At 22.9% G+C, this 72,089-nt stretch overlaps 1 protein-coding gene across 1 annotated transcript; it reads right to left on the bottom strand.

Moving 5' to 3' along the window:
• Positions 1 to 17,618: 17,618 nt before the first annotated feature.
• Positions 17,619 to 55,212, bottom strand: LOC145829040 (uncharacterized). Its single transcript, XM_082936777.1, has 2 exons — positions 54,242 to 55,212; positions 17,619 to 17,673 (listed from the first exon to the last, which is right to left on the bottom strand). The coding sequence occupies exons 1-2, from the start codon at positions 55,210 to 55,212 to the stop codon at positions 17,619 to 17,621; spliced, it is 1,026 nt and encodes a 341-aa protein (XP_082792903.1).
• Positions 55,213 to 72,089: the final 16,877 nt, after the last annotated feature.

Here is a 72,089-nt window from a genome sequence, read left to right as displayed (position 1 = left end):
ATGAAGTGGTATTTACTAAATCTTTAGTTTTATACAAGCTTAAATTTAATTTTATTTTGACATAAAAGTATTACTTTTGTATAACAATTAATTGCGTTTTTATTAAAATTCTTCTTAGTAGTAATTAATCAAATGTTTGTCATTTAGTAAGCTAAAAAATGGAAACAAAATATAAAAGTACGTGTCTAAAAATCCTAAGTATTTTATGTTATTTTTAGCAACATATAGCTCACAAAATCATAAAGTATTGATTTTCAAAAGAATAAAACCTCATTAAAGATGACAATTTTTCTTTTCACACCACAATGACTATTTTTTGAGTTTTAGCTAGATAGAGTTATTTACAAAAAAAATACTTCGGTAGTTGTAAAATTTATAAAATATATTTTTACATCGCTTAAATACTTCGAAGCGTTTATTTCTGAAAAACTAAAAGCCTAAATTATTTAAGGAACATAAAATTCTATTTCTAATCTGTAAAAATTTTTACAAAAGTGATTTTTAATAAAATGAAAATATTTGTGGTTTATGCTTAATTATAGTTGTTAATTACTATTAAAAATTCTTAAACTAGATCTTGCTTGTTAACTTTGATCAGTATTTTATGACGTTGTTATGCATTAGTACTAATCATCCTTTCTTTTTAAGTTTTTAGCAACTTTATTTGACATGGGTCAACAAAAAAAAGTTTGTGTCGGAAATACTTTCCTACAAAACTTTAATTTTTTTAACGATTTTTTTTACTTACAGTAGATTCTTTTTCAGTTTATTAAAGAAAAGTATTATCTACTCTAAATAATTAAAATTTAATTTATACTTTAGCAAACGTAAATCGGGAATACACTGTTAATTAAACTATCTTTTTTTAAGTTTTTACGTATTACTAGAAAAACGAAAAAAAATATATAAACTATTCAAGTTCAAAAAAAAAATCGATAAATCAGCAACAATGCAGCTAGTATTTATCAAGCAAATAATTAAATCTATACAAATATTGAATAGAGCACTTAAAATTATTTTAAGATTAATTACAAGAACAGCTTAATTTACGCTTATATAGTTTATAAATAAAATATAAAACCAATGATATTAGAGATAAAGAGATTTTGTTAAACAAATACTTAGTTTTTCTAACAACTGTATACTGAAGTCAAATTTAGATGTTTCAAGTTCTATTCTACAAACCACTAAAAATCTACATGTTTTTTGTACGTAATTTAACATTTAATTGTATCAAATAAAGACTTTAGAAGCCAATTACAAAAATTTTAGACTTAAAAATTTTACTATATTAATAACTGCCATTTTCATACTGAATTCAGCATTTAGATCAACTTTTTTGTTAAACTTGAGCTTTTCTCACGGCACACGGAATTCAAGGCTTCTACTCTGCAGATTTTCGCCGAGGAATTTGTCGATTATGAAACAAATATAAATCTCTTTTTAAAAGTAAAAAAGAGCAAATTTCATTTTTTATTAGAAGCTCAGTTTTATTAGTCTTGGAGAAATATTTTATAAAACTTAAAACACGCCAAAAAATATGTTAACGGACTGTACGTTGGCAATCCAGTTAGTATACTAATAAACGTTTCCTTTAAGAATTTCGTTGAATTAAAAACATTTGGTAAATTTTTTTTTTTCGTTTATAAAATTAAAATAATTTTTAATTATTGGTTTTAAAACAATAAAAAGCACACTTATTATTTAGAAAATTTTGTTTTGTCAAAATTACATTGAACATCAATTGGTAAAAGAACATCCTCTTGCTTACGATCTAAGAACCAAACAACCTTAAGTCACATACAGTAAATCATACAGTAAAACATAAGTTTTGAATCTGACAAACGTTAGTTTTGATTTTATTTATATTAACCTACACTGCATCATGCAACCCTAAAAGTTTAAATTACTAGTATTTGCATCGGAATCAAAATGAGGACAACAAAAAAATTATATAAATTAATTTGTTACTTAAAGTAATATAGCTAAAAAATACGAACTTTAACACAAATGATATAAAATGTACAAACAATATTATAAGTGTACCTAACCTAAGTTATTTCTGTATTTTACAATTATATATCTAAAGAAAATTGCTTTATAAGGTCAGATTTTGAATTGAATATGATAAACTAAATCATAAGTTTTATTTAGAAATAACAAGCTTAAAACAACTGAGTAGATAAGTATAAGTAAATATTGCTTTGATACAACAATTTTTATAAATTAAGTTAAAATGTTTAAAACCTAAAAAGATTTTCAAATATTTTTATTTAAAGAATCGCTAAAACATCAAAATATTATTTTATTTTGAAATTTTTTTATATACAAGTTTCACAAGTAATGCGTTTATTATTTACCTAAGGTATTTTTAATAAATTTAAACTTTTAAACTTTTATTATATTAGTTCTAACTAAAGAAGACATGAGTTAGTAGTCAACACGTTGTATAAATTCTATTCCTCGTAATGGCACAACTAATATCTTATAAAAAAGTTACACTGTTAAATATAAATAATTAAATTATTAGTTTTAATAATAATAAAAGACGTGATATTTCAAAAAATTTATACATTTGAATTTACTACATTAAAACATACTACTACATTTTATTACTACATTAAAAAAACAACTACCACTAAACTTACGTCTTGATAGAATTTGTAAAAAATATTTTATTATTATTTTATATTTAAACTCTTTTGATTCTTAACTCAAATTTAATTGCTTTATTTGAACTTGTAGTATAATATTTATGTTACATGCAAAACAATTAAAAAACAAAATTTCTATAAACTTAATTTTCTACAATATCTTTATGTTATTTATACTTACTAAAAAAGTTACAACTTCTTAGTTTAAATTATGACGATTTAGAATAATGTTTTAGATCTTTATTTTATTTTGTTTTATTTTAGCAAAACCATTATATATTTATAATTAAGATGTATTTATTTTAATTTGAGTTATATAAATTACTTAATTTTTATATAGCATCTTTCTAACAACGATATTTTTTTTGTTATAACTTGTTGTCAGTTTTTTTTTTGAGTACAACTATTTGTACATTTAAATAATTGTTTTCTATGACTTTTACATGTTCTTATCTATAATAAACTATTTAATAAACCAATTTATGACCTCTTTAAGCAAAACATAGTATGTTAAACAAATTTTAAATGTTTAAAATACATAACTTTTAAAATGTTTTAAAACAATGTAACAATTTATCTAAGTTCTTTTATACAAATTTGAGTTTTTCATCAGATTTATATTTATTATATAAAAATATATCTGATATTAAGTAATATTATAGTATTTTTATATAAAAAATATTATTGCAGGATTATAATTTTATATAAAGAATTTTGTATTAAGAATATTAAACACAAAATATTTAAATTTTTTGAAACAATTAAACAATTTAAATTAGTTCTTTTAGACAAGTTTTAATTTTTTCAGTAAAGAATATTTATATATATAATTGTAAGAGGCTTAAACAATAGACTATAAAAAGGCCAAGTACGGATATGAAGCTATATGACTAAAATTTTAGTATGATATAAAGTAAATAATTATGTGGTTTAATTTATTTTTAGTCTTCCTACAGCTTGTAACAATCAGAAAAAGTCTGTTATTTTCAATTAAGAAAACTTTTTTTATTTTTGCATGGCCGATTATTACCGGTTCAAAATAATTTATACGAAATTGGTCATCATTTTATTATACTAGTTTGAAATATACTTTTTATAGTAAGTAAGAGCTTGTTTGGAATATTTACATTACGTCAACTATAGAAATAAAAACTTATAGAAAAGTAATACAGTTCATAGATGACTTTTCATATCAAATGATTTTAATAACTGACTAGGACTGAAATTTTTTATTTAAATAAAAAAATTGAAGTTTTTGTTTAAAAACTGTACAAACTTGCTTACATATTGCCTACTTTTATAATTTTTTTAAAATATACTGTAGAACTTAACATTGTTTTCATTATTTTCGTTTGCAAATTGCATTATAATGTTTAAAGAAATTCTGGAATTTAGTGATTTTAAACTTGATTTTTTTTTATCTATAACTAATTGTTTTAAAAAGTTACTGCTTTAATAAGTTTAACCTGGATAGGTATAAATAGATATATTAAAGAAAATAAAAACAAGCATTTATACAAGGATATATAAGTGTTACCTAACTAGTATACTAGAAAATAGAATTACACACCTTTTTAATTAAAAAAGTTGTAATTATATACTGTTGCGTCTACTCAAGTACTATCATAAAACTTTTTAATTTTATTCGATTAATTTTTTTTTTATTTATAAAATTTTTAATTTAAAAAGTGTTTTTTAATAAATTTAGACATTTGCAAAGTTTGGTCGCCGAATTATCAAACTGAAATTTCTAGTAAATAACCCAACCTGTCAAAAGCTTTTTTTATTTTATTTTATGATTATAAATTGTTAAAATAAGCATTTATCAACATTAATATTAACGTAACTAGCTTAACTATTAATTAATATAAGTAATACAGTTTATTAAGTATTAATTGATCTAAGAAAAAAAAAAACTAAATAAATTTCCTGTACAATTTTTTAAAATTAATTTGCATCAATATTAAAATATGTACATAAATATATTTTCTTGTTTAGTTTTCATCACATACTCGATTGTAATGATTTGCTTTTTAAATAAATAATTTTAATATCAATATTTTGGTCTATAACATAAACAATTTTTATTATTTATAAAAATAAGTAACAAATACGCCAACATTTATATTTTAGATTTTTAAAATGTTTAGAAATCGTATGTATTTTTTTTAGTTTAATTTATGGTGTTCTTATGAAAATCTTTTATTAGTACTATGTAGTTTTACTTAGAATTTTAATAATTTTTTTGACGGTCTTTTACTGACAGTTACCTTACTTTTAATGTTTTTTTCCAAAAAGTTTTAATTTTGTAGGTAAAACCTGTAATCTGTAGAAATACTTAAACTTTAAAATTAAACAAAATTAACTTTCGGTTTTTCTGTTTTTCAAATAATGACCATAATAAACCTTAAACAAAAAAAGTGTACTTTTCAAAAAGAGTTAATGCTGTATTATAGTCTACTGAAAAAATAAATGTAGAAATACTTATTTTACCTCAGAAGCAGATTGTTGGTGCAGTTTGTCAATTTTTGGTTTATCCGGAATTTTAAACACAAATTTAGTAATTCTAACATTTACTTAAATTAGGACTCTAGTTCTGTAGCACAGTGATTGTTCTATGAAGCTTTCTGTTTAATAATTAAAATTATAAGTCTGCAAATTTATTTAAGAATAATTGATTCATTGACTAAAGTGACATGAAACTATATTTTAACGTCACAAATAAAGCTAAATGCAATTTTCTGATCGAGTTTATTTTATTATCTGGATTGGAATGCTCAAAGTTAGGCAGCTGAAAATAAGACATAGACTTTAATAAAAACTTGATTGTATGTTTTAACAAAAAATTTATTCAAGGTTCGGTAGATTTTTATTTTAAACAGACTATTTTTCTTATAAAATATTGTTTAAGGTCGCATTTATTTAAAAAAGTTGTATGATTTAATAATAAAAATTTTTTATACAAAATAACATAAATTAAATTAAATAAAGAGCTATTAATATTATTTTTTTAACCAATAAAAATTGCTGAAAACTTAAAACGCAAGTCGAAGTTTTACGAACTCTTATGAACTTTACAAGAGTAGTTTAAATATTTACTCGATTATATTTAGTTTTTCTTAGTTGTAAGACATAAAATATCTTTACTGTCGTGTTGATCTTACAATAAATTGCAAAATATACTACACGCAGTTTTTATCAACAATTAGCTAATTAATTTTATGTTAATTCCAATAAAATATGCACATATAGATCATGACTATAAGACTAAATATAATGAGAATGAAACCTGTTCATAAACTTTAACATCGATTTTTGTTTATGGTCGTGTGGTTCAGTATAATATCAATGATGATAGTGAACAATGTAACTACTAATTAAACAGTTTGATCATAAAATAATAATATAATATTTTTTTACTTAGTTTTACTTAAAAAATTGAGTTAAAAATATAAAGTTTTTTAACATAATTCGTTTTTTAAGCAGTAGATATTAACATTATCTACTTAGACAATTAGTTTGTTTTCTTGATTTTTTAAAATACATGTACAGATCAAATTAATGTTCACTTAACGTTCAAGTTAAACTTAGTAGTTTATTTTAAACTCAATATTCATTATTTTCTCATATATTTTTAGTTTTAATTCTTATAAACTTGTAGTGTACAACTTTAACGTGTTAAACAAAACAATTCATTTTTTCTTAAGATACATTAATATTTCCACAAAAGATAAAACTTAAAAAAATCTACCTCTCTTCATATTTATTTAAGTTCAAAATTTTAATTTATATATTTATATTTATATGTCAAAAAAATTAATTGATGAATTTACTACGATAATTTCCAATATAACTAATTGTTTTTGCAGTGTTGATAAAACAAATTGAACATTTTGTTATTGTAGTTATTTTATACGTAACGTATTTCAATACTCCAGTAAAGTAAATTGTTTTGTTCTAAATTATCAAAAACAAAAAAATATCTTGCCAAATATTCAATATAAGGACGCAAAAATGGTAAATGACACGAAAATTTTTAGTTTTATTTTTGAACTTTTGGTTTTAATATTTTGTAATAGCAAGTATTTTGAAAGCTTGATAGTTAAATAGACTGTAAATATAAACTATATAAACATGTTGGTTCTTATGATTATGTAGTATTAGTTGAAGTTACTTTTTTCAACTTATACAAACAAAAATTCTTAGTCTAAATATACACGCATTAATTAAAGCGATAGTATAATATGTATATAAAAACAAAAACTGATATTATTAATATTTTTTACTAAATTTCTTTTTAATTTTGTTATATTTTCAAAATAAACATAGCTTCAGTATAATATGACTAAGTGAGATTTAAGTACAAGTTCTAAGCTTAATCCATATATTTAATTGCTGGTTATATTAACTTTTGTTATAAAAAAAATAGTGCAACTTATGCTAAACAAATTATTAACAAATAAGCTTTAGTTAAATTAAAAACCTTACCATTTAATAATCCTTAAAAATTATATAAATTTATTTTAAAACATTAGTGTTTGTAAAAAGAAAGAAACTATTTTAGTTCTTCGTTCATTATTTGAAAATAATAAAAAAAAGTTAAGGTTTAATTACTCTTACTCATTAATTATTAATCTATATTATTTTTTACAGTTGTTTCCTAAATACCAATATCTCGCTAACAGATCTGCATTTTCCTTGTTTAAGAAGTATATTTCTACTCAAATGTTTTTGTAAAAAAAAACTCACAAATTTTATATAAGCAAAGTAAACTTTTAAACAATACACCAGAATTTTTTGCTATCTGATGTTTTTCACAGATAATTTGCAAAAGTTATCAAAAATTTATTTTTACAAAAACACAAAAATTGTCTATATATATAAAAACTTTCTTTATCTAATACTTTTAATAAAAGTAAAGTTGTATATTGTTAACATGTTCTATTTTTTACATAACTTTTCGATTTATTTTTTGTTGAATAATATAAAATAAAAGTCAATATTTAAGCTTATGAAGGTTCATTGTATTTAAAAACTAATTGTAAAGTTATGGTTATTAAATATTACATTAACTTTTTTTATGGATTAATATTGATGTAAAGTTGACAAACTTTAAAAAGAAAACTTTAAGCAAACAGAATTAAAAGAAAAAAAAATTACTAATACCAAATAACATAGTAATTATAAATAAAAAACTAGGTTCAAAGATAAAAGAGAGCAAATCAATTTTACATGTATTACTGGACACAGTACTAAACAAAGTATAATAAAATTGAACTTAAGACTACTACAACTAAAACAAGAATAAATACTTATCCTATGTTACATTAACAGAACTGTTTCGCAGACTATTTGTTAAACTAAAATTTTTTTGCAACAAATTTCAACGTGACGTAGTGAACAAACTAGACACAAGTACTTGCATTCAATTTAGATATATAAACAATATAAGTTAAATAGCTAATACTATCTTTTAGCGAAGTTACTGGTCTTAAAATTTTAAAACCCGAATAATCTCGGGTGATTTAAGTAAAACATATAAAATAAATATAAATAGAACTGCTAATGCTTGATAAAAAGTCGTTCATGTTAACAAACGTAAAAGCATAACTGATAGACACTTATTAATTTTTAACTTATACAAATTAAATAGTTATTTCTTGCATCTAAAAAATCAAACTTTTCTTTTTATAATGGAATTTATTTCTAGTTCAATTCTACAAATTTGCAATAAACCTTACGTTTAGTACAACTTTTTAGTTAAGCATTACTTACTGAGTACTCATTTTTGAGCAAAAACAATATTTAAAGAAGTTTAAACGGTACAACAAATATTTCTTTACACAAATGAAAAATATAAAATTGATTTCTGTCCGATTGTATTCTTGTTTGATCTAGACATTAAATATGTCTAAAAAATTAAGTATCTTTTTTATACATTTTTATCCTAATTTTTAACAGTAAATGTTATTAGTATATTTCTAAATTTAGGGCAAAAACCGTTAAAATTATCTTATATTTTAAACTTTATATGTCATGTCAACTTGATAAACGCATGTTTGAAAATCTAATTATATAAAAACTAATTTATTAAAATAATTAGGCTCTTTTTCTTACCAACGGCCTAAACCGGTATGGAACAACTTCACTTTTGTACTCGATAGGTAAATTAAATTTAAATTGTAGTACAAAATACAGTTTAACAACTTAGCAAAACTACTACATTTTTTATTTCATAAACTTAAAGAAAGCATAAACATATTTTTGTTTAGATGTATTTAACTAAACAACTATAATCGAGAATTGAAGAACTATGCTTTGTACTCGACAGCTAAATTAGATGTTATTTATGAACATTTGAGAAATTAGAAAACATACTCACTATATTTTTTTACTTTACAAACGTTGACAAATAAATATAAATAGTCTTTATAACTAACATTTTTATTTTGAAACTGTTAGTGGTCAGTTCTTTGCTGTTAAAGAAAAAGTTTTGTAATGACGTGACATTTAAAATTATTTTTATTTTTATTAACATTTATTTTCTGATTTTCATAGAATTCTGAAATGCGTAACTAAACGAGAGTGCGTAACGTCACGAGTGCGTAAAGATCCGAGAGGTTACTGTAATCACAATTTTTTATACTTCTTATGATTTTTTTATACAAATCATCAATAAGCCTTTCTTTTTTTTTCCAAACATTATCAAATTTTGTTAACGGATTTATTAATTCATAGAAATTTATTAATCACAAATTAAACACCTAACAAATGTTTCAATCTTACAATATTAGTAAATTTTTAGTCGTAATAAAACTAATGAGTTTTTTTTTAAATAAGCTTTCAATTTTTATTTTGTGCCGTTTATAATAAAATAAAAGTTAATGTTTTTAATTGTGTAGGTTCAAAGTACTAAAATTAACAAATTTAAATTATCAATTATTACTTAAAAAGAATGAAAATTGCCAAGAATATTAAAAAAAACGGATACTTTAAAACTACAAAATAACACAGTCAAAATATAAATTTAAACATTACTATAATATCAATTATAGAATGAAATTATGTTGAAAAAGATTAATGCAGAATAATATTTCATAACTTTTAACTTAAACGATATCAAAGCAAGACATAAAAAAAAACGATTGAAAAACTAAAACAAAACGTCTTAAAGTAATAACGATTGCATTAAGAAAATAGTTATAGTTTTGCGAGTAAAACTCATACTGTGAGTTTATTGCTAAATAAAATTTTACAACTTTGTTCTTCGTGACGAAATGAGCTTACAAAACACAAACAGTCGCATATAATTTTAATTAATAAACAAGTACAACTTCTTGTAGCAAACTAGGTGCTTGTTAGCTTGAATACGTTTTTAAACTTTAAAACCTGATAAAGTTCGGGTAATTATCAGTAGACAAATATTTTAATTTGAATAGTGTATTACAAAAAAAACATTTTCACTCAAATTTTTTTTACTAAATATCGGAAGTATTAACAGTCGTGTAGTTTTAAGTTGTTTTAGTTTAAATACTTAATAACATTTATTTTATTTCTTTCCACAATGAGTAAATATTATGTTTTTTTATAAATGTAGTAATAAACATACTACTACATTATTTTTATTCTAGACAAAATTATGTTATATATATTTTGCTTATAAAAAAACCATTTTTTATTAAGTAGTTTTATTAATTCTATGTTATTTTAAAAACATTTTCATTTTTAATTAGAACTTTGGTATTTAAAAGCTTTTATGCCATTAAAAAGGATACAAAAAAAAAGTGCTCTATTAGCAGTATTTTATTAGGAATTCAAGTTAACCAAAAGCGTTAAAAATGAACAAATTGGTAATTATTTAACTAGTTGCTTTGTTTTATCGCTAGTTAATGCGATAGTTTTTTTACATAAAAAGGTTCTAGTGCTACGCTAAGTTATTTTAATAAATTTTGTCTCAAAATACCTATTAACTGTTTAAAATATTGTAAAGAAGCAAATAACTGAAATGTTATGAAATGTCCTTTTTATACCGTGACAATGCGACAATATTTCTTTATAAATATAATTTTGTCACATAAAACTCACGTGTAGCTTCAATATAAACTTATTGCGACGTTATTTTAATCTTCCGGTGACGTAATGATCACAACCCGCAAGTTGTCGCATTTAAATAAGCTATATACGAAATCCATTTAAATACGATATAAATTTTTCGAGTTGTTTACTCCAATTTTTAAAACCCGATAATCGGGCAGTAGTTTATAATTCAAATTAAATTGTATTCAAAACTGTTTTAAAATTTAATCTTTATAAAGTAAATAGTATGTCATTTATTTAATATATAATCATTACAAATAAATTTAGTTTTTACTTTATGAAACATTTACTTTTAATCATTTAAGTGATAAAAATAAAATAAATATGATAAAAGTTTTAAAATTTTATAAGTAACTAGTAAACTATATTATGAAAAGCCATATAATAAAATTAATAATAAGCAGCTTTTTATAGAATTTCAATAAAAACGCAGGTAATATTAAGCAAAAAAGTTCTTTTTATTGCGAAAAAGCAATTTAAAATTAATTAATGTAACAAATTTCATATATTTTTTTACAATAGTTCATTAATGCTAAAATATATAACTTAAATGTGGTGTTATTATTTATTTTAAATAAAATTCAAAGGAAAATATTTATTTAGCACTTTATTGTTATCTGCTAAGAATCATACTAATAGAAATAACGCAAACAAATTTCTAACCTATTCAAATTTGTTTTAGTGTCGGTATAACATTATATAATGTATATAAATATATTGTACATCAATGGTCAACAAACTTAAGACCTCAGACTATTTGCGGCCCTCGAAAGGTAAATCTGCAGCCTGCGATAAAAAATCTGCGGCCCTTGAGCACGCAAATATGACCCGCTGAGCAAAAATGTATTTTAAGTTTTTTTTGGTAAATTGGTTTAATTTAATTAATTTCCTTTTAAGTACGTATTTACCTTTTTTAGAGAATAACAAAACTTAGCTTTTTTGCCTTAAAAAAAATGAAAAAGAAAGAATACAATTTGAGTAGTGTTATCTGAGTTACATAATAATTTTCTTTTTACTATAGCAACTTATAATCTAAAAAAATTGTCAAAAGTACATAGAACCAGTAAGTTTTTTATTAATAAACTAACTGGAAATATGTTCCATCATGTGTAAAATTAATGATTAGTCATTAACAAAAATGACATTTATTTAGAGTTTAGGTATTTTGTTTAACATATAATTTATACCTCTTATATCTCTTAATATATCAAAAAAAAAACATTTAAAACAGTATAACTACAAGAAATAAGGTTTATTTCATTTTGGTGTTGACAAATTTTTATTTTTATTAGCTTTCTATGTACTATAAATTATTTCCCATGCACACCAACGTACTCAGGTGCTCATTTTTGAAATCACTTTTTAAAACCAAACAAACTAGACTAAGTTGCTCAACTTTCTATTATTTTGTTTCAACATGTATATATAGTTCGTAACAATCTGCATGTATAGGGTTCCGTTTCTTCAAGCATCACATATGAGGAACACAGTCAGCTAGACATGCAAAAGGTATTGTGACCAACTTAGTATATAAACGCGTGGGTTCGCTGTAAAATTAGAGCTTGTTTTTAAGACTATTTGACTTCATAATCTTACAGCGCGTTAATTGTGATGCAATTCTTATTGTATAATTCACTTATATTTAGACATTTGTGTTGAGTTTTGTATTGTGCATAGTTTATTTTAAGCATAGTTTAAGATTTATATATGTACAAATGTTAATTTATAAACATCTATTTAGTTTTAGTACAAGCAGTGATTATTCATAAAAAATAAATTTATCGAAATTTATTTGAATAAGTACAAACATTTCAACTGAAGTATAAAAAAATTTATATTTAATAAATTTCTTACTTATAAGTGAATACATATATACATTTATGTTAAAAAATATGTTTTGATGTTGGTTAAACACGTCAGAAGAATACATAACTTTATTATTAGTTTAATATAATATTTCTGTTACTATTAATTTTTATACCTTCAAGTTTATAAAAGTTGATATATATATATATATATATGCAACACAACATATTGGAAAAGCCAAATGCTAAAAATTTAAACGATAATGTTTTGTTATAACTATAGTTTTTATAAAATTAGTCGATTATAAAAAACTGTTGTATTTATTTTACACTAAATAGAATTTATAAACAATATAAAAACAATATATATAATTTTATAAGTTTAATTAAAACCTGTTTCTAAAATATCACGACGTTTCGTCGCATAAAACAAACTTAGTTGTTAATTTTTGATTGAGAAATAATAATAATTATTATAAATAAAAAATTTATTTATTTAATATATGTCTAAAACTTGATAAATAAGATTTTAGAATACTTACACAAATGGTTAAATGTAGTAGTGTAGTACATCAAATTGTTAAAGTATTATTTATTATGTTATTATTGTTTTGATGATATTACTGTAAAAATAACTTATAAAATTTAATGCGACAGTTCTTGTTTATATGCCGCAAAAGAGTTTTATTTTTAAATAAGAAGGTAAAAGTGATGCAAAATTGATACCCATTTTTTGATGCTTAGAAAACCTTGTTGTAAACATAAACTAAAGTTGCGTAAATTAATAAATATACTGAAAAGTTTGAATAGCTTGTATGAGATTTTAAATTAAAGCTAACATAAACAATTTTTCATTGTAATGCATAAATGATATAAGATCTTAATTTAGAATTCTTAAAACCTAATTTTACTAATGAAAATATATAACTAATTAAAGAAAATAAAAAATCAAAAAATTAGTAAATGAAGTAAAATATGTGTTCAAAACTTTTTTTCTTTTTTATTAATAACTTTAACAAATATTTAATAATCTTATAATCTTATAAATTTACTTTAATAAGTTAAAACAAAAAAATTTAGCAATAAATTAAGTCAAACCAAACAGTTTTTCGTTTTCATGCATAAAAAGGATTTTCGAAGCATTAGACATTGATTATATGTTAGTTTTTGCTTTAAATGTGAACTATCAAATGTATTTTAATTATTTTACCTTTTAAATTACGATTGAAAAATTTAAAAAAAAGGCCTAAAATTTATTAGAATTGCATAAAAATAGTTATATTTATGCGAGTAAAACTGATGTGTAAATTGCAAGCTACATAAAAGAATTTTTGCAACAATGTTTATTGTGACGTAGTGATATAACAACACACAAACAGTCGCGTATACTTTTGATAAATAATCAAATAAAATTTGATAACATGCATGTTGCTTTTCACGTTTTTATTGTTTCTAAACTTTATAACCCGATGAAGTTCAGGTAACTAAAATGTTATTAATACTAAAAGTAAGACAATTATAAATTGAAAATAACATAGTTATTGTTTACAAACGTCAAAAAATTGTTTTTTTGACTTTTAAAATACAAATAAAATCATTATATTGTCGTTAAATAAATTTTAATCATTCTTGACTACTATCTAAATCTTAAACCAAAGTTATTTCACGAAATATAACTTAACAAAAATAGAATTATCAATAAGATAATAACTAATTAAAAAACAGCTAAATGTTCACTAACATTAAATAAAAGCTGTTAGTTTTAAGTTGCTATTAAACTTTTGCATCAATGAATCAATTGGGTATTTTAATGATTTTTTTTAAATGTTTTTAAGTTTTACACTTAAACTTTACACTAGTATGTTTCAACTAGTGATGTACCGGACCCACAATTTATGGACATCCGGATATCAGACAAAAATGGCAATATCCGGCCGGACTCGGACCCGGAGAGTGAGTCCGGTATATCACTAGTTTCAACAAATGTAAAGTAAAATACCAATTTAATACTTATATTTTATGTAAGCACTACTTGATATTTAAAGTTTAAAAAAAAAATTTGTAATAATTTTTTAACGCTTAAAAATAAACCTAAAAGTGTCGGAGTAGTATAATAAAGTGAAAATTTATTTTAAACAACTTTTACTATTTAAAAAAACGTTCATTAAATGAAATAAAACTAGCTGGAAACAATTAACTATATATAAATGTATAAAATGTATAAAACTATAAACTAATTTTCTAAAAGTTTAGTTGCATTATTATCAAAGTAAAATTTAAAAAAAAAATAGGATCTATAAGTTAATTGAAATAAAAAATTAGATGAGTTTTAGCTTTATATGTCATACTTTTAAAATCAAGTTTTTTAGTCTTAAGTTATTTAACTAAAAGTAAAAATGTTTATATTTCTATGAAAACGTTTATTATATTTTTTAACAACTAATTAAAAAAGTATATCGAAATAAAAGTATACTTTTTCTTTCGCATTTTTTACGTCATTCATAATCAAAAACAGTTTAATAGTCTAATGACTATAAAAAATTTTAACTTAACTTTGTTCACTGATTTAAATATATAATAGCTTAACAATTTTTTTTTAAATAATGCTTTGTACAAAAGGCTTTTCTCAGAGCATATTTATACTGTATTATGTAAACTAACTTTAATAAAACTTTCATATCATCTATGTTTAGTGGTACAAAATATTTTGTTTATTTTTTTTTTGTTAAATTATGAACTCTATAATAAATATTTATATTTCTAGTCTAAAATACTTTTTTTTCACTTAAACCAATTAAAATTTAAAACTAATCTTTTAGCCTACCTTTGCACTGTCATTGTTTAAGCCAAATTATAATTTTCGAACTAAAATTGTTTTTTACATATACATCAACATATTTGTCTTTTTATCAGGAGTGTTATACATGTATTAGAAATTACTTGTTACCTATGTTTTTTTTTTCAATTCGAAAGTTTAACATAATTTATACTGCTCATTAAGATTAATATTTTTGTTTATCTATGTTTTTATAACTTAGAACTTTTTTTTGTGCTCCTTACTGCAGATAAAACTACAACCTGTGCTTAAATATAACATAAATGAAATTAAATACTAATATAAATAGTTGACAGGTTTATGTGGGTTTCGCAAATTATAGTAAATGACATCCCTATAATATTTATTGTATTACTCTGTTAAACAGTTCAAATTATCTATTTTCTTGATATACACTGTTAGTTTGATCGTTATGTTGCTAACAAATTTTAGTATTTACTACCGATTGTAAAATCGGGTAATCTTTATTTATATCTTTACAGCATATATTTATAAAACAGTTTTGTTTCAGTTATTTTGTTTTAATCTTAAAGTTAGTTTACCTATAAAAAATTACAAACTCTATTAAATTAAAAAAATTTAATGGTTTCATTTTTGTTGAGAACGATAAATTTACAACCTTTGTTCAATATCAATTATTTCAGAACAATTTAGAACGATTACCATACTAGATTGATATAAAATATAGTAAGTAATTAAGCATAACTGTAGCATAAACTTAAGTAAAAAATTAGTTATCTGTGAAAAAATCTTATACCTATGAGTTCAACCATTGGAAAAAAATGTATTCAATTAAACTCATAAGAAAAAATAACAGGAATGGAACCTATTGTTAGGATTGCATCATCAGAATATTTGTTACGGACAAATTTGGTCAAAGTCGTATTACAGGTTTTCACACAAGTATAACAAGTCAACAATAGTTGTTATAGATTTATTTGATTTTATCAAATTAAATATTAATAAACAATATAGTTGGTTTTCTGCAATTTTTAACTAAAGCTTTGTTTTTTTTCTTTAATAATAAACTACATATTAAGTTATGATAAGTTAGGTAATGAACACAATTAAAATACATAACAGTTTATTGAAACAGAAATACAAAAAACATTTAACTGGTATACACCACTGTCATTAACTGACATTTAAAACACATGTCAATTTAACAAAACACATAATTTAACCTTTATAAAATCATTAAAATACTTTGATAATAATCAGTTTATTAATTATCTTATTATAAAAACATATAATTTATAAACTTTAGATAAAACAAATATGGCATTGTATGATTTTTAAAAACTTTAATAAGTGTTTTCAAAGCAAAATTAGTTGAATTTCCTCTCAATTTTTAACTGGATAAATGATACCAAGGCAGGCAAGATGAAGTCTCAAACTTTACTGCCGACCACCGCCAGGACCATTTTGACCAGTCTGTTGACCAAAATATTGCATTTGAGCTACATTTTGACCAGTCTGTGGAATAAAAAACTGCATTTGAGGTAAATTTTGACCAGTATGTTGACCTAAGAACTGCCTCTGTGGTGCATATGGGGCTATCATCTGACCAGGAGAGGGTCCAATTTGTTGGCCAACGTTTGGCTGGATATAACCAGGAACTCCACTTATTAGTTGAACAGTTTGGATATTTGGACCAGTCAGCAGACCTGGTTGTTGTCTAAACTGGCTATTAGGAAGGTAAGTGCTATTGTAAGGTAATATAGCTGATTTTGGGACCAATGTTGTGGGTACAACAACTGGAACTGAGTTCTGTGCTGGGTTCTGCCCGAAGTTTACAATAGGGACAGGCTGTTGCATAACTTGACTCACAAGCTGATTTGTGGGTTCATAGCAACCCTGGTAACTAACATTAGTGTAAATACCGGTAGATTGGGGCTGCATAGATACATACTGCCCGGTGACTGGTTGCAACGGTACTGGTCCAACTGGTACGGCTGCCCCAAGTGAAGCGTTCTGTGGTTGTAGACCACCTTGAGAAGTTTTTCGCTGGGCATGTTCTCTCTCCGTCTTCTTTTTTTCCCGCTCGAGTTGTCCCGGCAGCATTTCAGGATCGTAGCTGCCTTTTTCCCGATTCATGTCGATAAATGTTCCATTTATTTTTACTTTGTTGCCAAGCTGAAGAAGGTTGTAAGCTTCTGTAACCGTGTCAAAAGTTAGAAACGACACATTGGTCCTACACTGGATTTTACAGTCAGGGAAGTGATTTCACAGCATTTGCTTGTTAAGACCGTGAGACGCGCCAGCATCGAGGAAAATTCTCCTGATCATTTTTTATTTCAAATGAGATTTTTTTAATAGTTGTCATGATTGTAAGTAAGAAAACAGTTGACATTGTCCTTTAGGTAATCATTGTTGTAATTTTTCTATAAGTTAAAATCAAACTAATTCATTGAATAGAGAAACTAATTGTTTTTTTTGCTGCGTTTTTAATTATTTTGATTATCAATAAAAACTTTCACAGGTAATTAATACTTAATTGAAAATTTTTAGCTGATATTATTTGTAATGGTTTATAGAAGTAGAAATGAAACTAACATAATTAATAAATAAACAGCTTTTTATTGATTTTTCAGTCCTCTAAAAGTTTTAAACACTTTTAAAATTATTTCGATTAGCTGGAAATAAGTTAATAGATTGGAGTTTTTTACAAAAGTTAAAATTGTTTCTTAATTGACAGCTTGAATTAAAATTTTTTTTCATAAATTTTGTAAGAGATGTAGTAACTTTTAGTAAAACTTATTAACACGAAGAAATGCGGAAAACAAAATTAATCTCAAATTTAAAATGTTTTGAAACTATTTTGAATGATTAGAAAAAAATTATTTAAGTTTAAAATTTAAAAAATACTTCGGACGCAGTTTTTTAATATTTATTGTAGAATTAATCTAAAATATCCTCATTAATTAAAGATCAGAAATTTTTAATTAAATGCTTTAATGTTACCTTATTAGGTTTTACTTTGAGAGGGAACTTAAGATACTTAAATTTCTATTGTTTATATTTAATTTTTCTTAGTTAATATTGAATTAAAAGTTTTTCAGATTAATAATATGATTTTACACGTTTAACTTTTTTAAACAATTATTTACATTATATTTTATAGATTAGATAATATTTTAAAGTGAAGCTATATTGCTAAGTAATAGAAAAATAAATTGCTTATTTTCTCAAACCAAAAACAATATAACATAATGATTGTGTATAGTATATATATATGCACAACAGTATAGAGTTATTTACATTATATATAATTTTTATTTACTTAAACATTTATGAGAAGATTTCTAAAAGTTTAATAAATTTAACTGCACTAATACTTTAAGAAAGTAATTTAATTTGATCAATCAGTTATTACTTGGTGATTATTTGTTAAAAACGAATTTGTTTTTTATCAAAACTTAATTTCAAAACTGTTCGCAATATTAAAGCTTCAAACAAAAACTTTCATCTGTTACTTTCATCTGTCAAATGTTACTAATTATACGTTTTAAATAAGATAAATTTACAAAACGGTCCATCTTAGCTAAACAACTGAAAGTATTTTACAACGAAAAGCAGTAAAATAAAAATTGCGAATATTGACCTATACTCTAACATGAACATCTAAAGTCTAAACCAGGGGTCGGCAAACTGCGGCCCGCGGGCCAATTGCGGCCCTCGAAGGGTAAATCTGCGGCCCGCGAGCACGTTTTTTTTTTTTTTGAATGGATTGCGGCCCGCGAAAGAAATTTTTGTGGCCCGCGAGCATGTTAATATGGCCCGCTGAGCAACAATATGTTTCAAGTTAAATTTTTACTGGTAATTTGGTTTTGTTTTATTTCGTTTTAAGTTCATTTATAACATTTTTAAATAATAAATAGAATTTACTGTATTAGCTTATAAATGTGAAAAAAAAACAGATTAGCTTTCTAACAGGATATTTTCTCATTTTCATAATAGCTTTCTTCTCACAACAGTAAGTAATTATTTGACAAAAGAGTGTAAAGAGTGCTTAGATTTATTAAGTCAGTTATATAATAGCTACTTAGTAAATAAACCAAATGCAAACGTTTTTTATTTTGCACAACAATAATGCACAGTAATTAAATAAAATTTATTTCTTTACAGTTTAGGTTTTCATTTCAAATTATTATATACCTTAGTTTTTTTTTTCAGATGTATTATTACTAAATATTTTATTTAAGTGTACACAAATACATTTAATATAACATTTTAATAAGAAATAAGGTTTATTTGATTTTGGTTTTAACGTGTTTCGATTTTTTAGTATTTTTTTCACTTAAAATTAATTCAAATGCACACAAGTGTATACTCATATAGTATACTCATATTTTAAACCACTTTTTATTTACTGCTTAAGTTAGATTAAATTTAGTTTATGCATAAATGTCTAACATTATTGTTTCTAAATGTAATTTCTAAGTGTGTTCAGAAACATTTAAAACAATATATATGACATTACAAAAAGTTTGTACATTGTGAATAAAATAAGCTCAAATTCAAGTTTATAAATAACTAAACATTGCTACAAACTCAGACTAAGACCATTTGAAGATTATAAATCTCAGGCCAATTTAGTCTTTTTTTCAGTTATTTACTTGAATTGCTTTTTGTATACGAAAATATCAGGCTAGATTTTTGTCACTAAGGCTGGCTTTTTTTCTTTAAAGAGTGGCAAATTAAATTTATGATGTATGTTTTGGTCAATACACAGTGTTGTTTTGAATTTGTAATATATGTTAAATTTTAAATCTTGCAGCTGATACAATTTAAAATACTGTTTGTACTACTGTATATAAGTGTGAATAATCAGTGTTGCCAAAAAACTTGAGTCCCGGTAAATCTTGGAATCTGAAAGTTTATGCTTAAATAATCTGAAAAAAGTTTGAATTTGAGAATTTTTGAAAAACCTGGGATTTCAAAAAATTTTTACATGTTAAGTATTGAAATTTTGATTCCAAACAAAAATTTACCATACAAATATTTTTATTAAAAACCACATTGAAAGTAGCTTAAGAGCATCTTTTTAAAATTGATATTATGTTTAAAAGATTTTTTTTTTACCTTTAGTTTAATTTTATACTGAAAACAGAAGAAAAAATTGTACTTTCACAAACTTTATATTGGTGCATTGCACCTTTGCTTTTAAAATCTATTTACTTATTGCTGTGCTTTGTATTGGAACTAAACCTAGAAATTCTTCTATAGTTTCAAAATTAGTAAAAACAAATCAAATAAAATTTCTCAGATAACAATATATGTTTTATAAGTGCTCTCATCTTAACAGATTGATTAAAGTCCTAACTTGATTTCTGCTTTATAATCTTGAGGCATTTCTAAAACACGACTTTTGTTGTCAGTAAAGAAATAAACAAAAATCTTATACTAACATCAACATAAATTATTTAAGAAAATTAAAATTCTAAACGGTATCTTCTTTTTACTAATTAGTTTTGCTACTTTATAACTTGCCTTAACTTTTTCTTTAATCAGTCTGTAGGTACTGAAGATAATCATGTGCTTTGTTGGAGCTGACTTAAGCGATTTGCTTTTTATTCGTTTCTTCTAATAACTCCTAAATAACGTTTTTCAATGCTTATAGCTGGTATTATATTTCCCATTTACTCTTTTCAACTGCAAAATTTTTATTGCAGATAAAGAAGTGCTATAATTCTTAATAAAAAATTAGTTATTTGTCTTCATTAAAGGCTTAATAAGCTTTTATACTTTCTTAAAAGTGTTTAATAAACCGTAATTGTCCATTGAACTGACTTATAATACTTTTCTTTGATTTATATTTAATTCACTGTTAATAATAAATTCACTAATTAATATTTTGTGAACTTTCTTTTAAACAGGGTTGCCAAACAAGCAGGCTAGTTTCAAAGTTTTAAGAATACAGACTAGGTTAAACCTGTTTAAGACATTTTTTAAGACTCAGTTGTGTGTGTGAAACTTTTATTTTAAACATTTTGAATTCTCAGAATAGTTTTTACAACCATAATGTAGTTTACTAATTGAATTTTTCGTTCTTGTCTTCTTACATATTGTGTACTTTTTTATAATGATGATATTTCAATAGGTTATGAATAGGTAGTGTTTACAGTTATAAGCTCTTAAAAAAAACTACGACGACATTTTGTCATCCGTTTAAAATAAGTATAGTTGCATGAACATAATAGCATGTCATTTATAAAATGCATTAAACTAACTCTACTTCGCTGTCAAAAGTTGGTTTTATCAGTTTATCTTAAACCACATCTTGAGCAGAAAAAAACTTTTAATAAGAAACATTTATCTATATATTAATAATTTATTTATATATGTTTAAAACAGGTTTAACAAAACAATCAATTCAAGTGAAAAATTAAAGTATTGATAAAGAACCGGTTGGTTTTGAAAAGGTGTTATGATTACTTTACTTAACATAGTTTTAGTTTCAAGTAATTGTTTAAGAAAAAAAAAACTTTAGTTTGTAGTTGCAGAAAACTCACTACATTCTTAAATAATGTTTAACTTGATAAAAACTAATTAAAAATATCATAGCAGCTAATGTTTACTTGCTGTGGTTTCGTAGAAAACTGTATTTTGAAAATACACGACTTTAATTTTTTTATCAAGTTTGTCCCCATCAAATGTTCTTGTTCCTAATTCAGTGTATTTTAACTTTCAATACATACAACTTTTAGATTTTTATATTACAATTAACCTTTTTATTTCAAAGGTGCAAGGGTTTTGACCGATAACGAACTTTAAACTAACTAAACTATGTGCTTATTTACTACTTAATTATGTCATTCAATCAATCTAGTAAGACGATCTTTCTAATTTCTTTCTTGATAAGTTTTAAATGAGTTATGAGTGTTTTAAGTTTATTTTTTTTATCGTAAACTAAACCATTAGCTTAAATTTTTACAATGAAATTAGTTTATAACAGTTTGTAATTTTCTAAAGGTAAACTAGTTTTAAGCTTGAGTTAAACTTATTACATCTATTCAGTTTTACCGATTAATGCTATATAAATATAAAAATTAAACACCGGGTTTCACACAATTTGTAGGAAAGACCTACAAAATTGACGATTTAAAAAAAAAAAGTTTATAACAAAATAAGCAATCTAAACTGTTGAACAAATCAATACTTTAATTCTTATAGTGACGTCATTATCGTAAAATTTGCGAAACTCACAAACACCTGCCAACTAATTTTCTTTATAGTAACTTTAGAATAGTATTAGTTACATTCGAGAAGACCTTGTAATTTTAGCTGCAATAAGTAGCATGTATCTTAATTTGTTCGAAGTTATTAAAGGAATTTCAGGCGTTTTTAAAACTTCACGAGAAAAACTTTAAAATACAGAATAGACACTACGAAAGATTCTTAATTATTTACAGTACATAAAACAAGAAAACATAAAGTTTACATTTTAATACTCTAAAATGAATAATTAAAATAACAAAAATTAATAACTAAAATAAATTGTTCTAAATTATTAGATAAGTTTTAAGTGTTTTAAAAACAAACTTCACAAAAAAAAATTAAATATTGACTAGAGACTACAAAAAACTCTTTAAAATTTACACTAAATATTATCAAGTTCATAAAAAACAGCAAAAAAGCTCAAGGTGTATGCTATAGTAGTTTAAATAACTTAACTAGATATTTTAGAAAATTTTTAAATTGTTAATTAAATATTTTTAAAAAATATGAAACTTATACTAAATGTTCTAAGGTTTATGATATACAGTAAAAAAGTCTATTAAATGGAAGTTTTGAAAATTAAACTAGAAGTATTTAAAAGTTACACAAGATATTACAATAAAATATTAAACAAACACTATATATTCGGGAGTTTATAAAAAAGAGCAAAACAACTCTTTTAGGCGTATTCTAGGATAGTTTTGCAAGTTACAATGTATATAACGGTAAATTTTAGAGATTTACAGGATCCGAAAGAGTAATTTTAAGACAAGGTTCGGATTCGGTTCCGGCTAGATACTTTTATTTTGATCTGCATAATCATTAAAAAATTTCTAATAGCTTCTATTCCTAGTAGCATAAGCTTACATTACCTCAGTAAAAATAATAGGAAAATTGATTTGTATAACACTTAAAAAAAATATTTTCGAAAAATTAAATGGCAATTTAAGATGAACGCTGCAAAATTTTGTTTTTTATTTTGTTTTATTACTCATATTTTATATTAAGCAAATAACTTTGTTTATGAATCTACTTTTTAATTGTATTGTTTTTAGATATTACCTAAATAAACTTGAGGCTAGCTTAGTAATAGAAACAGGTTATAAAAAATCCACACAAGCTTAATTTATACTTAAACATCGCATTTCACGATATTAAATATTCTTGCAAAACATACAGATAGATTTTTAAACATCAGTTACAATAAATGCTTTGATTGTTAATTAGTGTTTGTAAGAATGGTGCTGTAGCGTCATATTTTATAATTAGTTACTTTAAATAGGCGTCGCCTGGGATGAGGCTTTAGAACAACTAATAACATACTATTTTAAACTTATATAAGAAAATTTTTAACTTTATAGACTTGTTTGTCAATTACTGGCTAATGCTGCCCGTAATTTCGAGTTTAAAAATTTGAGTTGAAATGATAAGTTTTAGATGAAATTTTTAAAAGCTACGTTTGTATATACTGTTGTATTAGATGCTACGATTTGTGGGTTTTTATTAATACGTCAGAGAGAGATTTGTTCCAATCATTTTAATTACAAAAAAAATATTTATAATAACTAAACATTTGTAACTGTGATAATTAAAATATATAAATGGCTAAGAAATCAAAAAAAAAGAGCTATCACCGACAGTAGGGTAGCTATTAAGGGTAACAGTGATAATAAATAAATCGACCCTTAGTGCAAAGGTGATGCAATGCGAAAGTTCCTCGTGCAAATGTGTCTCCGTGCAAAAATGCCCCTTTGAGCTATTAAATCTTCTTAGTATTTAAGTATGAAGTATGTTATTTGAAGTATTGAAGTATGAATTCTTAGTATTTAAGTATGAATTACTTTTATAGCGCTTGTTAATATAGATACACATTATTAAACTAATACTTTCCTAATACTTTCCTAATACTTTCCTAATACGATTCCTAATACTTTCAAAAACTGAAAATAGTTTAATAATGTGTATCTATATTAACAAGCGCTATAAAAGTAATTCATACTTAAATACTAAAATTTTTAAATATAAACTTACTTACTTGAAATATATTTGAAAAAAGACAGAAATTATATAAAATAATAACTAAAAAGTTCAGCTTTAAAATAAAAAAACATTAGGTTTTCTTTTGTTTTATATTATAATGGACAATAAATTATAAAACTTTGCATGATAGATTTTTAATTATTCACAAACGTACAACTATAGTCTCTCTATTTAACGAGAAATACATTTAAGCTATTAAGAATTCATACATTTAAAATTTTAACTGCAAGCTTTAGCAGCTTTGTTAGATATAATCAAACAAAAATTTATCTTAAGTAACACGACTTTTTCATTAGTTCTAAATACTATTATTAACAATCGAAGGGTATAAAAGATATTATCAAACTGTATTCTTAATTTATTTAAATGATTAATCTATTGGTTTTATTTTACTTTATTTCATTTGAAATTTAGTAGTTTATTAGTATATTAAATCTTAATCTATCAGTTAACAAATATCAGTGTATTAAGATTCAAAAAAAATATTTAGTTTAAAGATTTTCGCTAACTTCTGTTTCAAAACTTAAATTGTTTTATTTATTGGTATTTTATTTAATCCATATATAAGATATAAAAAAAAAAACTCAATTTTTTTTGGATTCTATTGCACAAAGGTAAAAATATTTAAGATTTTATAAAATACAATAAATAAGTTATTATTAAATAAATAATTATAAAATTAAACTAAAAAAATAGTAACTAACTAAGATAACGAAACGTATAAATTTAGAAACGACATAAAAAAAAATAAATAAAATAACATAAGTGACGAACAGCAATCATAACAACTAATTATAATTACAAACGTGTTTTTGGTTTAACTCATTTTAATTAGCTTTCATTAATAATGATAATAGGTGTTAACTGAGTACTATCTAATGTAACCTCTAACTGTTTATTTACTTAAAATTTATTTTAAATATAGTTGCTAACAAAAGTAGTTGATAAAAGTCAGCTGAATTTTTTTTTTTTACTTCTTTGTTTAAATAAAAGTGTTTTTGAACAAACTATTTCTTATATATCTGTGTAATATATGTAGTACTAAAAAAAAACTATAGTTTTATTAAAGCAAATATAATTTTTTTTTCTAATCGACAACACTCGTATTACTAGGAACGTCACTTCGATAAAGCTTATGTTCATTTTTGTAAAAAAAAGGTTAAAAAGGCTGTATAAAGTATTTTTATTAAATTTTTCCAAAAATTTAGGTTTCAAATTTTAATATTTTATAAGCTTCGGTATTTTTAATACATAACTTAAACCCAAGTAATATATAACTATTACTAAAATTTTTTCAAGAATTAATATAATTTTATAAAAATAATTTAAGTTTAATTGGATTTATATCTTATTTAAACTTATAAGCAACATATGCTCCAATACCTAAAGATATCCAATATCCAATATCAAACACAAACACATTTTATATTACTGGCTTACAGCAACTTCTGTGTTGTTCGGACACAGTTTGATATTTGGATTTGAGTGTTGGTATCATTCCACTTATAGCTTATTTGGATTTTTTACTAGTTTGAACACTAATCCTTTATTTGAATTTGAATGTTTGTATCATTCAACTTAAGCTTATTTGATTTTGTAACTTGTTAGGACACAAATCCTTTATTTGAATTTGAGTGCTGAAATCTGTCCACTTACAGCTTATTTGATTTTGCATTTGTTACTTGTTTGGAAAAAAAGTCTATATATTATATTTTGAACAGTTAAAATTCAACTCAGCAGTTGCCTACCAGTTCAAAATAAAATAACATTTTTAAATGTCTAATTATACAAATTTATTGGGGTCTTATTCTATTACTTATTATTTTATAACTGAATACATTGAAAAACTAATTTTTGCTATTTTAAATAAAATCCTAAGTAAGTTGGAAAGACTTACCTATTTCAATATAACTCTTTTTTAAATTTAAATCATTTAGACGTATCATTTCACAAAATTTTTTTTTTAGCGTGAGTTTAGAATTTTAAATGATACTTTTTTATTTTAAAATTTATCCCAAGAGATTTTGACAATTAATGTTGTAAAATTAAACTATTTAGTTTGAACTCACGTTATATCTTTGTTGTTTCTATATAAGTTAATAGAACCGTATTTTGTATATTAAGTTTATTAAATAAAAACTTTTTAACATTTTAAAAGGCAAAGTAGTTATGAACTTTTTTCCAATTTATCCACTTAAAATAACTCTTTATTGTCTTAGTTTCATAAAAAAAACTAAAACTAGCTGATCTTACTATAAGCTGAGCAAAATAAGTTAAACAAGAATTAGCGATTCGTGTAGAAAAATAGCGATTTTTATGTAAAAACACATAGTTAAAATTATACTTGTTTTCAAATAATTGTTTATACGTTTAAAAATATCGAATTTTCACTATACTTTAATAGTAATAGTTAATAATACCTAAATTTTAAACACAATTTTTACTATAAAACTTTGACTTTAAGAACGGAGTATTTGAGTGCTAGACAAAATAATTCTTTGTTTCTAAGACTTGTTGTTTTGGTTTAGAATTTATTAAGTTATAATACTGGTTTTACTTTTAAATACTGACTGTGGTTTAACTGAATTTAAAAAAATATTAACTTTGTCTAACAAAATTCAAACAACCGTCTGATTTTTAAAACATGTTTACCACAATATATACTATGAGTAATTAAAATTATAATGAAAAGGACTTATTATTTGTTCTACAGATCAAAGTCTCAAAGTTTGTACTGCTCAGAGCAGTTTTAAATTATAAGTTTTACAAAAAGAAGCAAATCTAAAATTTAAGACAAAAAGTTGTTATATTATGTTAGAAACTAGCACAAACACTTTTTTTTTAATAAGTAGCTCAGTGTAAGTTAATTAAGCTTTATTTTTTATTTTGCCATAAACCAAATAAATGTACAAAAAAATGAAAACACTTATAAGCTTTTAACAATTGATAAGTTCTATTAGGTTTATTTTCTATATTCAAAGTATTTGTCAATTACCCGTGCAAAAATAAAAAATGTTTAGAAATAACATTACACATTTTTGAAATGCCATAATACATTATTCTCTTTTAGACTTAAACGTTATTTCAACCAAATTAAAATACTAAACAAATGTAGAAGTAATTTTTACAATAGTTTACGATTTTTTCTTTTAAACCAGAGAAACTCGTTTTTCTTTACTTTAAAAATGTCTCTACTAGAATAATAATTAGTAAAAAAACTAAAACATATTACACTTAGTTCTAATATTAGTGACAGAATACATTGCGCGGTTTTGAATTAGAACATATTATACTTTACAAAATCATTTAAATTTTAATCCTACTAAATTTAAACCTTCAAAATTGTTTATTTTAAGAATTTTTGACGCTTTATTTAAAGACTGCTCTGAGAGCTTAACTTTATTTCAAAAGTAGTATGTAAGTAGCTAAATACAAACATAGAAGTACGAGAATTTGATTTAAATGATTTCTATTGTCGTTTAGTAACGTTATTAAATTAAAAAAGTTATACTTTCAAATTCAGAACGATTTTCCTATTCAAATTAAAAGATCAATTTTTTGGATCGCAAAATCTAAAACTCTTATATTTGAACTTTATATCTAAAACACCTGCACCCTTTAATTTCAATTTATTTAGGGCTACTTTAAAAAGTGAACTTAACAAAATCATATCAATCGAAAAAAGTTTATAAACTTCAAAACTTATCATTAATGAAAATAGTTAAATAAATAAAAGAATATATAAAAAACAATAATAGTTTTAATATATAAATTATTGTCTATATGTGTTAAATAAATAAAAAAGTAAGAACACTAACATTTAGCAGCCTTGCGAAACCTTTAAACAACTAACAAAGTATACAACTTTTTAACTAAAGCATTATGATAAAATTACTTGTTTAAAAATTCTAACTATTGTATTTTGATTTAATTATATGTTTCTTTAAGTATTTGCTTTTACAAGTTAAAATAGTAATGCACTATTCCAACTGTTCTTAAGTTTTAACATAAAGCTTTTTAAAATGTACACATGAACATATTAATTGTTTTTTTTTTGCAAGGCTACTAAATTTTAGTGCAATTACTTTTTTGTTTATGTTTTTGAGTTTTAATATTAGAAAATTATTAAGTAGCTTACATTTAAAAATGTATAAAACAAACTAACCTAATCAAATTATGATTTTCATGTATTAGTATCTTTAAAATATAAGTTTTATTTAAACTTTATTCAGTTGTTTTGTTTTAATTTTTATTTTATTAAGTTTCTTTTATTTTAAGTTTAGCTTAATGTCTTCCTGCATGTTACCATAATAAAATTTTACAGATTTTATTCAACTGAAGATCTCGTTTGACTAGTTTCAAGCGAGTGAAACATTGTATTGTTAATAAAATTTAAATGTTATAATTGTGTTATACTTAATAGTAAATAAACAGAAGTGTTTACTTTTAATTTTGTTTAAAGTTTTTTTAGTAGTAAGTAGCTTTTAGTCTAATACAAAATCACATTAGCTAACTTAGTTATTAGAATGACTATGTTAGGAGTTCTAACAGTTTGTGCTAATATATATAAATTCAAACTGTAAATTAATTGTTGTGCGAATATGCATATGAAGTAAGTCGAATCTCTTATAAATTTCTTTTTTTTTCCTATTAGCAAACTTGTTTTTTATTTGAATTTTTTAAATTTAATCAATATTCTACTTCTAGTTTAGTCAATTTTTAACGTTTCAATATTCTATTTTTAATTAAAACTAACAATAGGTACTTAAGATGAAAAATTTAAAACATTTTATGATTTAAACTTATGACGAGTTTGCAAAAGGAAATGCTTTCACAATTGTAAAACAATTTAAGTTTTTTTTTATAGCTCCGTTTAGTTTTGCTACAATTTACAAAGATTATTACTTTTTTTTTTGGGTTATATAATTTTTTTAAGAAATTCAACTTAAAACTCATTGATGCTTTTAAAAAAGTTTTTTTTTACGAGACAAATCGTTTCGATTTAAAAAAATATTTAAACAACGTATTTAAACTTAATTTATAACATATATTTAAATAACATTTCATTTTGATTTAAAAGTTTAAACATATCTAAGTCGAAAAACATTTTACAAACTGAATGAATATCAATAAGAAATATAAAAAAAAATGATAGACTTCAATAATTAAAACTAAAAATAACATATTTGAATAAATAAAAACTAGATTTATTTGACACTTAATTTAAAAAACTAACAGAAAATATTTTACATAATGTTCATTTTAATATTATTAGTGATGCAAGTTCTAACAGTTAAGATTTTTGTTATAAAGGATATTTTTTCTTAAATTCAGCCTGTATAAGCCGTTCAAAAAAGAAAAAATGTATTTTTTTTTAATTTTTTTTTAAATTTGTGTTTTCACGGGCTTGTTCCTTAATTAAAGACTAAATTTGAAAGTGCTGCTGTTTATAAATAAAAATCATATCGAATGGAAAGTCGACTTACGTGTAGTGTAGTTTAAATATGAAACTAAATAAAAAGCTAGTGTTTGTCGGGCTTTCAAGATATATCACTACGAAACTTCCTAAAAAGTTTTAATCAAATAGTTGTTTGTATGATTAATAACTACTATTATTTTAAACTAGAGAAAAATTTAAATGCTTTTTATTATCAAATCCTTAAGAAAATAGTACAAAACTTAAGGAAAACCTATAAAACTATTACAAATAAGAGCTAAAACTTAGTTCTAATCCGAGTTTCAATACATCTCTGTGATTTATTCTTGTATTTAATTAAATTTTTAACTAAATTTCGCTAATAAATGTAAATAAATATTTAATTGATACATCACAACAAATCGTTATATTTATTTCCTGAAGTTGCATCATTATTTTTGTTACAATAATTTATGTCATTGCATTACTTGTTTACAAATGTGTAAGTAATTAGGTAAAATAAAATTTAAGTTTAAGCAGTGTTTTAACAAATGTTGAAAAGCAACAAAATACTTTGTTTTACTAACTATCCACTTTTAATAAAATATGTTTTAGTAAAAAACATCATGATGTATTTTATTTAATAAAAAATCATGGTCAAGTACAATAGATGTTATTCAATAAAGCTTATGTTAGCATAAAACTAATTAAGCCTTATTAATATGATATAAATAACTGATAACTATTATAACAGTAAATATTCAGTTAATAAATTTTTTAAACTAATACTAAATCTTTCGTTCTTTTTACTTTTACTAATTTTTAGATTTTTTTTTAAATAATAGCACAATTAAAAGAGTTCGTTCTACCGTTTTCTACATTTCTATTAGTCATTCAAACAGCTAGTATTTGAAATGTCTAAAAAACAAACATATTTGACAAAAATAACTTTATATATATAATGGTAAAATAATTTTTGTTATTGAAAAAAAGTTGAATTTGCGTATTATATGTAACCCAACAACATATGGCTTGTAAAGATTTATATTAAAAAAAGTATGTTATTATGATTGATTTATTTACAAGGACGGCAGTTTAAAACCGTGTAATGCGGTCTTCAAAAGTCTAAACATTTTAACAACTTAATAAAACGAGAAATCAAGCTAATATATTTAGATTTTGTTGCAGTAGTACTAAAATAGATAGTTTTTTGAAATTTTTTCAACTTTTAGTTTTTTTCATTTGTTAGAAACTATAGTGTATTCAGTGTTAGTGTTATAAAAATATTTATCTATTTTAAAATTTATGTTAGGTTTTAATTTAACTGTTTTTTAATAATATATAGAAAACATATAATTTTATATTTAGTTTAACATCACAATATACCAACAAACTATCTGAAGTAACCTCAAAATTATTATGTTTTCTTTAATTTTTTTATTGTTTATATTTAACTACAAATTTAAATCCTCTATAATGCAAGAAAATAAAAACTTAATTACTGTCGAGAATACATATAAGAATAATATCGAAAATTATCATAACTTAAAGGTAAAAAAAAATGTATACAAAGTTTCTAAACGTAGGAAAGTAAAAAATATAGTGTGTCGTTACAAACTTAGTACCTTCATTACAATAACAAAAAACACTAGGTTATAAGTCTTAGTTTATTAAAACCAAGCTTATTAAAAAAATTACTATCACAAACCGCACTGTAAAATAATGTCTTTTACGAGCAGCAGTGAACAATTAATTGTAACAATCAAATGAAAAAAATCCATTTTAAACTAAAAATTGATATAAAATTAGTTAATTAATGATTAAGTTTAATAATAATTTTTGTTTTATACAAGGTAAAGTGAAAAACTGAAACACGTGTTGTGCTTTAGAATCGAATTCTATTTTGAAATATTTAATCACCTAGTTTATCAAAGATATTAAATATTTGAAAGTATTAATTTCAAAAAATTTTTTATTAGATAAAATGTTTTAATATCTAGTTTTTTTTACCAAAATTATTTATTGAAAATAAAAAAAGTACAAATATTAATAAACTTTCCATTTTATATGCAATACATAATTTTCATGTAGTGATAAATTTGTAAATATCATAAACTTATGGTTCCGAATTTCGAATAAATTAATACTAAGTTATTATAATTGACAAATTTTTCTTTTTTTCGAACTCTAATGGCCTAAACCGGCTAAAAAATAAATATTATGTTTAAAAAAGTTGAATTTTTGTATTGTAAGTTAAATACAAATTATAAAACTTAGACAACTTAAAAAATATTTTAGAGAAAGTATTTTAATATACGTATATATGAAAATAAATTGTAAACAAAAGTTGAAATCTTGTTTAAAGTTACTAACATTATATACATTACATATTTTTAAACTCATGTAAGTAGACGTTTGATTCGAAAGTTTACTAAAAAAAACACAATTAAACTATATATGAATAATTTTTTTAATTAGTTATATAAAAGCTTATAAAAACTTGATGAAAATATAAACTAAACCTATGAAAAAAAGCTGTGAGGAGCCGTTTTAAAATTACAAAAATCTACTATTACGATAAAATTGTTTTTAATAGACTTTTCATTTTAGTTTTGGTTTTCATATCTTTATACGTCAAAAATTTGTCTTAATTTAAGCCCTTTATATTTTATAAAAAAACTTATTATTTTAGTAGCTTGTTTTATGAGTTTTCAGTATACTAATAAATTTAAAGATTATAACATGAAAATGATGATGTAATTTATTTTTTTAACAAACTGTTATTTCAAATTTATCAGCAGACAAAAATATCTAACTATATTTTCAATGTGGAACTATACTTTATTAACTTAAAGAAAATTGTCTACTTTAAATGGACATTAACCTAAATATTTATTTACAATTTTGTTTTATCGGATATTTGTTAATATAAATTACATATAATGCGGTGTACAATGTAAAAATTAAAAAAATTTTAATAAATTTGTTGAGTAAGATGTTTTAAAAACGTACAAAACTAAAACTTAAGTTATAAAAATAAGCTACATTTACTTTACTATTAAAAAAAATATCAAGTTCCTATAAGTTAAAAAGTACAAAAATTGTTTCTTGTAACAAGTTTTTTTTCAATTCTTTCAATAAAAGCATGCACTAGATCAAGAGCCAACAGTTGCATTAAGTTTTTTGTAAGAGTGAGTGGTTGTAGACCGCACTGTAAAATATAGTAACATTGATTATTTTAAGCTGATAAAAGATTAAAAAACTATTTGTTTTAATTCATACTTAATTAAAATATTTAAACGCACATATTTATTATAACAGCTACATAAATATCATAACAATTTATGCTGCTTATTTCCAGTTACGGTGTGTATTTTATATCAATTGCAAATTCTTTAAACGGTTTTTTTCGACATTTCATCAATATTTTGTAAAAGCAATTATAAAAACATAATAATTTTTTTTCGTTTATTAAAGAACAAAGTTTAGCAAGCTTGTTTTATTTCAAATAGTTTTCTTTGAACTAGTTAGTATTATATAAGTAAGTAACTGTATAATAACTTAGTTTTAACAACTTATATAAAACTTTTTAATTTTTTTTTTTCTATTTTGTTTATAAGATATTTTCTAAGTTTGATGTTCTTACTTTAATATTTCATTAATACAAAACAATGGACAAAAAATAGAATGATAAATAAAATAGAAAGGTAAAAATTCATACAGACGTGTACATTAATTGAACTTAAAGTTTTGTTTTTCAATACACATTAATAAATAATAAAATAGAATACAAAAAGAAAGTTTATGTTTTATATTGAAATACCGCATTTCTTGGTCTTAAACTACCTCAACTTCCCCATGTTTTAAATTATTACAAATAAGCTATAACATATGCATATGTTATCATTAAGTGTTTGTTAGGATGCATCTGTGACTTTTGAAATTAATAATTTTAAGTTAAAACTCTAAGTAATGTTGAAATTATTTTTAATTATTCTATTGTTTACAAATAACTTGTTGTAATTTTAGTAGCATCTGTATAGTATTTAAAATTACTTGTAAATTTTTAGTTACTCCTAACAAAATATTAAGCTTAATTCTTATTCAATATACTATACAGAATAACTTAACAAATATTCGAATCATCTAAAACAATTTTAAAAATTTTGAATTTAAAGTTATACTAATTTTGATATAATTAATGAAATAAACTATGTTTCACTATATTTTCTTGACGATTAACTTTATTTGTGTCTAGTTTATAATATTACAGGTAATTAATGATAAAAAAGTCACTAAAAAGAGAAAATGAGTAAAAGTGTTTGCAAAAATTAAGTTTAAGAAAGTTCCTTGTTTATATATGCAGCACATAACTAATAAAAATTAATGTGTTACGTGTTTAAAAATCAAAGGCAGTAAGATTTATAGTAGTTGACATAATAGTTTAAACCCTAATACAGAAAATTTGAGCTAAAATACTATGATATTACTAAGTCTGGTGTTACAGTATGTAGTAAATGTTTAATACTAGATCAAGGGTCGATCGTTTGGTGGTCGGGTTTATTTTTCAAAAATTAAAACCTCTATATTCATTTATCAACATAAAATCCAGTTAAAGATTTAAATCTTCGTAAAAGTCTTTCGAACACCTTTTAGTTTGCTTTTCACTTCGGACATTAGAATATCTAGTGTAAACTCCATCTTTTATTTTCGGAAACACGCTTACAGGTCGCATTGCCCGAAAGTCGCAGATCCTCGTTACCTGATCTAAAACATACAACTTTTTAAACTAAGTTACTTATTACTATAGATCACATAATAAAGAACTCAAAAACTTCATAAAACATTTAAATTAAAAAATATATTTTTATAAATTTAAAGTATAATAATAAAAGTCATAATTTTCTGTCAACTTGAATTCTAAACTTTATATAAAACCTAAATAAAATATTACTAAACAACACATGTTAATAAAAAAAAATAATAATATTTAATAATTTTTTGTTAACTAATCTAAAATTATGAGATAACTTTTATATGTATATCCTTTTTATGTATTCTTGAACAAATGTTTATTTTTGATAGTACTTAATATACATTTTTTCAAAACAATTATGAGATTTATCAACTATCTGATTAAAACTTTTAGCTTTTCCTACACTAAATAACAAATTTGATTTTATTAGTTTTTTTTTTCAAATATAATTGATGAATGTGGTTAACATGTAACAGATTTTGCACCTTTAAACACCAGTTGTCAGGTACAGAGCCTGCTATCTGTGAAATTAGAGCTTATTTTGAAAACTCTGTGACTTAATAATATTACAGCGCGTTATTTATGATGCAATTCTGATGATAAAATTCTCTCATATTTTCACACCTTTATTGAGTTTTGTTTTGTGCTTAAAATTTTTTCTAGCATTATTTAAGAATTTTTATATGAACAAATGTGAATTTATGTACAACTCTCTATTTTATTACAAACATTTTTATTGTTAAAAGAAACATATCTACCGAAATGTTTTGTTTAATTAGTTTAACTTAGTATAACATTCTTTAAAACTTAGTAAAATTTTCACTCATTTGTGTATACATATGAAGACAAATATGTAAAAGTATTGGTTAAACACTTTATAATAATAGATAACATTATTTTAATTTTATAACAAAGCACTAGAAATAGCAAGTTCTTATTAAACTAGCATAAACGAATTTCTCTACAAAAATTATATTGCCTTTCTATTATAAATTTTATACTTGTTTTAGTTAAAAGATAGTACTAATAAACATTGTTAAAGTTTTAAAACAACATAAAAACGAAGACATTTAATTCAATATCAAAATTACTTTTTCAATATGTATACTCATCGTTATACTTCTTTCAAGTATAATTGAAATTTATTAGCTTAAAATTTTTTTAACATTTTTTCCGTTTAAAAGTCTTAAAGAATTAAAGTAATTAAAAAAAAGTTAAATATAAAAACCCTAAACTAGTTTTTAATTCGAACACAATTTGAATAATCATGATCAAAAAATTTGTTATATATATTTAGTATATAAACCAGTTTTTTTTTTGTTTTTACTTTAATTACTAAACTAGCTTAAGTGATTCCAAATAGAAAACAAAACATAAGCAAATATCGTAGTACAAGCCTAGACTCTCGTATGACGAAAAAATATATAGCGCAATTTTTTTTTTTAATATTTTCTATATTCATTTAGAGTTTTTAAATAAGTTCATAATATATTTAAAAATACTATAACAAGATTAATAACCAATAACGACAAACATTAATGTTTGGATGTATAAAATATTTCAGTCTAAAAACAACCTAACCTTTAACAATCATTGAAAATAAATCTATAATTTGTTTTTTAACATTTTATTATTTAGCCGATATAAATAAGTTTATACTATGTTTCATTTATTAAAACAAGTATATAACTTAATTAAAACTATGCATTGAAATACCACAATATAAAGTCTAAGTGAATAAAATATAATGAAAAAAAAATCTTTTTTATTCCACAGATCATTTCCTCGAAGTTTGTACTGCAAAAAAGCGGTTTTATATCATACATTTAGATTAAACGAAGTAAAAAAGCTATAATAAATTAAATATAGAAAAAGTAGTTTAATACAATTTTTTAAATGTAGTATAGCATTTGAAAGAAACATAATATTAATTATAAAAAATTCAATGTTTAATCTTCATTACTATTAAGTCTATTTAAACATATATCAAACTTTTATATTTTGTTATGTATTTGGCATAATAAATCTTTAAAAAATACATTCCATTAATAACTAAAGGTAATTATATTCTTTATAATTTTATTGCATAAGTTCAGAATTATATGAAACTAATGAAAAAGTATTTAAATATTATAAAATTATATAACTGTATAATGAGCAACCTGAGGAAGAATATACAAAATATTTAAATAAAACTTTGACTGAATATCATTTAGCTAAGAATTAAGTTTAACTACTATATCCATAATTTTGCTTGATATGTCAAATAATATTGATTTTAGTTATAAAGAAACGTGAAGCTTACATTAAAATGATTATTATTTGTAAAAATAAGCTAAAAAGTATTTTCTACATATCATTTAACTTATTCAACAATATTCATGATTGTCATTGTAATGTAGTTATTGTTTCCTGTGTAAAACAACTCAATGATATAAATAAAAACTAAAATAACCGAGTGATACAATTGAATCCTTTGAAATATAGATTAATCATTTATTTAAAAATAGGAAGTCTTACACACATAAACCGTGATGTTTTTGTGTATCAATATGGCTCAACCATACCTATAGGTATTTTTTAAAAAACAAATAGTAATTTTTATGAAAATTTTTCATATTTTAGGGCTATAAATATGATCAAATGATATTAGTGTTTCACTACTTCTTAGTCATTTAGGTAGACATTAAAGTATCTTAAATAGATAATTTTTAATTATTTTAAATTAAATCATTAACAAAACATAAATTTGAAAAATATTACTTAACTTATCAATAATTTTACAAAAACTCCCCTTAAACTATGCATTTATTTTAAAATAAGAATTTTCTAGTTGTTTAATAACTCATTTTACTAAAAATCTAACTAACATAGAAAACTAATAACTAGATTTAGTTACTATTGAAAATCATCCAAAGTCAACTAAGTTTAATTAACATAACTAAACGTATAAATAGACGCAAAAAACAATTATAATTACTGTTTAAAAAATTTGCAAAAATATTGTTCTGTGCTATTTGTTTATAATTCAATTACTTTATATTTTTTAAATCTAAATGTATGTTAACTCAATTCTACATTATGGTTACAACCTATAATTGATTACTCTTTTTTTAATAAATAACTTTTGATTTTTATATATACCGCTTATCACGATTTAAATTATAATCAAGCATCTAAAAACACATTTAAAACAGTATTTGTAGCAAAATTATGCAAAGATGGTAAGCATGAGATTCTGGATTTTAAAACTTTTTGGAAATAATGACGTCACTACGATTATATTGTTATTAAGAATTATAATTTTCTAGCTGGTTTTGTTTAATATAAGAATTTTCAAACAACTGGTTATGTGTTTATAAAATAAAGTATTTATCTAGAACGTAGTATACAATCCACGTATTCTGTTTATGTTCATTTTTATACAGCTTCTATTAGTTAAATTAAAAAAGTATTAATATTAGTATTTATATCAAAACTATAATTTTTTTTAGACTATAACTTACTTAGTTTATTTTTTAAATAATTCTTTTCGAAATAAGTTTTTAAATCTTTAATTTTGTACATTGGTTAAAAACTTTCAGTAACCAAGTATAAAACTTATATAGTATTGAATAAAAAATTTCAGCCTGTTTAGGCCGTTAAAAAACCCAATAGTGGAAAAGACAAACTTTAGTAACCAATATATAATTATTCTCATTTTGTATTGAAACTTTTGTGTTTTAAATTTGTGACAACATGGTGGATATATAATGCATAATGTTGAAAAACTAATTAAAAAAAAATTATTGATAAAAGTTTAAATTTAATTGCTAAAACTTCAAATGTCTTAAATGCTTTTATAAAATTTGTTACAATTATAAAACTCTGGTGTTTAAAAATCTCGCTAAAAAACCTAGAAATAAACGAAATGCATCACATTTCAAAAAATTTAATTAAACCTTTCATTGAAAGCAAGCATTTTAATTAATTTTGTTATATTTAAAAACTTTAAATTTTCAATTGTAATCCCGTTTTAAAAATTTATATCCTTAGTAAAAACATCTTTAGTAGTACTTAAAATAGAAAATTTTATAAATAAAGTACATATTATTAAAGTATTTAGCAAGTGACTAGATCTTTAAACTAAATTTTTAAACATTACAAAAACTTATATTCACTAAAATTTGATAAAAAGAACGAATACTTATTTATTTAAAATATCAAAACTTACTCGTAATTAAATTTTAAAGTAAATTAAATGATTAATAACAACTTATAGAGACAGACTTTTATTAAAATAGGTTCAGCATTATATTTTTACGACAAAACTTACCTGAATAATTAATGCTATCTATTTTTAAATTTATATGTTAACTTAGTTTTAAACTTTAAGAAATTGTTTATGTTTTTTAATTTTTTATTTCAATTGTAATTACTTTTTTAAGGCAAAATAATGAATATTTTTAGATACTTAACTTTTCTCTTTATTTATTTTCAATTAAAAAAGAAAATCTGTATGTCAACCACTTTTGAAATTGATATTATTTATTCAAAAAGTTAAGAAGATTTTACAAAAAAAAACTATCTTTTATTTTCACATATAGATTAATTTCGAAAATAGAATTATTTAACTTAAAAAAATTAACAACAGAACAAAAAAATCAGAGGTAAATTTAAAGTTGTTAAATCAAAACAAAAAGTACTGAGATACCCAAACAACTTATTTAATTAAACATTTGTCAATATTTTACAAGTTTATATTTAAAAGTTAAATACTTTTGCTTTGAATATGTTTTCTTTTATATTAATCTGAGTCATTTATGACGTTAGAACTTAAATAAAGCGATTGATGCATTGTGAAATTAAAATCATACTACATATTTTTTAAAAGTATTATTTAGTCAATTAAAGTATATATAATATCAGTAAAAAAACGTTTACTTTTCAAACGTAAAAAATTAAACTTTTCATTACATTTGTGATCAAACATTCAATTGATATAAACTATTAACAATAAGCAACAACAAGCAAAAGCTTACAATATTATGTAAACTGATTTCATGTATATACTAACTTTGTAAGTTTTTACATTCTAGAAATTAATTTAAAACGATGACTAATTTTTTTAATTTTTTGACGTATAAATCTTTGTTCAAAACTCATTACAGTTTTGGCCGTTGTGTTATTAAAACAAAAACTTAATGCAAGCAAATTTAAAAAATTATTAGTTACAGCTAATCGTTGATGTATTTGAAATGCGAACAAAACTGATTTCATAAATTCTCTCAGTGACGTTATTAGAAATCACACAAACGTTTGCAGCAAAGTTCGCTTTATAAACATTCTCAATTTTAAAGACTTATCCTGAATAACCATCTCTACTTGATTTTTTGAACCTGAAGTTTCAGGAAAAAAAAACTAAAATTACTACTTTAAGATGAAAATTAATGACATTTTTTCTCAGTAAATAAGTTTAGTTTGTGCGTTTTTTCTTTAAATTAGCAATAAAAAGTAGTTAAATATGCTTAAAAAATTATTTAGCTCAAAATTATTTGTTTAAAATAACACTAATGAAACCTATTACACCTTAAAAATTGACTAAATTACTTTATTAAAAACGCACGCAGAACTGGTTGCCTATACTCATTAAGTGACTAAAAACAAAACTTAAATACATTTGCAATAAATTAAACTTTATAAACATTATCAATTTGTAATATTTTACTACAATTATTGTTGAAACACGTTCAGTAACAATCTTATAACCCGAAATTTCGGGCAACTTAACATAAAAACTACTACTCAAAACTATTGTTTAAAATTATAAATTGAAATAAAATATTTCAATTATTGTGTTTTTCAGTAAACTATTAGTAAAAACAAGGCTAAACAAAATTTAAGAGACTGTTAGACTTAAAAATAAGATAAATTTAAACAAAAAAAAAAGTGAATTATTAAAATTTATAGCAGTTTCATAAAAAAATTACTTTTGATTTTGTTGATTGAGTATTCGTGTAAAACAAAAATCAATAACTCAATCTAAATTGTCGCAATCAATTTCATAAACACTTGGTTTATTTTGAATATTTTTAAGTTTAATTTTTTCACTAAGACCATCTTTTTCAATCAAGTTGTTTAAGTTTTAGTCGGGTAGTGTAAAGCATTAAACTTCTGACTTCAAGATAAAACTTAGTTTTAAGGTTATAATCTCAAACTACCATGTAAACATGCATATTATATAAACTATTTGCATTTATTTGTTACGACTTAAAAAAGACATACAGAGCATTTTATTTAAATATCTTATTAAAAATTTTAATAATTTACTTTTTTTTTAGACTAAAAATTGCACAAAAAAAAAAAGTTAATATGAAGAAAAATAAGAGTAATATCATTAAAAATTATATGTTTTTATAAGTCAAAAGTAACATAACTATCTTTTAAAAATAAATAAGTTATATATTCTATTATACAACTAAATTTAAAAATATTTATTGTTTATTTTTTTTAAAAAGTTGTGATTACTAATTGACAATTCTTTTTTCTGCTATAAACTTTGTAGATTAATAATAACTAAGATTTTTATTTTGACCACAATAAAAACTCTACAGGTATTTCGTATTAGTTGTGGTATAATAATGTTAAATTACTTTGACAAACATACTTTATACATGCATAAATTAATAAAACAAGTAATAACAACAAAAAGGTTGTTCGAATTCTTTTAAATATTTTCAGATAGATAATTTTAAATTAAACAAAAAACAGTATGATAAGCTTTAATTATTTTTTCTAAGTATATATCATTTGTATTTGTTAATGATAATGAAAAAAGATCTGCGAATAAGATTTGATAGACTTTAAGTTTAACAATTATTTTTTTACTTATTTTTCATTTTAATTTTTTTATTCATTTTACTATAAACAAATATTAGCTGCTATAATATTAGTCTTTATAAGCTTTTAACAATTTTATACAATCAATTCTAGTCTCTGTAAAGTATTGTTCTTAATAAAGATTGCAGTTGTGTAACCCGAATTTGTACGGGTTTAAAATTGGTAAATTTTATTAATTTAGCGTTTAGTCATTAAATCAAACTGATTTTTTTTTCTAAAAGTTGATGCGACAGTTTGGGGTTTTCACATACTACGTCACAAGAAAACTTATTTTAAAATATGTAAGTTGGATTGTTATCAAATTGTTACTATTTATCAAACAAACGTTAATCACAATTTAATTTAATTTCTTAAAATCAAACATTTGTTTCTAAATGCTAGTTATTATGTTGAGTTGCTAAGGTAATGAAAAATTAAAGATAAAAACTTGAGTTATTTGTCATATGTAATTCTCTATGAAATTTTATGTATAATTTTAATAGTTTAACTCTTAAAATAAATTAAGTATTTTTTAAAATTATGTGTAAAAAGTCAACATAGTTATAAAGATTTTCTTAATGCAACTTGTTTTAAACTTCATAGAGTTTAAAATTTTGTTTATCTGTAGATAACTAGCAAAAATAAAAAACAATAAAAATTATTACTGTTTTTATTCACTTTATTAGTTATAAATCAAAGTTGATAATAAAAAAGATTTGTATTTTGCAGTCTTTGTAAGCATCTATTTCAAAATTTTTTTTGCTAAATTTTATATGAATTAAGTTATTATTTGATTCATTATTGAACGATTGCTTCTGTGTTCTTGTTTCTGTATAATATAACTGTATGCTATACATTTTAGCTATTCAAGCCAGTACGTCTAAAATATGCACGAAGAAACTTTTACACTGAGAATCAACTTTTGCACAAAGGGACATTTTTGTATGAGAGTAAAAAAAATAAAAATGGTAAAAATATAAAACAAAATAAAAGTAAAGTTAGCGACCGAGTGTGAAGCAAAATAATTTATTAGTCTAGTTAAAAAGGGCATATTAAAGTATAAAAAGAAGTTCTATGTAGATAGAAGTAATAAAGCTTTGTTCAAAGTGTTCTTATTTATATCTTAAGTTGAATGTGATGACTAGTGCCAGTTTTAAATAATTTAAAAATATTTTTTTGCTGATTTTAAAACTAAAGTGATCTAAATTATTAGCTTAATCGAGTTACTTTAGAAAACTTTTGTTCTAACTAATAATAAAAAATTCATTAATAAAAGCTAGTTAGACTGTTATTTCTAAACGTTTTTATACTATTTGGTGGACTTATAATAAACAATTTAAATAAATTTTATGAAATAATATATTTCACTTCAGATATTTAACATGAAAATCGTTAAAAGCATTTAACTTGCATCTAAAATTAAACATTTACCGGTACGTCATGAGCTGCTGCAAAATTCCTTGCATTGTCATTGTTTGAACGTGAGCTCAATAGAGTATTTAGAGCTTGATACGGTCGAATGCACGAGCCAGACAAAAAACAGCTTGTTCTAAAAATAGTTAGTTTTGTGTGCAGCTGTGTGACAGACCTCAAGATAAGATCTTATCTTGAACTTATTGTATGTTTTTATTGTAAGTATTGTTTGTTTAAAAAGTTAATATTTCAACTGGTGTTTAATTGCTCAAATATTTAAGCCAGATTTACATGATTAATAGTTTATTAAAATTTCTACAGTTTAATGCTTACTTAAAGTTTTATATAATTTTTGTTTATTGTTTAAGTCTTTTGATATAGATTCAAATAGCTACCAGTTCTTGAACTGTTTATCATATTAATATTTATTTTATTGCTTGTATTGTTTATAGGTTATTAAGTTAGTATAAGATTCATCAATCCAAATTGTCTTGTCTGATTATAAAAAGTAGTCTCAAGTGGAATTTAGTGTTTTTAAGATAACAATTAAATAAGGTAGGAATTAGTTAAAATGGATAGTACTAATAAAACAAGTGTACCAAAATCCATACGTCGTAGGTAAATGTATCTTAATACAGTTCATTAGTTAATCTTCTTTATCAAAGTTTTAAGTATTCAATTTTAGATTATAAGACTACCAAGGTTAGAATTTACTCTAATTGATAAATGTACCTACATGCTTCCAAAAAATAATTGAATTAAATAAACTTTAATTAGACTGTTTCGCTCGTTTAATATTAAATATATTAAATATTCAAAGCATAAATATCTCAGTTTAAAAAACAGGAAAAGGTTACTGTAGAAAAAAGTCTTTCAAAATTAACTGGATCTGGCTCCGGTCAAATCACAAGTAAGGTCCGGTCGGATCTGATTTTTTTTTAAACTTAGGATCCAACAGGAAAAATTATGGTATTGGATCCGATTGATCACTAAAGATTAAAACCAATATAAATTAAATACTAAATATTTTAATTCTGATACTTAGAAAAATGTTGCAAATTTCTGGGTTTAATTCTCAAAACCAATAATAAAAACTATTAAAGCTTTTTTTAACTTTTGTTTAGTTGAAATGCATTATTAGTTAAACTAATTTAGTTTAAATAAACTCTTTAAAGAACGTTTAAAATAACATCTTATAGACTTTAAAAACTTACTTTCTCATAAATTAAAAATGTTATGCTAAACTACCAAAACAAATTATGACATCCTAATTTACATATATTCAACAGCGTCTTGTACATCTTTAAATTAATATTGATATTTTCTACTTTTATCATATATACACACCTCGGCTTTAATTTTTTACTCAATTTTTATTCTTATAAGCCAAAAAAATTAATTAAAAATTTATGTGTAAAAAAATTAGTATGAAATATTTTGTTTTGAATTTTAACAGAGCTTTTTAGGTTATCTCCCGTATTTGTATTTAGAAATATGTATTTTAAATAAAGAAATCTTTATAAGTAATTAAAATAAATGTATTATATAAGTAATTCATATTTGTACTAAAAGTTTTGGATATAAAAAGATAACTGATAATTTAATATGATGAAAATCCAAAAAAATTAAAAAATTTTTTTTTTAACTTATCTTAGAACACTTTATTATTTCACTATATATTTGCTATTTATAAAAATTTATATGTCATTATAAGGTATTAACTTTATTTACTATGTATGATTATACTGTTTCGACTTGTGTAGGCCGTTTAAACTACTGAGATCTGACTAAACATTTTTTTTTAATATAACATATTTTTGTTTGAAATGATAACAATTAAATCAAGTTAATTAAATAGTCAAATATATTTCTAGAGCTAATTTTGTAGTTAATGACTAAAACAATCTACTGAATTTTCGAAATAGCATGTAGTTTGTTTTATTGCAAAGTTATCTAAAAGCTACTAATTACTAAAGTAAAACTAGAATTCTTGTTTTAAAATGTTTGGAAAGTGCAGAAAATAAAAGTATGCTTAATTCAGTTTTGCAAATTCTTAATTCTGAAATAATATCATGAGAATATTGAATACTTTAGATTATAAACTAATTGAGATCTTAAAACCATTTATTTATTTGTTTTCATTATTATTATGTACTTCAACGCTTTCTTTTAAATTAATTTTAAAAGGTATTTACAAAACTAATTTAAGAGCTAGCTTAGATCAAGTAATATAAACTTAAATATTTATTTTTTGACATATAAAATCATTTTTGTAGAATCATTTCTTTATTGTGAAATTAAAGCTCACCAAAGAGTTTATAATTTTATACCGGTTAGTTATATGATTTTATTTAAACTTTTATTTATAAAACGCAGATATTTTATAGTAACCTCTCGCATCTTTACGCACTTGTGACGTTACGCATTGTCGTTTAGTTACGCATTTCAGATTTTTAAAAATTTTAAAAATAAAAATTTCTTTTAATTAAAAAAACTATATTTTTAATATTGCACAAATTAGGTTTATTGTATGTTTTTAATTTAAAAAATGTTTTTAAATGCTAACTTAACTTTCTATATTTTTAGACTATGTAAACTTATGTTCCTTGACTAATTGATGAACATTTAGTTATACAACAGTATATAAGAAATACGTTAATAATAAAAGATTAAATTTAAGTTTACCCTTATGTTGGCAAAGGTAAAATTAAATAAAGTTGTAGTAAGATAAACAACTTTTATTAAACATTTTTCTAATATCTTTTTTTTTTTTTTTCAAAAGAAGAAATCCATTTTAGGACTAAAATTATTTTTGTAAAAGACTATACAAACAAGTTTTAATATAGATATCACACCATTTCTTAATTATAAACAAATGATGAATTATAATTTGAATTTGCTTAATACAATAGAATATAAATGTTAAGTATCAAATAAGTCACATTTTTCTACAAGTATTATTATTTTATATAAATTTAAATTCATTTTTTGTAGGTGTAAAGTTTTATCTTTTGTTTTTATATTTATAAATAAAGCAAACAAATTGTTAAAACTGGGAAAGCACTAAGTCTGCTTTTAACTAGAAGCGATATCAAAAAACAGTCATCATAGTAAGTATATTTGGTTTCTCTAGTATCTTTACGATCTCTCGTGTCTTTTCGCACTTTTCCTGTAGACACAATGTGCGTAAATAAGCGAGATGTTACTGTATTTCAAAAATATATATATCTTTCTTTTCTTTAAGCTTAACTAAGTAAAAAACACTTCACTTGGGCTTTTTGGTCAAGTCTATGAAATCAAAAAAGAAATAATATTAAAGTTTAAGTGTACTTTTAATTTGTATGTAAAATATTTTTCAAATTTATCATAACATCAAAATTTTGAGCATTTTCAATTTTTTGATTACTTTAAATGGTCAAAACTATTTTTAATATTTTTTAGTAACTCTAAAGCTTCTTCGGGAATTCTTTGTCATAGACATTTTTTAATCTTAATTGTTCTAAATATTCTTAGTTACCGCTTATTGCAGTAAAAAATAGTCAATAGACTTCTAAAAAAATACAAAACGTTCTTGAAAAGTATACGAAAGTTGTGGACTACATCTGCGACTTTAGATAAGGACGTCACTAATGTACTACAGTAATATAAAAACATTAAAAAAGGATTTTTAAAGTATTTTACTTTATTCAAAAATTAGAAAATAATAAAAAAAGCTAAGAAAATGAACTATTTTTAGGTTTATTAAATTAACTATTGAGAGCTATTGAATTAGGTTTTTAAAATAAAAAATTAAATATTCAAAAAGTAATACATATAAAATTTGTGAATGCTTAATTTTAAATTAAAGCACAAACAAGAAATGATATCAATTTAAAATCAACATATCTCAGAAAAATAAGTCAAAAAATTTCTATTTAGCTCTTTTAAGAACTTAAACTTTAACCGGAATTTTTTATGCATAAAATAGGAATGAAGTTTTTGTATGCACGAAATAATTTACACACAATTAATTTTTATGCTATCTTACATACTAATAGAAAATTTTTATTATAAAAGAAGTTAAATTTTTAAAATATTGAACTTATCACGTATATAGTTACAACTTTGAAGCTACTTAATTGCAGATTGATTTTGTTAAAAAACCAAAACTTAATGCAAGTAAATGTGAGTTTGAAACTTGAGTCTGACAAAACTTTAATCTTTTTTGAATCACGATTTCTTTAAATATCATTAAACTACCATTGATTTAAATATTTACTTTTAGAATGTTTGCCCCAGTGTTTAAGTTTAAAAATGTTTACAGGAGTCTAACGACATGTACACAAAAAGCTATAAGTTGAATTTGTTTTTATATATAAATTAAATGCAAACGTATTTCAATTTTAGATTATAAGACTACCAAGGTTAGAATTTACTCTAATTGATAAATGTACCTACATGCTTCCAAAAAATAATTGAATTAAATAAACTTTAATTAGACTGTTTCGCTCGACTAATATTATATATATTAAATATTCAAAGCATAAATATCTCAGTTTAAAAAACAGAAAAAAGCTTATTGCAGAAAAAAGTCTTTCAAAATTAACTGGATCTGGCTCCGGTCAAATCTCAAGTAAGGTCCGGTCGGATCTGATTTTTTTTTTAAACTTAGGATCCAACAGGAAAAATTATGGTCTTGGATCCGATTGATCACTAAAGATTAAAACCAATATAACTAAAATACTAAATATTTTAATTCTGATACTTAGAAAAATGTTGCAAATTTCTGGGTTTAATACTCAAAACCAATAATAAAAACAAGAAAAGCTTTTTTAACTTTTATTAAGTTGAATATATTATTAGTTAAATTAATTTAGTTAAAATAAACTCTTCAAAGAACGTTTAAAAATAACATCTTATAGACTTTAAAAACTTACTTTCTCATAAATTAAAAATGTTATGCTAAACTACCAAAACAAATTATGACATCCTAATTTACATATATTTAAGAGCGTCTTGTACATCTTTAAATTAATATTGATATGTTCTACTTTTATCATATATACGAACCTCGGCTTTAATTTTTTTCTCAATTGTTATTCTTATAAAACAAAAAAAAATAATTAAAAGTTTATGTGTAAAAAATTAGTATAAAATATTTTGTTTTGATTTTAACAGAGCTTTTTAGGTTATCTCCCGTATTTGTACTTAGAAATATGTATTTTAAATAAAGAACTCTTTATTAGATAATTAAAATAAATGTATTTTATAACTAATTCATATTTGTACTAAAAGTTTTGGATATAAAAAGATAAGTGATAATTTAATATGATGAAATTCCAAAAAACTTAATTTTTTTTTTTTTAAACTTATCTTAGAACACTTTTTTATTTCACTATATATTTGCTATTTATAAAAATTTATATGTCATTATAAGGTATTAAATTTTTTTACTATGTATGATTTTACTGTTTTGACTTGTGTAGGCCGTTTAAACAACTAAGATCTGTCTAAACAGTTTTTTTAATTAAACATATTTTGGTTTGAAATGATAAAAATTGAATCAAGTTAACTAAATAGTCAAATATACTTTTAGAGCTAATTTTAAAGTTAATGACTAAAAAGTCTACTGAATTTTCTAAATAGCATGTAGTTTATTTTATTGCAAAGTTATCTAAAACTACTAGCTACTAAAGTAAAACTAGGATTTTTGTTTTAAAGTGCTTAGGAAAGTGCAGAAAATAAAAGTATGCTTAATTCAGTTTTGTAAATTCTTAATTCTGAAATAATATCATGAGAATATTGAATACTTTAATTTAAAAACTAATTGAGATCTTAAAACCATTTATTTATTTGTTTTCATTATTATTATGTACTTCAACGCTTTCTTTTATATTAATTTTAAAAGCTATTTATAAAACTACTTTATGAGCTAGCTTGGATCAAGTAATATAAACTTAAATATTTATTTCTTGACAAATAAAATCATTTTCGTAGAATCATTTCTTTATTGTGAAATCAAAGCTCACCAAAGAGTTTATAATTTTATACCGGTTAGTTATATGATTTTATTTAAACTTTTATTTATAAAACGCAGACATTTTATAGTAACCTCTCGCATCTTTACGCAGTCGTGACGTTAGGCACTCTCGTTTAGTTATGCATTTTAGAATTCTAAAAATTTAAAAAATAAAAATTTCATTTAATTTAAAAAAAACTTTAATTTTTTAATATTGCACAAATTAGGTTTATTGTATGTTTTTAATTTTAAAAATGTTTTTAAATGCTAACTCAACTTTCTATATTTTTAGACTTTGTAAACTTATGTTCCTTGACTAATTGATGAATATTTAGTTATACAACAGTATATAAGAAATACGTTAATAATAAGAGATTAAATTTAAGTTTACCCTTATGTTGGCAAAGGTAAAATTAAATAAAGTTGTAGTAAGATAAACAACTTTTATTAAACATTTTTGTAATAACTTATTATTTTTTTTTTCAAAAGAAGAAATCCATTATAGGACTAAGTTCATTTTTTGTAAAAGACTATACAAACAAATTTTAATATAGATATCACATCATTTCTTAATTATAAACAAATGATGAATTATAATTTGAATTTGCTTAATACAATAGAATATAAATGTTAAGTATCAAATAAGTCACATTTTTCTACAAGTATTATTATTTTATATAAATTTAAATTCATTTTTTGTAGGTGTAAAGTTTTATCTTTTGTTTTTATATTTATAAATAAAGCAAACAAGTTGTTAAAACTGGGAAAGCACTAAGTCTGCTTTTAACTAGAAGCGATATCAAAAAACAGTCATCATAGTAAGTATATTTGGTTTCTCTAGTATCTTTACGATCTCTCGTGTCTTTTCGCACTTTTCCTGTAGACACAATGTGCGTAAATAAGCGAGATGTTACTGTATTTCAAAAATATATATATCTTTCTTTTCTTTAAGCTTAACTAAGTAAAAAACACTTCACTTGGGCTTTTTGGTCAAGTCTATGAAATCAAAAAAGAAATAATATTAAAGTTTAAGTGTACTTTTAATTTGTATGTAAAATATTTTTCAAATTTATCATAACATCAAAATTTTGAGCATTTTCAATTTTTTGATTACTTTAAATGGTCAAAACTATTTTTAATATTTTTTAGTAACTCTAAAGCTTCTTCGGGAATTCTTTGTCATAGACATTTTTTAATCTTAATTGTTCTAAATATTCTTAGTTACCGCTTATTGCAGTAAAAAATAGTCAATAGACTTCTAAAAAAATACAAAACGTTCTTGAAAAGTATACGAAAGTTGTGGACTACATCTGCGACTTTAGATAAGGACGTCACTAATGTACTACAGTAATATAAAAACATTAAAAAAGGATTTTTAAGTATTTTACTTTATTCAAAAATTAGAAAATAATAAAAAAAGCTAAGAAAATGAACTATTTTTAGGTTTATTAAATTAACTATTGAGAGCTATTGAATTAGGTTTTTAAAATAAAAAATTAAATATTCAAAAAGTAATACATATAAAATTTGTGAATGCTTAATTTTAAATTAAAGCACAAACAAGAAATGATATCAATTTAAAATCAACATATCTCAGAAAAATAAGTCAAAAAATTTCTATTTAGCTCTTTTAAGAACTTAAACTTTAACCGGAATTTTGTATGCATAAAATAGGAATGAAGTTTTTGTATGCACGAAATAATTTACACACAATTAATTTTTATGCTATCTTACATACTAATAGAAAATTTTATTATAAAAGAGGTTAAATTTTTAAAATATTGAACTTATCACGTATATAGTTACAACTTTGAAGCTACTTAATTGCAGATTGATTTTGTTAAAAAACCAAAACTTAATGCAAGTAAATGTGAGTTTGAAACTTGAGTCTGACAAAACTTTAATCTTTTTTGAATCACGATTTCTTTAAATATCATTAAACTACCATTGATTTAAATATTTACTTTTAGAATGTTTGCCCCAGTGTTTAAGTTTAAAAATGTTTACAGGAGTCTAACGACATGTACACAAAAAGCTATAAGTTGAATTTGTTTTTATATATAAATTAAATGCGGACGTTTCCAGGATTTTTCTAATGACGTCACTAAGTGATTACTTGCAAAAAAAATAATTTTAATTTACTGGTTTAGTAAGTTAGTTTTAAACATTTTATATCTGCCAAAATTTAGTCTTTTGTTAAAATGTAATTTGTCAAAATTAAAAAAAAAATATTCTTACTATAACTTTTTTATTTTTATTATTGTAGTTTGATTAAGTATCTTTTTTCTCGTGTTTATTTAGTTTTACTTTTAATTGATTTAACTCCAATAAAGGATTATTACAAACCAAATAGTTTTATAATTTTTGCAAAATATTATTACAGATAAAAAAATTATGTTTAGTATTTTCAGTTTGCTTATTTCATAAAATACATATGTTTTAAGTTTTATTCTTTTTTAAACAAAAAAAGTTAAAAACTCCCTTTTTATCGACCAAACATAAACGAAATAATAATTAAATATAACGATATATATCACGACTGCTTTTATACTAAGTCATATTCCAAGTTTTAGTTAGCTTATCGAAACAAATATGAACTTTAATCTATTCACATTTGAACTTACTGAAAACCAATAAACGTATAAATACCGCTTGTGCAGTTCAAACTACGTTCAATTAGTTTCTAGACAATTTATTGTATATGCTGTTTTAATTATCAAAACTGAACGGGAATATTTGATGGATAAATAAATAACGTCACAACACATTTGAACTCAAAAATATAGATACATGAATAAACAATTGTTTCAAAACTCAGCATAAGTAAAAAGTTTATTGTCAGCTTTGTTTTAACAAAAATGAAAATCTATTCAATCTTTTTAAAAAAAGTCATAAAAAAAGTGAAGAAGTTCGAAATAAATTTTTATTTTAAATTTTTTTGTTTCCTTAACCCATTTTATATTTGTTAATCCTCTCTATGATTAAAAAACTAATTATGTGATTAATAAATTAATAATTCGAATATAGTTTTTTAGTCCATTTGGTTTTGCAGTTATAATGTTTATGTAGTACTTATTCACTCAAATGACACAAACTAAACTCTTTTTAATATATTTTACTAATTCCTTCATTAGATAAAACTTTTAAGAATAAAACAACTATTTTTAATAAACTTCATAGCGAAAAATGACTTGAACTAATTATATAACAATATCACTTTTCGGTATATGCCACATTTAAGGGTAAACATTAATGCTAATCAAATTGATCTTTTTACTAAAAATAGTTAAATAAGTATGCGAAGAATCTAAATACTTTTTTTATATGGATATTTATATAAATTGATATTTTTCATCTCAAGAATTAGTTTAATTTTCAATGAAGTCTCATTTTGTTTTTGGTTGAAGTTATTTTTCCTTGATCTTAAAAGTATTAAATAACAAACAAAACTAATTACAAACGTAACTTCTATGTTCAAGTTTTAGATATTGACAGTTATGAATATAGAAACATAGCTTAACAAAACATATTTTACTTAAAGTCTTAGTATTTGCGTTAGAATTTTACTAGCTTTATGCTATAAAAATAAGTTATTTTACATCTTTGTAACTTTTGATTTATAACATTATAATAGCTGGTTAAGGCTAAAGTTTTTGAAAATAAAACTAATTGCTTCAACTATCGATATGAATTTGTTTATATTTTTGTTTTAGTTGACCGGATAAAACGGTTATACTTTAAGATGTAAATGCAGTTTACTGCGTTTGTTTAAAATAAATGTTACTTTAAAATTGATTTTTTAAACTAATACTATAAGTAGGTATATTTCAAGGAAACAACTCAAACTATAATTCTGATTTAGTTCAAGTATAACTTAACTTAAAAAATAAAAGTTGAGATAATTTTACTTACAATAAATATAAATTGCATATCTATTTGTTTTAGTAAAAACTGTTAAAGTATTTAACGTTAACTGAACACATATATTTATTTTTTTAAAAACTAATAGAAATAACTAGAGTAACATAGAATACACAAACAAACACATAAGAAAAATAGAGTTAATATGTTATTTATAAGCATTTCTTTATACAAGTAAACGAAATACATACATTACTTATGGTATTTTCATAATTAATTTTGAGAAGATTTACGAAATATTATTTTGTTTGGAATAAATAATTTAAAGTCAAAAAAAAAATACTTAAGATAAACAAAATTAAGTAATAATTGTGTGAAAATTCGAGTTTTTTGTTAAAATAATATAAGTTAAACAATAATACTATTTAATGTTTAAATCTATTCCAATTTCTAGCTATAAATTAATTAAAGTCTAAATCAAAACTGATTATCATGAAAAAACTTATATATTAAAAAATAATTACAATATGATTTTAAAAGTATTTTGAAAATTAACAATTCTTCGGTCAATCGGGGAATAAAATTGTTCCTAAATTATAAATTACAGATGGTTATTGTTTTACTTAGTCGTGTGATGCTAGATAAAAACTTAGCTTGTTTTCATTTGTATTAGTTAAATCTATAATAAATTAACTGATAGTTTAGTTTTTGTGAATTTCACTAAACTAATAAAAGTATACTTTTGAAAAAGTTTGTAATTTTAAATTAAGCTTTATATAAAAATTTAAGACAACAATTCATTTTGCAGTATATTTTATTTTTGTTAACTAAAAATTTTTCAATCAACCCTTTTCAATAGTTTTTGTAGAAAACTAAATAGATTTTTCTAAAATAGTAAAATTAATAAATTGTAAGATTATGCGTCATAATAGGAAAATAAAATTACATGTACTAGGCGATGCTAATATAAAGTTGTTTAACAAAATTTAAAGTATAAAGCTTAAGTACTAGAAATTGAAAGTATTAATAGCAATTTTAATAAGAGGAAACCGACTTATTTAAACTTTCTTAAAATAAAATTAAACAACAAAAACAAAACTTAGTAGCGAATTTACAATAATTTAAACAAATTAGAGTTATAAACAAATTTTTGTTTGCATAAACTTGGCTTATTAGTTTTAATAAATATAGACTCTAAAACACTTAAATGATACATGTTACGTCCTCTACAAACAATTGAAAACATATTATCGTTATAGTTTTTTGCGCATTCTAAATTATTTAACAGATGTTCACCTATTGCCGATTGACTTTTTATTGGCTTATTAGTCCCATAGATCATCCAGTTTCTCAATGCGTTGGTCACGTGTTGGTCCCTTCTTATGTGAAATCGTTGCGAAGTTCTCCCAATATATTCACTATCACAGTGGCATTTGTATTTATAGATTATATTGCATTTTTCTGGATCAGGAGTGAGATCTTTAACAATTCCGTTAAGTGGTTTTCTAGTGGAATGGGTAATTCTTAAATTAACTGCCCCAAAAGTGTTCTCTACGGTTTCTAAAACTTGGTTTTCAAAAAGCTTAGCTTCCTTTCCTAAATATGGAAGTCTTAAATATACTACACATTTATTTGGACCGTGTTTTGTAGGGCTGACAAGCTTCGCAGTAGTCCTATTGATAGTTTTTTCAATAACTTCTAAAGGGTAACCTAAGGAGCCAAAAATACTTTTAATGTTACTGATTTCTTCACTTAGTTTCACCTTAGAACATATTTTATGTGCTCGAAAAACTAAGCACGATATTAAGTTGGTTTTTTGTGAGGTGGGACAAAAAGACTGCCAAGGAATATATTGGCCTACGAAAGTTGGTTTTCTATAAATGGATGTGTTTAAAGAGGTTGGTGTTCTTTGAACTAAGACATCAAGGAAAGGTAAAGAGCCATCAGCTTCATGCTCACGAGTGAACTTAAGTGAAGGATGTAAGTTGGAGATTTGGTCAAATAAATCATCAACATTGTAGTCTGTCTTGTAAGAAATAAAAATATCGTCAACATATCTAAAGTAATTAAGAGGTTTTTCTATATTCGTAAATAAAATGGACTCAAAATAGCCAACAAATATATTTGCTAACACAGGACCCAGGGGGCTGCCCATCGCGACACCGTCGACTTGTCTATAGATGTAATTGTTGAACCTAAATTCTACGTTCTTAGCTGCCATGTAAAGCAAACTCTGGCATATCTCTTTTGGAAACATTGGTGGATTTAGATTTGAATTATAAAGCTCGTTTACACATATGTTTATGGTTTCATCTAAAGGTACATTTGTAAAAAGACTTTTTATATCGAAAGAACACATTTGGTCGGATAAACAGGGGTTATTACGTAGATTGTCAACAAAATTAAAAGAATCTTTTACGCAAAAGTTAGAAAATTTGTTAGAAACTTGACTTAAGATAGGAAGACTAGTTTAAGTGGTAGTTTAGGTAACAATGTTACAACAGTTTTAAATATTTTTTTTATAGTTTTACTAATTTTACATAAAAGAATACACTAAAACATTTAAGCTTTATTATGCATCATAAAACATTTTCATGTTTCTTTTTACCGCTTGTTATACCTAAACAATAAATGTAGCAAATTTGAATACTTGAAAATATGAATTTTAATGTCAATAGCTGTTTGTGTTTCATAAAAACGTACTGAATTGACAAAACTTAAAAAAACTGTTTCTTAATTCAAACTTTTAGAAAACTTTAATACTTTTGATTCAGAGATTTATCCAGATTACCAGATTAGATATAGTGCTTAAATAATGATTTTAAATCATATGTTTTGTAAGGACTGATATAAATTTAGGTCAATTTTAAGCATTATTACACTGATGAACACTAAAGTATTTAAAATTATAGTTTATCCTTTTAGATCTACTCTACGGGTAGTTGTCTAAATTGCGCGAGCGTACAAAAATACACGAGGGGACAAAATTGCACGAAAACAGAAAACTGCACGAAGATACTTTTGTACGAAGACTAATTTACACGAGAGCGCAAAATTGCCCGAAGATAAAATTGCACGTAGACAAAATTGCACGAAGGTTCACTTTTGCAAGAAGACATTTTTGCACGAGGGTATATTTTTGCACAAGCAGATAATTTTGCACGCAGACATTTTTGCCCAAAGGGTCATTTTTGCACGAAGGTTTAATTTTACACGGATTTTGTACCCTTCACAGGGACGATTCAAAATTGCGCGTAGACACTTTTGCACGAGGGGAAAAATTGCACGAAAAGACTCTTTTATACGAAGTATATATATATAATATTAAAAAAAAAAAACAGAATTAACTAGCTTAATAACTAAATAATAAAAAATACAAAAAAAGTTATATAACATTAAAAAAAAATTAAAATTAGATTTAAAAATTTTATTTACTAAAAAATAAAAATATTAAATAAATAAAATTAAATAAGTAAAAATTGTTAAATCAAAAATAACAATTCAAAAAAACTAAAATGATAATAAAAAAATTTTGATAAAAAAGTAACTAATCAAATATTAAACAAAAAAAAAACTAAATAAAGAATTAAAAAATAATATATTAAAACATATAATGAAGTAAAAAATATATAAAAATAATTATATTAATACAAATAATAAAAAAAGTCAGAATTTAAAAAAAAACTTAAAAAAAAAAAGATTTATAAATATTAAAATTAAATAGTTTAGATAACGTATACTTTAAATAAAACTCCAACATAAAGTTAATAAAATAATAAAAAAAGTCAAAATAAATGAGATCAATAACTTAATAAATTTAAAAGAAATAATAATGATTAAATAAGTCAAAATGATTAAATTAAACAGTTATATAAAGAAAATTATATAATTACACTAAAAAACTAGATAATAAAACAAAATTCTTACCGTTCTTAAAATATAAATACTAAAAAAAATTGTTTAAGTTAATAAATATGTTTTTCATGTTAAAAATAGAAATTAAATAATTGTAGCTGTTGTATCATTTTATTTGAATTATTTTAGTCAAAATCTTGTATGTGTTTTTTCTTCTAAAATATTAAGAAGAAAATAGCTTCCGACAATGCATTTTCGCAAGTCTGGAGTAGATAAAGAGAAAAAACAGAGCAGGAAAAACTTTAGAGCTAATTTTAAAATAACGCGTGCAAATAATTATGCAATCAAAATAAAATTTAGACACCAAGAAAATAGTGATTCAAAAATTATGTTTAAAATTTTTATACAAAACAAAAAAAAACATTTTTAAGTATAATCTATAGAGTACACAACCATAACAGAACTATCTATACGATAAACAATAAAAATTTCAATAGACGGATTTTATCCTCTCTAAATTTTTCTAATTGTTTCACTACTTTGCATGCTCGTTTTTTTCTGTGCACTAGTGTTTTCGTGCAATTTTGTCCCCACGTGCAATTCTAACACTTACCCATATAAAAACAATTTGTTTTAATTTTTTTTAATCTAAATTTATTTAAATTGAAGTTTAGTACAATTTTAAATTAAGTTTACATCAATACATGTTTATTCTTTATTAAGGGTAAATTTTATTAAATCAAAAATCTCGTTTTATTTTTATTGAAAACTTTTTCAAATTATTTTAAATTTTAAGCAAAATAATTTAATTTAATTAAAAAAAAGCTGAATAAATTAAATAAAAATATTTATAAAACTAATATAAACCTAATTAATTAAAATTAGTTACTCTAATAAATGCTTTTTTTATATAAAATATAAAGAGTTTAATATGTTTTTTATTTAGTTATTTTAAGTTAGTTATTTTTTGTTTATAATTGACCCTCTTCGCAAAAATATCAGTCGTGCAAAATTTATCTTCCGTGCAAAAGTTTCTTCGTGCAATTTTGTACACTCGTGCATTTTTGTCTTCGCGCAATTTAGACCCGTTCCCCTACTCTACATATGTATCACTAAGTTGACTACTATTAAAAAGTAATTAAATAAAATATTTCGAAACATTAAACTTATGTAATATGTAGTTTAGTTCAATGGATTAAAAATTTTAGATCTACGGTGAAATATTTAAACTAACTTGAAGAAAATTTTGTTTAAAGTTTGATTAGTAATTAAACTAAAATTAAATATAAACTAATAAGCTAACATAGTAAGTATTTTCCATTTATTTGAAATTTTAAAAGCATCGAATTCATACAATTGTTTTTATAATTTACTATAATGGAATGGAGAATTAGTTATTTGTGATGTATTTTCCTAGCTAAAAAATAATCGCAAGTCAGATATTTCTTTTCTGTTCTACAGAGGAACATCTGTAAGTAAAAGTCTCTAATTATAACTGTTTTACATTGCTTAACAAGTTTGTTTGAACAAAATAATCAGTAAATGTAAAACTTTTATTTGATTTATTAAACTGCATCACACAGTTTCAAACTTCATTGCCGGACCATTCACCGATATAACATAATTATGCTAAACTTTATTTTTTTATCATTTTTCAATGTTTGTGGGTGTTAATTTGCGAAGTATATATAGAATTTTTTGTTTGGTCATTTTTATATTATCTAAAGTTCACGAAACCTAAATACTTTTGAGTTAACCTTCTTAGTTTCATTTAATTATTATAACTTTTTTGTACTACATATATTTAAAAGAATTTTGAAATATTATTAGTTCAAAACCTTTTTATTTAAGCAACAAATTAAAATTGATTTCAGCTATAACTTATAAACTACTTTTATAGGAAGCTAATTCTGAAAATTTATTTTAAGTATATAAACACATAAAAGTTTCATAAAAAAGTATTCAATTAATATATAGATAGATAAACATTTTCTATATACATAATTATAAATATAATCATTAGAAAATTAACTAAAGTTAGCAGACATATAGATATAAAAACCAAAAAAAAAAAAGTATAATAAAATAAGTGACGAGCAATAACTATAAAAACTTATGAAAATTAGATTTATTAACGCATAGTTGCTTGCATAAATTGGGTTTAAACATATTTCTAAACAAAGATTCTAAAATATTTAGATGATAATCATTACGTTTTTAACTTAAAATTAAAAGGTAGTGGTCATTTTAACTCTTTGCACTATCAGAATTGTTTAACAAGTGTTCAGTAATCGCCGATGACCTGTTAGATGTGTTTTTAAAATTCGTGTCCATCCAACTTCTAAGGTAATTTGAAATATGTTGGTCTCTTCAAATATGGAGACTCTGGGACGTTTTGCCGATATACACACTATCACAGTGGCATTTGAACTTATAATTACTTTTTTTCCAGATCGGCAGTAAGATCCTTATAAATCCCATTTAAGGGTTTTTTAACTGACTAATTCTTAGCTGTACAGATCTAAAAGTAAAGTTGAGTGTTTTTTTTTTGAAATTCTTTTCAAACGTTTATGCTTCCTAACCTAAACATGGCAGTCTTAATAATATAGGGCATTTACTTGACCAAGTTTAAAGGTTTTTCCAAGTTAGAAATCGTATTGTTAAATGTATTTCTGATGATATATGCCGGAAAACTATGAGCTTCATAAATACTTTCAAATTTATCCAACTCTTCCTTATACAATTTCTTTGAACATATTTTTATGCTCTAAATACTAAATAATCTGATACTTTTGGTAATTTTTTAGATAATTTTGATTAAATTTTCTTTTAACTATTCTTAACCTATTTAAATTCGTTATAGAATGTCATGGTTTAAAAAACAAAGTTTGTTGGGTTATATCTAATAAAATAAAGTTGTAAGAATAACTACACTAATTTCTTTTTAACAAAATATTTATTTTTGTCCAAAGTGAGATAGTTAAACTAACTTACAAACAGTTTTTATAAAAATTTCATTAACGTACATAAAAACTAACTAGTAATTTTTTTCGCAAAAATTAGCGGATTTAAAAATAATCCTTATAATAATAGCTTTGATTTTTTTTAAAATTATTTAAGAAATAAAGAGTTTTTAGAATACTTTAAAAAGCATTTAAATGTTATAAAGTTACCTTTATTGAATGTTTTATTAAATAACAAGATTTAAAATGAAAAGAATAAAGTCAATTAAAATTTGATTTATTTATATTTATTTTGAAATTGACTCTATTTGTACATTAAATTATAACAGGTTTTCCAAAACTATTTTAGCAAACTTTCCTTTTATTTAAAACTACTAATACACAATATACATACTTATTATGCACATATAAATACTACAACTTACAATCTAAACTGAACTTGTAAACTATTTTAATTGTACTTTTTACTAATAAATAAAACGTAGAAAAGTTAAATTATAAAAAAATTATATAAAATTTATTTATAAAAATAACATCAGCAACAACTTACATTTTTAAGACATGAAACAAGTTTGCACTTTTAGTTAATTTTATATCTAAATACTTAAATGGTTTTCAGTAAAATCTAAAATATTTATATTTAAGCTAAACTAAATTTAATTGAGGCATATATTTATATTAATAATGTTTCTACATGTGTTATTTTAGTTATGCCTTGTTTACATAATTGATAATTGTAGGCATGTATAAGGTTTTGTTTCTTCAAGAATCTATAAGGAACAGAGACAGCTAGACATGTAATAAGTATTGTGACCAACTTAGTATATATACGCGTCGGTTTGCTGTGAAATTAGAGCTTGTTGTGAAAGCTGTGTGACGTCATATTATTAGAACGTGTTAAATATGATACAATTCGTATGATACAATTCTATCATACTTTGACAACTGTGCAAATTTTTATACAGTGCATAAATTTATTTTAGCATAAATTAAGAATTTACACATGTACAATTGTAAAATTATATACATCTAGTTCATTTTAATACAATAATATATTATCGATAAAAAAACTTTTTATCGAATAATAACATGTCTGATATAAAAAGTATGAATGTAGATACACTTAAGTTATTGGTGTTACTCAGGACAATGAAAGACAGCCTTATTTAATTAATTTTCTTTAACTACTAGATGTTTTTTAAGTCTGCTTCATATAAATAGACACATTTAAAAATTTATCTATTGTATGAAAGATACACCTAACATTATTACAAAAATACTATTTTAGAAGTATAAACTAAGTTTATAAATAACTTGCAATAAATAAATCTTCATAACATATTATGCTAAAGTGAAAAATATTTCAAAACTTTAAATAATGTGAACTATAAGTTATTTAAAGAACTTGAAAACGAGTAAGTATTTTTAAAGATTAACTCTTAATACTTAAATAATAAAAATACAAAAACAAACAACATACAATATTTTTAAAAAAGGTCTAATAAAAATTATTAGAAGTATCTAAATACAACTCGATAAACTACTAATTAAACATGTAAATCTTTGAATATTTTAAAGCAATTATTCATTGATTAAGTTTGTTTTGTAGAAATAAACATTTAGTATTTAGTTAATTAACATTTAAACAATGTAAAAGTATATGAAAGAAGCATTCTATTACACTTATTCTTCTTCCCCCTTTGAAAAAACGTTTTCATTCTACCCTCTGCTTACCTTTTGCTGGCAGTATTTGATTGAGTTGTTTTTCCTCAATCTAGTCGGTAAACATTTAAACAAAAAAAAACAGTAGAAAGCTTATATAGTTTAAATCAGTCATAAAACTAACTTAATAAAAAGTAGTTAACCAATAATGTAAATAAACAATTTTTCTAACTAGTTTACGGAGTTTTAATTATTGTTATTTTACTTTTTATAGAAAAACATATAAAGTTTTATTATAATATTTTACTAAGAAATAAAATATGTAAAAAACTAGTTAAAATTTATTTTAAGATCAAGTATTAAGTCATAAAGAAACATGACTAAAGTTTCATGACTAACCTAACCCTATAACTCTAGTATTTTACACATACTTTTGTAAACCTTTTTTTGTTAGTTCCCTGATCATAAGCTTAATACGCTCAACATTTTTCAAAAACTTATAGACACTTCCTTTATTAAATACTCTTGTTTTAAATGTAGTTTTAAGATTTCTCTTTGAGGTTCCATCTTTGGTGTTTTAAAAATTTTGCTAAACTTATAAAAGTATACAATACGATAACAAGACACACAATTTCAATATAAAAATAATTTTCAAGTAATTTCATTAGTAGAGTACAACGCTAATAAGTAATAAAATTTTACAAGCTTTAAAATAACCAAGTAATCAAGTAATCAAGAAATTAATAAAAGATAAAAACAATTAGTAACAATTAAAATCATTTAAGTTTACTTACGTTATAATTAAACTACAGTAAAATGAAACATAAAAAAAAGAAAAAAAAATGATACAGTAACACGAAAATAACGAAACAGTATATTCAAAATATTTCGCTTACATAAAACAGGTTTTCTTTAAGTTAGTTGATTCAACAAACAACTTCACGGATAAGTTAGTTGTTTTATAATTTATGACTTTTACAAAAATTACAATTTAACTTTATTATACTTATTTTTATTATATGGAAAAGTTCTTTTATTCAGAGGTATATTTCACTACTTTTTGAGATTTCAATAATTTTTAACTTGAAAAATTGTTAACGGTTTTAATTAACATTAAAAAAGTATTCTTTTTGTAGTTTTCTTTTCGTAGCTTTCCTTCTTTTACTGTTTACTTTACAAATAAAAACGAAGTTTTGTTTCCAAAAGTCTTTTAACTAAAACAAAAACAGGCCAGTTATTAATTTTCAAATCTATAACTCAATTTGTCTCGTTTTGCTTATCATATCAATTTACTAATACTGCAGAAATAATTAAAACATAACAAACGTTCTACTCTTTTAGATAAACTTTTATATCTATTAATTCTTTATTTTTGAATCTTATAGTTATACTGACTTAATAAAAGTTAAAATTTTCTATAACTTGAGTCGTAAACTGTGCGTATTTTTTAAAATCAATCTAATCTTAAAAGGCTTTTTTTTAAAGTAGTTTGAAAAATATAGCTGTAATTTTATGTACAAACTTACGATATGTTTCAATAGACTTATTCCTAACAAAAAATGTGATGCTTTAAAGCTATCCAATTTACTACAAAAATTATTTAGTAGATATTAACAAAATCTGCAATTCTTAGAGTAACTTAAAACTATATTATGTTATTTTGTTATAATCTATCAGTATAAAAATTCAAATAGTTTTTTCTATTTTATATAATCTTGGATATTTATCAAAAATAAAGTACATTTTCAAAAAGATTTAGAGCTATTTGATTTACATATAAACATATTAAAAATAATACTTATAAATATCAATATGAGTAGTTTTTTACTTTATCGTTACATAAATGTTAAAGATTAGTGAATATTTTATAAGGAAACAATGTTATAAAAATGTACTTAGGGTCGATCTGTTGCCTTCAAAAATAAGCTTTTTTTCTAAATATAAATTTCTTAGTTACTAGTTTAAAAGCTACAATAAAATTTCTGTTATACTAAACATTTATGATTTTATACAAATAACATGTTATTCTTAACATATGTTAATTATGTCTTAGTGATGATCGAATAGTTACTTTATATCAGCTTATTTAGGCTGTACAAATTTTATTTCCAAATCAACTTTATGTCTAATAAATCAAATTCGTTTATATGTTTTAATGAAAAACTAATAATAAGAAGTATACACTTCTTACGTCACTATATGTTCATGCGTTTAATTAAATAATTTAATTTTTTATTAAATTAGCGTTTAAGTAAAAGCTAATGTAAAAACTTAATATTTAGTTTAAATCAAAAAAAATGAAAGAAGTATCTAACAGTAACAATTACAACCTGTATAAAAACTTAGTTTCTTAAAGTTAAGTAGAAGATTAATTAATTTTAATACTTATTTATATTTAAAACTTTTGTTTTTATACTTTTTTTGAGAAATCGCTTTAAACCTTATTGTTACTCAATTACTTCCTAAATAAACACATTGTTAGCTCACAAAATAAAATAAAGCTAGTAAAAAGATCATACAACCCTAAAAACTTTAGAAATACCTCATTTTCCGGTCTTTAACTGCATAAACTAAAACATTCTTCTCTAAACCAGCTAAAATAAGTAAGAGTTATTTATTTGAGTACTTGTGAGAATGCTACTTTGACACAATTATGATACTTTTATAATTTCAACATATTTTACAATATATATTTATTTGTTAAAGTTTTATATACCTTTTATTAATTTTTTATAATTCATATCAAGATATTTGTTTAAATTTATGCCTGCAGGTTTAAATTTATTTCATCATATTATTAGCTACACGTTAAGTATATTAATGAATAATCACAACAGTTTTAAAAAATCTTAAACTAACTTTCTAAAATTGTTTAAAACTTCTCTTAATAGTTTAACTTGTTAAAATTAAAAACAGACATTTGTACCTCACTTAAAAACAAACTATACTTAAATTGATATAAATAACGTAGATTCACCCGCAAACATTAGTTTTTCATATTTGTATGAATTTGAATTATATATCACTATCCGAACTTACAAGCTCTTCTACAGATTTTTACTGCAATAAGCGGCATTCAAAAAACATAGTATAAAAAATCTTTAGCATTAGAAGTTTAAAAGTCACAAATAATGTACAGCAGATTAAACTTAAAATTAATGATGTAACGGACTCAATATCCAGGTCCAGATCCGGCCGGATATTGCCATTTTTGTTTGATATCCGGATCCGGCCGGATCTTGATATGAAAAAAAAGTCCGGAACCGGTTCCGAAGGGATTCTAATTTGAAAAGGAAGTACGGATCCGGTTCCGGCCGGATCCTAATTTGAAAAAAAAAGTCCGGATCCGGTTCCGGCCGGATACTAATTTAAAAAAAAGTCCGGTTCCGGGTCCGGCCGGATCCTAAGTTGAAAATAAAGTCCGGATCCGGTTCCGGCCGGATCCTAACAGAGATCCGGCCGATTCGGATCTAGTTAGTAAAAATGAGTATACAGAAAAGTATTTTTTTAAAAACAAACCCTTTCTAAATTAAAAAGAGACATTTTCGTAAGTTAAAATTAAACACCTACCGTGATTGGCTTAATTTGAACCTGTGACTAATTTACATTTGTTTACATTTAAACTATGAAATAAACATTTTAGAAATGCAACTCCTAACCTATGTTGTAAGATTAAAGACTTTACTACCAAGTTGTTAGGCTAGTTTTAAGATTTTTTGAAAAACTCAGGCTAGTTTTCTTTTAGATTTTGAATAAGTTAAGCTGATCCAGTTTTCAATATTTTGTAATTTTCTAGTTAATTTTCTTCATGAACTTGTTTTTTATTGATTTTAGATTGGTAAGGCTATAAGGGGATCGTCCTTGATTTTTACAAGTTGATCTTATTTAATAGATTTTAATCTTAGCTACCAGATATTTTTTCTGTGATGTACTTTATCTTTTTTATCAATTTTCCTTATACTAAATTTAAAGTTATTCATAGTTTATTTTAGCTTTTATAGAAATGAAATTTTGAAACTACAAATATGAGCTCTACGTTTTATGTAAAAACTAGTGACGTACCGGACTCACTTTCCGGGTCCGGATCCGGCCGGATATTGCAATTTTCGTCGGATATCCGTATCCGGCCGGATCTTGATATGAAAAAAAAGTCCGGATCCGGTTCCGAAGGGATTCTAATTTGAAATAAAAAAAATCCGGATCCGGGTCCGGCTGGACCCGAAATTGTAGGTTCGGTACATCACTACTTAAAACATATTTTTCTATATTTTTGTTAACAGTAGACACCTTAAAGAAGCATACAGAAGTTTTATTGCTGCTTAAATAATTTTTTAAACTTACAAAAACGATTAACGTATACAAGAAAAACTGCAAACAATAACATTATTTTAACACTGCTTTTGGACGTTACAGATACTTTTAAGTATAAACGATGGTTGAAAAAGGGAACTTACAACTAAAAAGGCTTTGGTTTTGTGATTTAGTTTCAACAGAGGTTTCTTAAAAAATATTGTGACGCATTTTAGTTAAACGATTTGGAGTTAAGTATTTTTAAGTAATAAACAAACATAACTTACTTTTGTGATTCACACTTTCCTTTGTAATATTTAATAATTAAGTTTTATTCTTCTAAATAAAACGTTTAAAGAAAAATTACATCAGAAACTTTTCTTAAACGGAACACTGTTTAAACCATACGAGCACAACAGAGTAAGTTGTATTTTAATAAAAATACTTGAATGAAATAATTTTTGAAATGTTAAATATAACTATTCTCGTATAAAAATAACAGTAACCTACCTGATTATTAACAAAAGTGTTCTAAATACGCGTCCCTATCTTTATTAGTTGTGGATGAAAAATTAAAAACTATTGACCACCTAATTTATACAGCATATGTTAAAAACTAACTACTGAAAGTTACTTGTTTTAAAAATTAATTTCAAATAATTATTGACTTAATTTATGTAAATTTTGTATACAGGCAAAATAAGTTAAAAAAGAAAAATGTTCTTATACAAAAATTACCTCATGGGTCACATATTTTTACTCGATTACAGTTTATTAAATCCTTAAAACTTAATTATAGCACCTTGATCATAAAAGGTATATAAGGCTTTGAAGTTAAGGACATTTATGTCAGTTTTCACAACACGTTTTGTTTATTTTATAAACATGTTATTTTATAATTTTATATAACTACTTTAGTTTGCAGTGAAACACTTTTTAAAGGTTTTTTAAGAAAACTTAGATAAAAGAAATGTTTAATCCCTACATAGAAAAAACTTAAATTAATTTTAATTTTATAAATTTGAATGAATATGAAACTGTAAATCACAAACTCATAAATTTTACACATAAACAAAATAAAAAAAGTAATTTAAAAATAAAAGGATAGTTTTTTCTTTAACTTAATTAAAACGAAGTTTTTTATTTATTATTTAAAGAACGTATTGAGGTACTAATACTTAAATAAACATATTTTAAAACTTAGATATCAAACTAAAGGGAACAAAATGTTTAACTTTTATATCAATAACATTTGGTTTACTGATGTCATATAGAAACCATACAAACTGTTAATTGCGTATTTTCATAAATAAAAAATACTTTGAGATGTGAATTATAATAAAGATATCACTACTTTATAAGTTCTTTTTTTTTAGTTACTTTTCTACTACTCATAATATTTTGCCTTCAGTTGATAAAACTTTTTTTAAACAGAAATATGCATTCTCAAGAGTTAATTAAATATTTTGATAAAAAAATCTATTTACTTGTGGCTTAAATCATTTTAGCTATGATTTTCATAAATATTAAGTCTTAAACAAATTAAATTGATTTACTTTTAAACATCTATGTAACACCCTTTTTTAATTAATGGTTTCTATAATCAAACATCTTAAATTAAGTTTGATTTAAAAAAAAAACATTTTAGTGTTAAAGTTGTATAACCGCTGTTAAAAATCTTCTTGAACTCAAAATAAGTATTGGATATCAGCTACTTAACGCCGTTAAAATTACAAAGCAAATATTTTGACTTAATTAAATAACTTAAGCACTATTAAAGTATATAGATAAAAAGTTATTTGCATCTTATTTCACGCGTCAAATAAAACTTAAAAAATCGAATAAAATTTCATTAAAATTTTTCGTAACTTTTAAATTTTTTTTATGTTATTATTCGCTATCAAATTATAACTAAGTATAAAGTGTTTTCTTTTAAATAAGTTATCAGTATACTATGAATACGAGTTATACAATACCTTAATAATTATAATTTTTATATTTTTACTGAATATTACATTTAATTTGCTTTATACTCTTGAAATTAAGTTTTTTTCATGTGTCTAATGATATTTCTTTAAAAAACAATAAATAATTTACATTAAAGATAAATTTAGATATTATAACTTAAGTTGTTATAAATTTTCTAGAAAATAAAGAAAAATCTTGTGCTGAACTTAGTATAAACTGATATATGCAAAATATTTAAAAAGACCGTACTTAACGGTTAAAAATTGGAACAAACCTAATGTAGAAAACAATGAATGGAAGTTTGTTTCTATAAAAAGTTATTTATAAGAGTTTTTGCTTGGTTTAAAAAGTTTAAAACTAGTAGGCTAATCTAAACTTCTGATTCAAGTTCTTTTAGAATATTTTTCGAACTTAATTACCTACTAATCTCATTCAATTGAAATTCAGTCAAAACAAAAATTAATGAACTTATTTAATAATTTAATGATTTAGCAAGAACAAAACTAATAAATTTTTAAATATAATACTGGAAATAGATAAAAATTAAAACTTGTAAAAAATTTATCAAACAAAACTTTTCATTTTTTAGCATTTGACGACATAGCTGATAATTTATCTAAAAAAGCTGATTTTTTAAATACGATCTTAGTTCATTTTATGTTTAGTACACTGAGAAAATGCAACTTCTGAAAATAAATGTCATTAAGAAACATTTTGAACACAATAAATTGGTTTTATTAAAATTCACTTTTTATACTGTTCATTTTAACTATTAAATAGTTTTTTTAATAAGTTATCATACTTTCTGTAGTTTTTTTTATAACTTTTCACCAGGGTTTTTTGTACACCAGGTCCTTAGATTAAACTTTTGAGCACTTTTTTATCGGGCAACATACAATACTTACATACTTTTATAGAAAACAATCGACAAGTAAAAAAAATCATCAAGACATTTAATTAATTATATAAACTCTGAAAACTTTAACTATTAAGTTTTTTGCTAAACAAAACGCTTAAAGTTATTCTAATATTATTTGGAAAAACTTAGTAATTCTAATAGCATTTTAGTGATTATGTTAGACACAAACATGTTGTTATACAAAAATTTTTAATTATTTTTTTACTTCTACAGCTGTTTCAAACTTTCAATTATGATACAGTCAAATGTTGCATGCCAAATGTCTTCAATTAGTATTTCAACAAAAAACTATCATTTACCACTTTAACAAAAAACTCACATATAAAGTTTGTAGTAAGATATTATAAATTTCCATTTAACAATAACGCATTTTAAAAAAGATAGTCCTTTTTTTTCAGTAAAAGAATTAGTTATTTTTTAATATAATTAGAAGTCTTTTTCCGTCATTGTTTCATAAGTTTACAAGTTATATACTTAATAATCTGTTAAACTTCATTAAAAGCACAAACTCTATTAGAAAAAAGCTAATTAAAATTAACAGATTATATTTGAACAATAAGCATTCCAAAATATTAAAAAGTTGTTGTAATTTAAGTTTCAAAGTATACAACTTCACAAGTTTTATTTTATAAACACTTATCGAATAAAATGTTTATTAATATAATACTTGATATTGGATGATTGTTTAGAACCGTGTAATACTTTCTTTCAAGATCTAAACCTTTTCAACAACTTAATAAGTTAAAAAATTTTATCAGTCTACTTATGTTTTGTTTGAAGTGTATTTAAATTCTTTGTTTTACGAAACATTTTAAAATTTTTAAAGTTTTTTAATACAAATATAAATATTTTGCTGCTTTTTATAGTAGTATAAGAAAATTGTAAATAAAAACTTTGAATGGATTAGGTTTCAATTACAGATGATCATTTATTAAGAATCTAAATCAACTAAGAACCTCTCTGAAATAGCCCTAAAATTATTAAGTTTAAATAGATTCTAATTTTTTATGTATGTAAAAATTTAAAAGTTTTGTAATGCTAGTTAATTAAAACTAAAAAACTTATTCCGATTCTTACTCTGACTATATAACTTATAAATCAAAAAGCTTAAATATTAAGAATGTATTGTACACCTCAAAAGTAGCTAAATTATAATTTATTGCTCATATTATATATTATATATATTTTGCTCAAGTGTTAAGTATTAATGGTTTTTTTAAAGCTAATTAAATTTAAAATTGATGCTATGGTTGCGACTTGAATAACATGTTTATTTAAAAATGAGCGTAAAATAATAACTTTAAACTGGCAAAAATAGTTTTAGTTTTATTCTTTGTATTACTATTGAACTATTTTTATAGTAACTACTTTAGTTGTTAAATAATACTTAAATATCTAAACATATATAAATAGACTTTTTAATTGAGTTTTCCTAAACACCGATGTATTAGAAAAATTGACAATTTTTAGCTTACAGCTTTAGTATATAATCAATATGCTAGAAATAAAGTTACGTTATTGTACATTCGAATTTTTTCACCGCAAAAAGCGGCAATAATAAAAACTAATATTTAAACAAGAAGGTGCTCAAAATGGAAATTTAAAGCTATTTTTTAGTTTTACGAAGTTAATTTTATCAAGTGTTCGTTCATAATTATAGGAGTTAACCAAAAATGAATTTTATCATTAACCTGTTATATATAATAATAACTAGTTTTTTTTTAATACTAGCAATTTTAGCGATTTCATATGAAATAACTAATATATAGGTAATATCTAACTATAGAATTTTAAAAAGTGTTGTTTATATAAAAAAAAATAAAAATCATTGTTTTGAAAAGAGTTTAAGTTAAACAGTTATACTTATAGCTTGCAGAATTAAACAAAAAAAAATATTTATAAAATATATTTTAGCATTACATTTGTACATTATCATTTGAAACATCGTAATTTGAAACTGTGTAATGTGAAAAAACAAAATTTAACACGTTACAATATAAATTTTTGCAAAAATGCTCAAAGTTAAAGCTATTTTGAACAATTAAACACTTTTACTATATATATAAATAGTTGAAAAAAATCTGGCTCATCGATGGACTTGCAAAGTATTTTTAACCAAAATAAAGTTTAAAAATAAATAAAGTTAAGCCAAACTTTTACAAGATATAGAAATATACTTTTCGTATTAATTATAATTTTAACAAATGATCTTTAATTTTAAAAATTGTCTTTAACAGCTGATGTATAAGTTATATTATTAAAAACATTTAAGTTCATCACAATGTCTAGACTCAAATTACTTAGTTTTATCTAGTAAAACTTTTATCTCAGTTAAAAAAAAAATGACAGGGAATTAGTTTATGTAATCATATAAGCTTAAGTACGAATATATTCTAAATTACTCATGTCTCATAATAAAAGTTTAATATGTAATATATATATAAAAGAAGTAAAGCATATATTACATGCTTTAAATATCATAAAACATCCTATGTATTTAAATAAAGAGGTTTTTCATAAAAAAATATGAGCGATTTATTTACAATGAAGTAAAAATAACATATTCGACTAAATAATAATTAAATTTAAATTATTTCAACTTTAACAACTTTTTTATTAAAATATTATATTAAACCTAAAACAAACTCTTTGTTTAAATATAAAAAAATAAGTGTAACAAACAGGTAATTTTCCTAACAAGTGGGGAAAAGTGTAGTATTGGTGGAACTAAAAGACTTTCATCAATATGTTATCAGTATTGTTGGATCAGGTCGCTTAACTGTACGAAATTGCAAGTTTCAAACAAACTTAAGTTCCTGGTTGCAAATCTCGAAGTAGTATCCCTTATCTGTGAAAAGCAAACATACCACTACAGAAGTTTGTCTTTTCTGGCAATAATGAGTAAAGATATTCAAAGGAAAACTTTGATTTTGTGCGCTCCCATAAAGGAATATGTTTTGAAGCTGGAGATAAATTTGGCAAGTTTTTTAACCCAAAAACTTCCTAACGGACTCAAATTGCATGGATGAAAGCTAATCATCCAAAAAGCAGTAAAATGTTGTGTTGTCTCATTTGGATGCTAATAATAAGTATAGGTTATCTGAATGAGATTTTGTTGACGATGGAGTGTCGCCAGAGAATAAAATACGTCGTTCAGGACGTGTAAGAAACCAGAAAATTGTTTACGATGGCGAAAGTGGTACATATAAATCTATTTAAACCGCAATTTATATTAATAGTTTTATTCAATTGTGAAGCAAATTAACTGTAACATTTTAGTGGTATACGTTCTTTTTGAGTTTATACGTGAATTTTAGCACTAAAAACTGTTTTTAAGCTTGCGATTTTCGTAAATTATTTATTTTTCCAGCTAAATGTGTCGTTTAACTAACTCCTTTGGAGATAAAATCTGGGGAAGATGTATAAGCATTTACCTAGCATTCATAATTTTTTACTGTACAGATTTTATCACTCTTT

This window comes from Thalia democratica, chromosome 2 (genome assembly GCF_965202585.1).
Source record: "Thalia democratica chromosome 2, ktThaDemo2.hap1.1, whole genome shotgun sequence".
Lineage (NCBI taxonomy): Eukaryota > Metazoa > Chordata > Thaliacea > Salpida > Salpidae > Thalia > Thalia democratica.
The sequence above is the reverse complement of the archived record's forward strand: the minus strand, read 5'-3'. Positions and strand labels throughout refer to the sequence as shown.

What these genes read in the sequence shown, in the direction of transcription:
- LOC145829040 (XM_082936777.1), bottom strand. Translation starts at nt 55,212, where the DNA reads ATGTTTCCAAAAGAGATATGCCAGAGTTTGCTTTACATGGCAGCTAAG. An exon ending in TCGGCAATAGGTGAACATCT is followed by an intron (nt 17,674 to 54,241) that starts GTTAAATAATTT and finishes AAAAATGATCAG; the next exon opens with GAGAATTTTCCTCGATGCTG.